Source organism: Neomonachus schauinslandi, chromosome 4 (assembly GCF_002201575.2).
Source record: "Neomonachus schauinslandi chromosome 4, ASM220157v2, whole genome shotgun sequence".
In the NCBI taxonomy this organism is placed as follows: Eukaryota; Metazoa; Chordata; class Mammalia; order Carnivora; family Phocidae; genus Neomonachus; species Neomonachus schauinslandi.
In genome coordinates, this window is record NC_058406.1 from 142,677,884 (window position 1) to 142,749,972 (window position 72,089).

Below are 72,089 nucleotides of genomic sequence, written 5' to 3' on the forward strand. Positions count from 1 at the left end.
TGTTAGAGAATTTTAATAATAGAAACTTCTAATCAATCAATGGAAACATCTTGTTCAAAATGTAGTTTATTCCCTATTGTCAGGAAATGTTCAAAGGAAGCTGAGCAACCCTTTGCTAGGTATTCATTCAATGGGAGATTGTACTAGCATCTTCAAACTTTTTCTTTTTTTTCTTTTTTTTTTTTCTACTTTTCAGCACTTTCACAGAAAGGTATATTAATTTAACTTCTTAGGAATTTTTAAAAATAATTTCACCTTTTTCTGAATGCTAAATAATAAAAGTGCAACTCTAGATTGAAAAATGTGAGAAAAGTGTTATTATCAATACTATATTAATAGGTTGACGTTAAAGTTCTTTATTAATAATTCTAGCATGAGAACTGTTTACTTTTTTCCAATTGAGATGAAGAATTTTGTTTAATTTAGCTTATCAGAAAAAGCATCATTTATCAACAATTTTAAAATAACATGTTCAATTTTAGGAGTGAGAACAATTAGAATGCTAAATGAGAAACATTATGGTGCTCATTAACTGCAAAATTGTGTACTTCTCTGACTCTCCATAACAATAGACTCCACATCATCACAGAGTTTATCAGGTATTTTTTGAGATTTTTGGGGAAGAAAATGTACCAAATGTATCCCAAATGTTAGTTTTCCCATGAAAACTGTTCACTGTTATGTAATTACAGAGACTTCCCCAGCATTTGTATTATTAAAACTTACTACGTGCTTTCAGACTGAAAAAGAGAAAAAATTAGAATGAGATGTTTGAAATTCTTGGATTTGTACTTTAAGTGGTTTATTTTTTAATTTTTCCATCTTTTTTCTAATTGAAGAAATAATAGAGATTTCAAGCTACTATTTCACAAAAGAGCACCTGCAGTATAAATAACCCTAATTCTCAGTAAATGGAAAAACAAATCTTAATGTGACTTTACAGAATTTTTTTTAAGATTTTATTTATTTATTTGTCAGAGAGAGAGAGAACAAGCAGGGAGAGCAGCAGGCAGAGGGAGAAGCAGGCTCCCTGCTGAGCAGGGAGCCCGATGTGGGGCTCGATCCCAGGACCCTGGGATCATGACCTGAGCTGAAGGCAGACACTCAACAGACTAAGCCACCCAGGCATCCCTTTTTTTTTTTTTAAGATTTTATTTATTTATTTGTCAGAGAGAGAGAGTGATTTTACCGAATTTTGAACAGATGAATTCAACATACAAATGTGATAATTGTTTTTTCACCTAATTTGTAATACTATTCTCATTTTTTTCTCATTTAGTTGATGTAATTCAGCATCAGTATTCTTTAAGTTTTCTGTCTTTAGCCAATTAATTATGGGAACTAAACAATACATATATGACTAGGAATACATTTTTAAACTCTGTCATGGTGAACACATTCATGAAAACTAAAGGTTTGAGGTTGTGATAAATAAACTGAATCAACCATTTAGAAGTCTTGCAATAAAAAGAATCTTAGCATTTAAATGAGTTTAGAAGCATTGAACTCCAGCAATCATCAGGCCAACATTGTACCATCTATCTCAAAAGAAAATGAAAGCAACTGTGTGGAGGAACAGTACTCTTACTGTCTGCAGGAAAAAATTTGGTACAACCTCAATGAAGAGCAATTTGACAATATAATTCGACAATATAAACCAAAATTACAAATGGGCATAACTCTTTGGTTCAACAATTCACTTCTAAGAATTACATATGTAGATATATTTGCACAAGTACAAATGACATATGTAAAGATTATTTATTGCAGCATTATTTGTAATATCAAATATGTGGAAACAATCTAAGTGTCCACTAATGGAGGACAAATTATGGTATAAAGAAAGGATAAGGAAACTTATGCATTCACATGGAAAGATATCCAAGATAGACCGTAAGTGAAAAACAAGCAAGGTGAACAGGGTATAGTGTAAAACTAATTATATAAAGTGAGAGACATAATACACATCCACATATATATTTTATATTTAAACCTATTAGCTTTTTATTGAAGTATAACAATATACAGAAAAGTACATGTTAAGTGTAACCTCAAAGATGTTCATAAAGTGAATACACCCATGTAACTGGCACCTAGAGTCTAGGTCCTAGATCAAGAAACAGAACATTACTATCACCCCAGAAGTCTCATCATGCCCCTTCTAGTCACTACCCTTCTCTCTACAAGAGAAGTCAGTGTCCTGATTTCTAAAAGCATAGCTTAGTGGTTTTTTTTGCACTTAACAGAAATGGACTCATACAAATATATACTCTTTTGCGTCTGATTTTTTTTCATCCAACATTATATTTCTGTGATTCATCAATATTGTTATACATTGTCCAGTCTCATTGCTGTTTAGTGTCCCATTGTGTAAATGTGCCACAATTTATTTACCCAATTCTACAGTTTATGGATATTTGGATAATTTCCAGTTTGAAGCCATTATAGATAGCACTGCTATGAATACTCTAGCATTTGCATATACATGTTCACATACCTAAAAGAGGAATTGATGTCATAGAATCTGCATAGCCACAATTTTAATAGAAACTGCTTTACTGTTTGCAAAATTGGTTGTACCAACTGATACTCCCACCAGCAGTGGGTATGAGAGTTCCAATTGCTACAAATCCTCACCCACACTTGGTATATTCTGTCTTTTTAATTTTTAGTTAGTATTTGTGTAGTGGTATCACACTGTGGTTTTAACTTGTAGTTCCCTGATAACTAACAGTGTTGAGCACCTTAAGTCCTTCATTTGCTATTTGCTATTTAGATAGCCCCTTTTGTGAGGTGTCTAGGTCTTCTGCCTAGTTTCCCATGGGATTATCTGTTTTATACTTTTAAATGTTGAACAATGTGCATATATTACTTATTTTTTAAGTATTGTAATTGAAATATAAATTTGATAGAGTTCTATGCTTCACGCTCTCTCCTTCTTGGAGATTTATAATATACTAATATTACAAAAGTTCTGAAAAGTCTTACCCTTTTCACCATCACCAAACAGTTTGTAGAAATGTTGTTTCTGTTTTTGTATGATTTTTATTTCTCATAGACTTAATTGCTTTTCACTTAGATTTTTTAAGTTTTCTCTCCAATTTTATCACATATTTCATTAGATCTATCAAACATCTATCAATATAATTTCCCCAAAACTCAAAATTAGATAATCTATAAAATCAATTACTTTAACTAGAGTCTTTCCCTTGGAATCTGCCATCTCCCTGCTCCAGTGAAAAAAGGTTGCTCTCTAATTCTGCCACTTCCTGGGGTTTACCTTCACATCCTCCTGGTTCTGTTTTCTGGATCCCATGTCTTTCTCTTTCTTGATTTATTCCCATGTTTTGTTGGAGCACATGTTCCTGTCACTTTCTTTCAAAAAGAAAAGAAAAAGAAAAGGTGGATGGAAAGAAAGGAAACATTTGCATCCTTGTATATGTGAAAACATTTTTATTCTGCCCTTATACTTGATAGTTTGGCTGACTATAGAATTGTAGGTTGGAAGCTACTGTCTTAGAATTTGAAGAAATTTCATTTCACTGTGTTTTAGCATAAAAGTGTTATTGTTGAGAAATCTAATGCCATTCTAATCCCCATCCCTTTATTTTTGTTTCTTCCTTCTGAAAACCTGTAGAATCTTCTATTTGTTCTTATGGTTCTACCTTTTTAAGGATGTGCTTACATATAGGTCTTTTTTAATTCACTGACAGTAGTTGGTGGCCCTTTCAATATGGAGACCCCTGTCCTTCAAACCTGCCAAAATTTCTTGAATTATTGTTTTGATCATTTCCTCCCTTCCTATTTTTTGTTCTTTTTCTGGAACTCTTAGTTTATTAAATGACTGGAAAATTAAATGAATGAATGAATGAATGAATGATGAATGAATGAATGGGGAAAGTTCTGAGCACTTTTTGTAGCAAAAAGTGTATTAAGCAATAAAGCAGAGTATCAGACCATATCTTTAAAACTAAATATTTTATTTTAAATCATCAAAATTTTAAAATACAATGTTTCATCACAACTTCCCAGTATTGTAAAATATAACATTGCTACTCTCATTTGAGGCAACACAAAAATACAGGAAACATTTGTTCTCTGCTGACAAAAATACCCCATTCAAGTCAGGCATTCCTTATTACTGTGGCCTTAGAATTCATTAAAATGCCTAGTATGTACTTAGTATTGTATACAATACTTGCACTCATACTCTACAAAATAATCAAGTAGAAAGGTGTTTGTTCTAAGGTAAAAAACGGAAAGATGTTTGGTTGTTTTTGGTTAAAAATGAAATGCATTCCTCCCAGATCTATGAAAAAGGAATTTTTGCAGTCTTAGTTGGAATCAGAGGGACTGACTCTTCTCAAAGTTATTTTTCAATCTCCATATAGTTATGGACGCCAGAGAGAAGAGAGAGAAAAGTAGCTCCCTAGTAGAGGAGCCTGGAACAGGAGCAAAACACCAGAACTTGTTAACAGAGTCAGACTCTGACAGGATTTATCACCCACCTCTCACTCCTGACGCACCTCGAAGTGAGGGATGATTGAAGTCCAGCTGGGAGGTGAATTTACACTCTACCTGACCCGCTGGGCTCATCAGTGCCAAACTCTCGAAGTCACCACCACGCCCACCCCTCACCCGCGCGTCTCGCGCAGGCGCGGAGTCTGTAATCCGGCGCCCCCGCCCGCAGCCCGCCACCTCTGGGGTCTGGAGACTCCCCCATGACTATGAGGCTCAGAGAAGATTCCTCCTTGGTGTGAGAGCACGTCGACCAAAATCGGACAGCAGCCTGCTGAAAGGAACTTTTTTTCTTCCCTCAGAGAAAACTTTTCCCCAAACCTGGAAAATTGGGGGGAAAGAAGACAAAACGAGCGTCCCTGGCTCCCTTCCCCACCCCTAACCCCCGCCCCAGCCCCGCGGGTGTCGCCCAGAGCGTGGGGGCCACACCACGTGCCGGAGATCCGGGGGCCGGGGGCCGGGGCCCCTCTCCCCGCCTCAGGGTCTGCCGTGACGTCACCTGAGAAGTTTGGGGAGGGAGGAGCTTGAACTGCCCGGCTCGGGTGGCTGGTGCGCCTGGGAAGGCCAGGTCGGGAGAGGAAGCTCCTCCTCGATGCGTAGCCCCGGCAGAGTTGATTCCGATACCCAGAAAAGTCCCCTCTGACTCCAGAAAAGCAACGACTGGCGTGAGCCGCGGGGGGCATGGGCTGCCGCGGGGGGCATGAGCTGCCTCGTGACCTAGTGTCCCGCCGCGGGTAGTGCCCGGGCGCTCCGGCTCCGGCACAGGCGTGGGGGGGCGGGTGCGGGCTTCCGAGCGCAGCCGAGAAGCCCCGGAAGCCGCCGAAGCGGCGGGCACACCCAGAGCCGGCCCGCGGCCTCAGAGCCCGCGCCGCCCGCGACCATGAGCCGGGAGGCTATCTGCAGCGCCCTGCCCACCATTCCCTGCCACAAGCTCGCCGACCTGCGCTACCTGAGCCGCGGCGCGTCGGGCACCGTGTCGTCCGCCCGCCACGCAGACTGGCGCGTTCAGGTGGCCGTGAAGCAGCTGCACATCCACACCCCTATGCTCGACAGGTAGGGCACCCCCGCGGAGCCCCGAACACCAGCCCCGAGCAAGCGGGCTCTAGAGCCCAAACGGCGGCGCCACTTGCGGTCGGCCCCACCCCTCGTCGCCTCTGGGCAGCCCTTCAAGGCTCGGGGCTTGCGTGGTGGGGAGAACTGGCTTCTCTGGAGATGCAGCCCTCGCATTCCTCTGCTCACCTCTTCTCTCCACCGCCCTCTCCTGCTCTGTCCCTCTTACTCCTGGGCTTCCTCTCTCCAGACACCAAAAGCAGGGTGTTTCGGTGTAGGCCTGCGGTTGTTTTGTTTTGTTTGTGGTTTATTACGTATGGTCATGAAAGTTTAGATACCAGATTGTACTTGCTTTAGTTTCTCCTCTCACTCTCGCAGGGAAGCCTGTCCCCAAAGGATGTGTATTATTTTGCTAACAATACACTGAATCAGAAAACAATTAAACGACCAGAAATTTTGAATGTCTTTCACATCCTGAACAATTTCCGTGCACTGTCTAGGTTTTAAGGGAAAGTTAGTATTAGTTTCTGTTTCAGAAAAACATTTCATTCCTATACCATTGACCTGTGATCGAATGTATTAGTCAGTAGGTCTAGTCATTTAGTCTTGTGTATTTGCCTTACAGTAGAGATTTAACTAGGCCCTGCATTCAGTCCTTAGTGAGTTAACATCCATGATTGCAACACTCCCCTCTCCTCCCCCTCTATCTAATGTCAGAATTCATGCTGGGTGCCTGATTGGTCAGAGGCTGTTAGTATCCAATGTCAGATGAATCCCTCAGTTTCAGCCTTACCAATGTTAACTGGACTTTCATCTGCCTGTAGCTTTACTTTGCTGTCTTGCTGTCAGGCTTGGATGGGCCAGATCTCATGGTAAATTTGAGACAACTTGTGGAGATTGTTCCCACTTTTTGTATATCATAATCCAGATCTAGTGATATTGATAAGATGTGGTGTGTGTTTCACCTGGGCCTTGAGTTCTGTGGAGCAAGTGCTGGGCAAATGTGTGTATGTGTATGTAGTCAAGTTTGAAGGGTGGTGGTTGGTTAGAAAGACTGAAAATATTTTAGAATCAGCTATGTAAATTTATGGATATCTAACCCTAATGGACCCTTTAGGTATTCTAAAGCAAGTTGATCTTCCTGTTTTGGATGCTGCTTCTCAAGATTTTAATTTATCCAAGTTTTGTGCTATTTGAGAGCAAAGGAATGAAGAGGGGGTTCCCTTTCTATTCTTATTAACAACTTTCATAACCTAAAACTCTTCAGTAAATTGGTAGGAAATTCTGTTGTCAAAGAAGTCATAAGGACCAGTTAAACCCTCTGGCATTACTGCATCAGGTTCTTTCTCCCACTTGTTACCTAAAATGTTAACTTTAGCAGTATTCTTGTAATCTGAGCATAGGACAGGGCTATGCAGTTGACTCACAGGGTGTCCATTTCCTCACTTATAAAGTGGGAATAATAAATCATGTACTTGGGCTCTGGTGTGGAAAAGGTTTGCATTGTTCTTTGAGACCATCTGGAAGAAAAATAAGTTTATGTGCAGTTACGTGTTCTTATTTTAGTGATTGGTGAGTCATTCTCCGTAACCTGACTTCTCCCCAGTGAGTGGGCCTTCCCCAACAATCTCCCGACTCTTTATGTGTGGATGAGTCTGATTGGTTCTTCAAACATCGTGTGGATGACATAACTGTTTTGTGACTGAAATTTTGAGTTGGGTAATTTTGGTGATATGCCTATGAAAACTGTAACTTTTTATTTTTAAAAATATAAAACCTATTTTAGACCTATTTATTTTTGGCTTTTTCTGTTTTGCCACTTACTCAATTTTCCTGAAATCTGACTTCAGGAACTTTCCTTGATCCTTTCCTTTCTCTGATCAAGCAGTGGAATGGAAAGAACACAGGCTTTGGAGTCCCACAACTGCAATTCAAATCTGACTCCAACCCTGCCACTTAATGTTGGCCTGACTATTAGAAAATTATTTATCTGAGCCTCAGTGCCCTCATATAAAGCGGTGTTAAGGTAACCAACTTTAGAGGGTTGGTCTTCGGATAATAGTACATATAAAGTGTATGACACATAATAGGATCACAGTGGAAGGAAGAATGCCTGATACTCTTAATGAGGGAAAGAATAAGTGTATTAAGTATCACTGAGACTTCACCAGCATGCTCTCTCTCTAGTTTTTTTTTTTTTCAGTATCCAGAAATCTTCAAGTCCATCCCCTGTCTCCCTGCAAGAGTGCTAAACAATAAGATGTAGTTCTTGTTGACCTCCATCTCTTACCTTTTCAATTTAGGGAGGATAAGTTTAATTAAAACAGGTCTCATAAACTGAATAATAGGTTGCCTCACAGAGTATTAAGTGGCTGAGAACAGGGAGAAGGAAAAAAGCTTTTTACTTTATGTCCTCTTGTAACTCTTGAATTTTAAAACATATAAATATATTATCTATTCAGAACATAAATAACTAAGATTTTTTGCTTTATTTTGGCTTTTGTTTGCTTTTAGAGCAAGCCTCATAGTCTGATGTGGAATGTCTGTTTTCTTACTTCAACAGCCATTCATCCAGAGCTTGAGTGGTTTAAGCACCAACTAACCATCATTGCTTACCCAATAAACTTCTGGAGATGTTTCTATTTCTTTTTTTTTTTAAGATTTTTTTTTATTCTTATGTTAATCCCCATACATTACATCATTAGTTTTAGATGTAGTGTTCCATGATTCATTGTTTGTGCATAACACCCAGTGCTCCATGCAGAATGTGCCCTCTTTAATACCCATCACCAGGCCAACCCATCCTCCCACCCCCCTCCCCTGAGATGTTTCTATTTTGTTATTGCTGCTACCAACACATCTGTCTATGGTAAAAACCAGTGACATCTCCAATTCCCTTGCCTTTTTTTTTTTTTTTTAATATATGTCTACCGTAGTCACCACCGCCTGGGCATTCTATTCAGCTAGTGTTTTTCTTTCCATTTTCACTGTGACCTTTATAGTTTCAGACTCTCATTGCTTCACATCTTTAATTAGTATTGTAATATTCTAACACCTGACTTTCAAACTCTGCCCATTTCTGCTGATCATACATCCTTCTGCCAAGATAGTCGTCCTAAAAGTTTGCTCTGCTCATGTCATTACCCTGCTCAAAAACCTACAGTCACAATTTGCTAACTACCAAATAGAGTGTAAATACCCTCACCTGGCTTTAGGGCTCTCAGATGAGGCTCTAGCCTACCCTATTCACCTTCATTCCTTTCACATGCTCTTTTAGGTATCCTGATTCATATTAAACAATCTGCCATTTTCCAAACACAACCTTCACTGTAACTTCCTTGAATACATTTGATACATATCTATTAGATATCTACCAGGTGCCAGGTCCTGTTTCAGGTCTGAGGGACACACAGATGAGAAAGAAAAGCAAAAGTCCTCCCATCTTGGAGGCCATATCCATCTTGGCCCTTTTACCAATGGTTGATATTCTGTCTGCCCTTAAAGTACAGTTGAAATCCCTCTTTAAAGACCATTCAACTCCCCTAGCCCAAAGTTTACTCTTTTTTCTGAGTTCCCCATAGTTCTCTATTTATTCATTTGCTTACTTACTTAACTTGCTTGCTTGCTTATTTATTTATTTGTTTATGATGGCACTTATCACATTCTGCCTTATGTTTTAAGTATGTATTTTCTTTCTTTTTTTTACTTGCTTTCCTTTTTTTAACTTTATTGAGGAATAATTGACACATGTAATTATATATATTTAAAGTGCACAACATGATGATTTGATAGACATATGCATTGTGGAGTGATTACCAAGATCAAGATAATTAACACATCCAAAGAAGACCTACAAATGACCAATAGGTATATATGAAAAGGTCTTCAACATCACTAATCATTAGGGAAATGCAAATCAAAATCACAATGAGTATTTATTTTTCTTAAAAAATTTCTTGGCAGCTTGAGGACACAGACTGTGTTTATCTTTATATTCTTCATAAGGTTGAGCATAGTTTTTATTCATAATAAATGTTCAGTGTTTATTTGTTTTGTGAATGAACAAACAAATGAACCTGGGATCCAGAGTTGCCCCAGGGATCTGTTACAAGCATTTACCTGTTCTAGGTGTTCTTTTCCTGAGTTCCACTGTATAATTTCTAAGCATTTTTAACCCTTATGCAACTATTATCATCTAGTCATTTAAATCTACAGCATTTAAATGTATTATGTAAGTATTTGGAAAAAATGCACATGGTATGCAACCATGAAATTTAATATAATATTCTAATCAAATATAATCTAATACAACATAAACTTTCATTAATTCAAACAGCAATAATTCTAATATCAATAGACTTTATAAACTTAATTCAAACAACAATAATTCTAATATCAATAGACTTTATAAACTTTCTCAAATATTGTGTCCTTTTCCTTTCCTAGGAAAGTACAATAATAATAACCTGTGTATATCGCACTTTTTTCTGTCAGTGGCTCAGAGAAGTTACTATGGACTCTAAACAGACCTGTGGAATGTATAGGGCAGGTATTATCCCTACTTTAAATATGAAGAAACTAAGGGACAGAGAAGTGCATAATTTACATGAGGTCAATTAATGGGGGGAAAAATCTAGTCTTAATGTTATAGGCATGATTATTGTGTATTTTTCATTACTTTGAAATAATTATGCATTTTCTTTCTTTAGTGAAAGAAATGATGTTTTAAGAGAAGCTGAAATTTTACACAAAGCTAGATTTAGTTACATTCTTCCAATTTTGGGAATTTGCAATGAGCCTGAATTTTTGGGAATAGTTACGGAATACATGCCAAATGGATCATTAAATGAACTCCTACACAGGGTAAGTATCATGCATTTTTAGTAGCTATCATTCTATTATTCAACCTATCTAGTGTTTTGGTTTTACATATGATCAGATTATTTGGAGAGCTATAGATGAGTCAAAATAAGAATGGAAAACAATTACAGTGGTAAAGTTAGACAATTTATGACTTCTTTTGTGTTGTTAAAAATATCAGAGAGTCAGGCTGCATTCTGCAGGACTGAGGTTATTTTGCTTAGGTTACTGTTCCTGAGGTGTAAACTGAATTCCAGTAACCACATGTATATATAAAGAAGTAGGAGAGGGAAAGAGAACAGGTAAACTCTGTACACTATATAACCTCCTGTTAGTTAAGCCAAATTTTATTTTATCTTAAAAACAATTTAGGATTCAAATTAAATGTTAATAATGCCAGTCCATAAAGTTCTAAATAGGCCAAATAAGTCTGTCTCTGAGTACCAAATATATTGGTTTTTCCAATAATAGACAAAGGCATGAGCCGTTTATCTTTTTATCAATGTACTAGTTACTCTGGCTTTGATTGTGAATCCCATCAGTAAGCAAACTGGAGGGGTGGGTCCTCATTCTTATCAGTAAGCAAATTTGTGGATTCTTAGTCTCAAACTGTATGTATTCATCTATTGTTGTTTGCTTGATCTTATATTATTAATACTATCTGCAACCTACAGTTTCTCTCTAGAAGTCTTTTTTAAATCATTCGGTCTGTTTTGTGAGTGTTGGTTTAGTTAAAATCTGGTAACATGATCTGTAAATTCCAATTAGTGGATGCTCCTAAATTCTGATACATCACAACGTTCTGTAAGCAAACGAGAGAATGGATGCCATTCATGGAGGGACTTCCTCTTTATTTCAGCGTATATCACTTTCTATTTATGACAGGACCATCTGAGACAAGGACAGAGTACAATAACTGGTGTCTGTGTATAATATTTGTATAACAGCAATCAAGATACAAATATTACTTAAGCACAATTTCCTTTTAAAAAAAATGAATATAAGTATAAATTCTAATATTTTCTTCCCACACCCCAGTACCCAGTAGGTACTCTGATACCCAAAATTGGAACCCATTAGAAATTATAGAGCCTCCTTCCGGGGACTGCCAACCCCTAGAAGGAATCATAACATATAGAGTAAGTGTTCTACCTCTGTCTCCATGATCAAAAGCCTCCATGTGATACTATACTGCACAGAGGCCTTATGACTCCTTTGAACTACACAATTTTTAGAAGAAAATTACCTTTTCACAGACTAAAAGATTCAGTTACTCACTGGGATGGAGGTCTGTGTATACCAGAGGAAGTAATGTTTTATGTTTCTTTTGGTTTCCTTTGTTGTATTATTAGAGCGGGATTTATCTTGAAGTACTCTCCCCCAACCTCAAAGAAGATTGTTGAAAAAAATCAAAATAGAATGTAAACAGCAGGTTAATCGGGGAGCTATACGCTTACCCATTTGCAGAAAAAATTGTCAAGAACAGATTTGAGCTTTCAGTAAAAGCATACTTTTTCATGTCATTTAGAATGTATCCAGTAGCTTGGTGCCTGGTGAATCATTGCCAGATCTTCCCAAATTATCTAATTTTTCTGAGTATGTTCATTCTCCTAGGAAGCTACACTAACTTTTATGTTCAAAAAGTTCAGATGAATATCACTTTAAGTACCAAGATATATAAAACATTATATTTTAAATATGTCTGTATTGCATACACTTAAAAATGAAAATGATCTTTGTCTCTTTCACAAAAGCAAAACTTCCAAAGGCTAAATTTTCAAGCTAGAATACAAAAATTGTATGATAAGAAGTATGAGAAATTCATGCTTAGTAAATAAACATAATATAATCATAATTTTAATTGATGTAATGATTATTATAATAAGGTATGAATTTATATCAATAGGAAAATTAAAATATAAATTTTGAGTTAATGGTATGTACTAAAAAGAAATTTTTTGTGCGTGTGTGTTTGTGTGTGTGCATGTAGTTATTTGATACAAACCATAGAATGAGAGATAGGTGTGAGTATAGGTAATGTGTTTGGGTATTACATAGAAAAAAAAAAAAATTGAAAACTGTTTAAATGAAGAAAGAAGAGCCAATACCATGTAGTTGTATTACCAACATAAACTAAAAGGAAATAACAGTACTATAAAGTCATCATTATTTTTTCTAAAAATTGAGGAAAATAAGATATACATGGATGTTAAATAATATCAAATTGATACCAGGATACTATGTAATAAAAATGAACATATGTCTTGACCTTTGTTTATACTGTATTTCCACATAGAATATTTAATTTTCTAAGTGGAAATGTAATGAATATGGTCACTTATTTTAGTTTTGTTTATTTTCATATATATGAAGAAAACAGAATATCCTGATGTTGCTTGGCCACTGAGATTTCGCATCCTGCATGAAATTGCACTGGGTGTAAACTACCTGCACAATATGAATCCTCCTCTACTTCATCATGACTTGAAGACTCAAAATATCTTATTGGATAATGAATTTCATGTTAAGGTAATTACTTAAAAAAAAAGTTTATCTGCATCCTTGAGATTAATAGTTTTAAAAACTTTTTAGTGTTTTTTTCTCTACTTAACCAATTTAATATCTCTCTGTTTTCCATAGCCTATAATTCTTTTCTTCAGTGTCCCTTCTTCCAGCTTCAGTGGCTTAGTTATTCCTAGACTTAAAAGATAGATAGAATTATGGTACAAAATACAAAGTCATTATGTCCTTAATTGAAATGATCAAGTAAGCCCTTTTTTTTCTTTTGATTTTGCAGTTATTATAGATTCACAGGAAGTTGCAAAGATAATACAAAGAGAGTCCATGAACCCTTCACTCAGTTTCTGCCAGTGATTACATTACATGTAATTACAGTACAATTTCAAGTCCAGGAATTTGACATTGGTACAATGCATGTATATAGTTTATGTGTTACTTTATCACATGTGTGATCATCACAGCAATCAAGATACAGCACTATTCTATCATCACAAATACATCACTCATGCTACCCCTTTGTATTCACACTCATCTCCTCCCTTCCACTATCCCTAACCACTGACAACCACTAATCTGTTCTCTATGATTTTGTCATTTTGAAAATGTTGTATAAATGGAATCATACAGTATGTGGTATTTTGAGATTAACATTGTTTACTTAGCATACTTTGAGATCCATCCAAGTTGTTGCTTATATCAATAGTGGTTCTTTTTTATTGGTAAATGGTATTTTATGGTATATGTATACCAAAGTTGTTTAACCATTCACCTACTGAAAGGTATTTATATTGTTTCCAGTCTTTGGCAGTTACAATAAAACTCCTGTGAACAACCCTGTGCAACTTTTTGAATGAACATAAGTTTTTGTTCCTCTAGATAACCAAGAGCTAATGTCCAGGAGTGCAATTGCTGGGTAAGGGTTTGTTTAGTTTTTTAGGAAACTACCAAACTATGTTTAAGGGTCTGTACCTTTGTACATCCTACCAGCAATGTATGATTGACCTAGCCTTTCCATATCCTGACCAGCATTTGGTATTGTCACAGTTTTTTATTTTAGCATTATAATAGGTATATAGTGATAGCTCATCATAGTCTTAATTCCATTTTCCTAATGGCTAATGATGTTGAACACTTTCTCATTTGCTATCTATATCTTTTTCAGTGAAATGTCTCTTCATGTCTTAAGCCCATTTTCTAATTGGATCCTTTGGATTTTTATTACTGGGTTTTGAGAGTTCTTTAGATTTTTAAATATGAGTCCTTCATCAGATATGTAGTTTGCAAATATTTTCTCCCACTTGGTGGTTTGTTCTTTTCATCCTTTTAACGGGTCTTTCACAAAGAAAAGTTTTAATTTTGATGAAGTCCAATTTATCAGGGTTTTTTTTTCCTTTATGATAATTCTTTGCTGTCATATCTAAGTAGCCTTCATCAAGCCATAGATATTAAAGATTTTCTTCTAGTTATCTTCTAAAAGTGTTAGAGTTTTATGTTTTACATTTAAATCTAGGACCTACTTTGAATTAACTTTCGTAAAGGTCATAAGATTTAGGTGCTTAAAGGCCCCAGGTGTAGTAGTGATTTCATAGTTTACCCTGTATCTAACTGATGACAGCAAATAAAAAGTAGTTGCTAAGTAACTAACACTAAATGTAACTCACTTTATTTTTATGTTATTTTGCTATACTTCTTATAATAATATATGTAATTAGAGATTACTGTAAATATCAAAAAATGTTCAAAGAAAAAATAACAGGGAGGTTGGAACAATAGAAAAATTAATACAAAAAATGTGAGAAAAGTTAAATAAAAAACAAAACCCCTGTTAAAGGCACTTCCTCTCCCTAGAATAAAATGGGAGGGGAAAGGAAAAGAAGCAAGCTGCCATCTCAGTACTACTAAAAAAAAGAAACTAATCTATTACATCAGCTATAAAACCACACAGGTAGAAGTGCCTTAATGGTCAGCAAGTCCATTTAAGTCTGAATCCTCACTATGATAGTCCCTTATCTCCCAAGTCAGTTAGTCTATGACAGGGGAGTCTTAAAATCCATACTTAAATTGATATTTCCTTATGTGATTAATCAAAACGCCTTCCATTTGTTTTCATCCATGGGTCCTAGTTCTATTCTTTGTGATAAACTAAATAAGTCCAATTCTACTTCCCATATGACAGCCCTCTCAATGTTTACAGATGGCTATAATCCCCCTGCCCCTCACATACACTCATGTTTTGTTCTTCTGTCTTCTGAACATCCTTAGTTCTTTCAGCCAACTTCCTTATTACATTGCTTTTAATCGCAGGTGCTATCCAGATGCTTCTGTGTTTAAATCTCTGTTAAATTTTTATCCTCACAATGAAACAAAATACTCCTTGTGATCTTATGAATATAGACTTGAATTGAAGTGTCACTTCCCTGGTCCCTAAGCACTTTGTTTAATACTTAATGAATCATTGGCTTTTGGGGGGTGATCATATCACAACATTTAAATTGGGCTTAACATCAACAAGCCCTGAGAGGTTCTTTTGTTCAGGTATTATTGCTTAAGTCACGTCTCCTTATTGTGTACTTTGCAGAATACTTTCTGGACATCATCAAAGTTTATTTTATTAGATTTGAGTGATCACTTCAGCCTCTTAAGATCTTTTTCAGTATCATTTCTGTAGCCCAAGGATTTTAACTTTGTCTCCCAGCTTTGTGTCATCCTCAGATTTAATTAGCTAGTTTTTGTATCTTTAAGTCATGATTAAATATTAACCAGTACAGAGCTCAGATCAGAGCCTCACAACATGGTGCTTAAACCTCCTTCCAGGTCAATATCAATCCTTATTTAGCACTTTTGGAGAATAATCATTAATTTTGGGTGGACTACTTTGTGCAGAACTGTTTTACAGCCCATATTTCTCCATTTTTTCCTTGAGAATATCATCAGGAGTCCTTGCTTGACTACTTTCCCAGGTGTCCTCCTGGCTTATTCCCTCACCTTCTTCAGAATGGCTTTCCCTGATGACCCACCCAGTTCCTCTGTGTCTTTGTACCTTGACTTATGCTTCTGCATATTATTTTTCACCATCTGTCATATTTTTATTAATATGTTTATTGACTGTCTCCCCCAGTTAGAAAATAAACTCCACGAAGACTGAAATTTAGTCTATTTTATTAACTGCCACCTGCTCAGCAGGTGCCATATTGAAGCATTAACTAAGTATTTGTTGAATAAACAAATGAATGAATTCCAGATCTTCTATATATACCAGATAGGCCTGATAACTTAATAGTCAAGCATGTTATTATAAAATAACAAAGTGGGGGCGCCTGGGTGGTTCAGTCGTTAAGCGTCTGCCTTCGGCTCAGGTCATGATCCCAGGGTCCTGGGATTGAGCCCCGCATCGGGCTCCCTGCTTGGCGGGAAGCCTGCTTCTCCCTCTCGCACTCCCCCTGCTTGTGTTCCCTCTCTTGCTATGTCTCTCTGTGTCAAATAAATAATAAATAAAATCTTTAAAAAAATAAATAAAATAACAGTGTTTTATAATATGCAAACTGTTTTAACATTTACTCTTTGACAGTACTACTACTGTCAAAAAAGGAAATGAAATTGGTCATAATTTTAGTCAGTAAATATTTATGGAGCAGCAGTGGCATTGTGCCAAGGACTTGGGATATAGCATGTGAGACCTGAAATTGACCACTGGTCTGATATAATTTGTTTTTCATGAATTCTTGCTGATATCCCTTTTATTAAATTTTATAAATTTTTTAAGTAGGGATTAAGGATAGTGTCTACCAATAAGTAGATTTGCAAAATCAACATTTTCTTTCCTTTTTGAAAGTCAGAATGTCATTTACTTTTCTCATATCCTGTAGTACCTCTCCATTCTGTCCCACAAAGAACGCTGATAGCACCATGGAGATATTTGCAAGTATTCTCAATAACCTGAAATATATATAAAATAACCTGAGATTTGCATTTTTTAAACCTTTCAATGTCCTTGGACTATACTTTCTTCATCTCAGTCTGGAAACTATACTTAGCAGAGTAAACAGAAGCAAAGTAATAGGTAATGATTCTTACTTTCTTGTTTTCACTGATCAACAGGGTATCCTTGGTCTTTCTTTGATATGAATAGAATTTAGAATAGTTTGGCTAGGTTTAGTTTTTATAATTTTTATTAATTTAGTACATACAGAGCTGTGACCTTTCTAATACTATTATAAATTAGCGACATTCTTTTACATGCATCTTATGTGTCTCTACTTTGTACTTTATAAATGTCTGTTAAAAGTCAAAGTTCATCACTGACTCATGAAAAAGTAACAGTTATTTAATCTACCTATCTTCTTGGAAAGGCCTTAAATGAAGTGCAAAGTATCTTTAAAAACACTTAATGAAATTAAATGGAAATTTACACCTTGCTACCATTTTCTGAGGTAAGTTTTCTCACTGGAATGCTGACCAGAAACATAGTATCTGAAAGAAAAATGTTTACTACTGATTAAGGTCAACTGAGACTTTTCTACTTTAAAAAGGATACATTAGTTTGGTTATCTGCCACGTGTCCATTAGTGCACCTTAGATACAAATGAACTAGTGATAGGCTTCTTTGAAATGAAAATATTTATATGTGCCATATTTGCTTTCTCTGCTATTCTCTCAGTCCGGTGTGGAAACCAGAATACTTTAGGGTTATTCTTCGTAACTTCTTACTGATGATAACTTTATAGTTTTATAGATATGGATAGTATATGTAAATGAAAATAGCTATTCTACTAGGGTGAGAGGATTGTGGATTTTTATGAGTAGTGTGTTTTAATTTCCTCTAATTTTTAAAATCATCTTTTTAGTTAAAAAGAAAGCCCTTAGCTTCGAAATGCATATTTAAGATCTTGTGTAGAATGGGAAAGTTCTTATTCACTGTCTTCATGGTTGAATAATAAATTTATCAAGACTTTCAAGAAATCATGGCATTCTTATTCCTTCCCTCACATTATTCACTTTTATCCTTCTGTTGAAGATCCAGATTTAATGAGTCATGCCTTTCATAATGGTATTATTTGTAACAGAGAAAGGGGAGAAGTATAGTTCCATGTGAAAACCAGACTAAATCAGCTCATAGAATTCTGATTAAGGTTTTTAGGTCAGGTTTGAAAATAAAGATGAAGATCTTAGGTGAAGGAGCACATAAGGAAGCAAGCTCAGGAATACATTTTCTACAACACTGTATTCAAACCAACATTTAGCCCAGGAATTTGCAAATTATGGTTCAGGTATAAGGTGAGACCACATCTCAGATTTTTTTTTTTTTTAACATTTTCACTTGTGGGGGCACCTGGGTGGCTCAGTCAGTTGAGTGTCTGCCTTCGGCTCAGAACATAATCCCGGGGTCCTGGGATTGAGCCTCACATCGGGCTCCTTGCTCAGCGGGGAGCCTGCTTCTCCCTCTCCCTCTGCCTTTCCCTCCTCCCCACTTGTGCTCTCACTCTTGTGCTCTCTCTTTCTATCTCTCTCTCAAATAGATAAATAAATAAATAAATAACATTTTTCACTTGTGGCATAAAAATAAACTCTACTTATCATAGTAATGCTTATCATTCTAGCAAATGTGCAACTGGAGTGCTGTTTTTTTTTTTTGGTTTTAGAGGGTAGGTGGGAAGAACAGATTGTGTTGAATAAGAGCAACCTGTATACAAAACAATAATATTAACACATATGGATCACTTACTATGTGATAATGTTCTGAATGCTTTGCTTAGAATAAGTTATTTAATTTTCTCACTACAACCCTGTGATATAGTGTTATTATCCCCAGTTTGCAGGCGGGTAATCATACAGAGGCACAGAAAAATTTAAAAACTTCCTCAAGTTCACACACAAGTGGTAGAATTGGAATATAAATGTAATATAACCTTAGGCTCTAGAACCCATGTTCTCAGCCACGTGGTATATTGCCTTTCAGAATCAATCCAGCTTAGCTCTTCATGTATTGGCACCATGTTTTCTCTTGGTCTTTTCTATTTTTTTTTCTTAGACTTACCCTTTTATTTTAATAATGTATAAAAAAAATCATATAGTCCGCCCCCTCCCTTCTTAAAGTAATATTTTTAATATCAAATTCATCTAAACACTAAACAAATTTTCTTCTATTAAAATTAGTAAAAGTATATGAGTTAAATAATTGAAACACAAATGGTGTGCTAGATAGAATTCATTTCCCTCTGTTGGCTCTAACTTATGCAGTGTGAAGATCTAAGCAATTTAAATTAAATGTTTTTAAAGATTCACTACACCCTTTTGTCCATTAAATACTGTTTCTGTTCTTATATTTTGTCTTCCATTTTTTAAAAAATAAGGAAACCTTTAAATAGAGAGTTATAAGATGTTGTATAACATCTATACAAAATTTACAAGTGAAGCAAAACTGTAAAGGATATATCAAAAGTATAGAATGGCACCAATAATTCTTTAGGCAGTACTTGTTGTGGACATAAATATGTTTTATATGCTAAATAGACTGTTGCCAACAGATATGATTCTTTTAGTGGTACGCATAAATCATATAATAATGACCTAAACTATATTGGAATTTTACTTGCTTCAGAATTTAAGGTTACTATTTTTAGGGCATTGTAAATAAGAACATATAAACCTGAGTTACAAACAATGCCCAGTGGCAGTCATATTAGATACCAGTAGTTTAGCAGTTCTGTGAGGTGTAGGAGAATTTTGAAAGCACATGCTGTAAAACTACTTGTCTTAAAAAGTAGTGTTTGGCATATATGCTCATTCAGAATTTAAGACAAAAAATACTGTTTAATTTTTCAAAACTCAGTTTCCATTTTAAAATTTGTGACATTATGAACTTCAAGTCAGTATGTATTGTTTCTAGAGTTACTGGATTCAACACTCTAGAAGTTAATGTATTAAGAAACTGATAGTATATGTAGAAATAAAATATTAATATAGAACACTTCCTCTGGTCTCATACCTAAATACAATGAATATAAACAAAGACGGTTCTTGTTGTTTTTTTTTTAATTTTTAAATTCAATTATTTACTCTTTTCCCTTACAGATTGCAGATTTTGGTTTATCAAAATGGCGTATGATGTCCCTCTCACAATCACGAACTAGTAAATCTTCACCAGAAGGAGGGACAATTATCTATATGCCACCTGAGAACTACGAACCTGGACAAAAATCAAGGGCCAGTGTCAAGCATGATATATATAGGTATGATATGTTATTTTTGCTCAGAGTTAACCTTGTCCAAAAACAAGATTAATGAGAATTTTGAAGCTACATTTTAATTTAAATTTTTTTAAGATTTTATTTATTTGAAAGAGAGAGCATGAGCGGGAGGAGAGGCAGAGGGAGAGGGATAAGCAGACTCCCCAATGAGCAGGGAGCTGGATGTGGGGCTCCATCCCAGGACCCTGGGATCATGACCTGAGCTGAAGGCAGACGCTTAACTGACTGAGCCACCCAGGTGCCCCGAAGCTACATTTTAAAGTGTGATTTTTAGTCTTCTCTCATAAGTGTGGTGAAAATAGAAACCACAGTCGTTAAAATTTTTAAAATTAAAGATGCCTTGCTTTAAGCCACTTTTACATCCTTGAAAAGAATTTAAAGTATATATTATTGTTCTGTCAATTTATAATATAGTACTAAAAGGTTATTATCTGGGCGCCTGGGTGGCTCAGTCATTAAGCATCTGCCTTCAGCTCAGGTCATGATCCCAGGGTCCTGGGATCGAGTCCCACATCGGGCTCCCTGCTCGGCGGGAAGCCTGCTTCTTGATCTCCCACTCCCCCTGCTTGTGTTCCTGCTCTTGCTGTCTCTCTCTGTGTCAAATAAATAAAATCTTAAAAATAAAAAAAAATAAAAAATAAATAAAAGGTTATTATCTTATGTGACGTTGATGGAGGAGGGAGGGAAACAGTGTGGTTAACACTTAACACTACCAAAGGAGATAGTACTTAGGCCAGAAAAAAAGTCAATAGAATAGAGCTACATGAGATCATCTTTTTTATTGCTCTTTATTTTGTGTGAATAATAGAATCATGTAACTAGAGGTCATTAAAAGTCATCCACAACAAGTTATCCTTGCCTTTAACTCCAAATTTTTATTACAGTAATTTGTTAATTTTTCAAATTAGATTAATTCCCTTTCAGAACAAAACTGTATATAAACACTCATCATTTTTATTATATATGGTGATTCTTTATATAGCATTTCACTACCTTATTACTTGCAAAAATGATATCTCCACAGTCAGCTTTTAAAATCAGTACTATTTTAGTTTATTGTGCATAGTTTATAATGTCCTGTATGTATATTTTTATCTTAAAAAGCTATGCAGTGATCACATGGGAAGTCTTAACCAGAAAACAGCCTTTTGAAGGTAAGTGTACTTTCACTTCCTTATTCTAGACGACAGCATGTTGGTAGGCCATATTCAGAACTATCTAAATAAAGCCCATCTTATTTTAAATCTGCCTACCATTCATTTTTTGGAAAACACACTATAAAAACATAACAATTTATCAATTCTGAATCCACTGTATATTGAAAACTGTACTGGATTAAGGGTCAGAAAAATGTAGATTCTGATTCTTGTTCTGACAGTAATTAGCTCTGTAATCAAGCCACTAAATCTCTTGAGTCTTCATTTCTTTTTAATTTGCAAGATGAAAATTTTGAATTTTATTTCTAAGATTCATTCCAGCTCTAAAACTCTTTATTTGCACATTTAATTAGTGCTCCTTCTATAACTTTGAAAAATAATTTTTAAGTTTTCTGATAACATTGTCCATTTCTTTATTTTGAGGATTGTATGGGTCAGCTGTCTGTGTAACAACCTCAGAATCTCAGTAGCTTACAAAATAAGTGTATGTTTCTCATTCACATTAGGTGTGAGTGGCCATTTTTGGCTGTGCTAGGTTCCACTCAGTTCTGCCGAGCTCTGCCCTATTCATGTTCCATTGGCCAAATCAGGTGACCAAGCTTAAAATTAATGTGGTGAGGTGAGGCTGTAAATACGACAGGAGGCAGACGAGTCTGTCACTGGCTGGGATATATATGTGTATATATAGGTTTTTAACAGAAAGGGGGGTAATGCATTATTCCTATGATTTTAAGTTTCCCTCATTTTCATTTGGTTGACTTTAGAATGTATTTAATTGATGTATTAAATCATAATATATTTCTAATGAATGAAATATATTTATTTTGACAGAAGTCACCAATCCTTTGCAGATCATGTATAGTGTATCACAAGGACATCGACCTAACACTAACGAAGAAAGTTTACCACTTGATATACCTCATCGAGCACTTATGATCTCTCTAATAGAAAGTGGATGGGCGCAAAATCCAGATGAAAGACCATCTTTCTTAAGTGAGTGTACAGTTTTAGTCTGGACCTTTTGAATTACAAAAACAGTGAATATACTGTGAATAAAATATTCCTTGAAAAATTACACAAGTTAGATGGCAAGCTTAAAGTTGTTTTTTGTTTTGTTTTTTGTTTTTAATTCAGTTGCTGTTTTTATTTTATGAGATGAGATTGGAGAGATAAGGAGGGGCTTTGGCTACCATTAAAAGGCTAAAAATTTATTCCAAGTACAATGGAACACCATTAAAGTGTGTTTTGTATGGAAATGACATCTAATTTAAGTTTTGGAGAGATCACTCTTGTTGCTGTGTGGAAAATTGACTGGAGAAGGGTAGGCATGGAAGCAAAGAGACCACCTAGGAGACTCTAGCAAGAGTTTATTAAGGTGCTAATCCATGATAGACAAATTAGATAGAATTAAGATTTATTTCAAAGGTAGAACGGATCATCATCTAAATGTAAACACAGGAGAAAGTTTTTATGATCTTGTCTTAATCAAAGAGCTCTTATATATGACATCAAAAACAAGATCCATGAAAAAAATGATAATTGAGCTTTGAAAAAACTGAAAATTTTTGTAGTTCAAAAGATGCTGTTAAGAAAAAGTGAAAAGATAAGCCACAGACAGGGGAATCATCTTTCTAACTAAAAAAGCAATGAAATATATTTTTTATTCAAAATTTGTGTTCAATGCTCATTAGTACTATATTTAAAAAAATCAAAAGTTGCTTGTAATGGATTCACATTTTATTTCTTATTTCCCAGAGCTATGTGGGAGGATATATATCTCCTTTGTCCCCAGTGCCACTTCCAACTATTCATTTCTTTTCCATTCTCTAAAAATTCCAACTTCTCTGCAGATCATACCATTAGGCATACTTACTTCTCTACGGACTTCGTGTTTTTTCCCTATTGTTCTTTAAAGACTTTTGCTGAATACTTAAAGGAGCCTTCTGCAGATCACAGAGCTCTCTCTCTGTATGTCTCCCCTCTCTGATACTGCCCTATGAACTCTCTCTGCCTTGGTCTACCCAGACTTTCAGCCCCATCTCTTCAATTAAGTTTCCACTCAATTGAGAAGTGAGGCTCCACCTCACTTCCCTCTTAAGCTGCAGCTAGAAACTCTCAACACAGTAAGCGTGGGCAATCATAAGGCTTACCTGATTTGTTTCCCATCTCAGTGATCACTGTCCTTTGTTGCCTGGTATCTAGTATCTTGAAAACCACTGTTTCATGTATTTTGTCTGGCTTTTTTGGTTGTTTTAGGCAGAGTGGCAAATCAAACCCTGTTGCTCCATCTTGGCCAGAAGTGGGAGTTATTTATTGGTTTCTCTTTAAATTAATGGCCAGGGCACCTAGGTGGCTCAGTTGGTTAAGTGTTAAGTATCTGCCTTCAGCTCAGGTCATGATCCCTGGGTCCTAGGATTGGTGCTTGGGACTCCCTGATCAGTGGGGAGTCTGCTTCTTCCTCTGCCCCTCCCCCTGCTCGTGCAGTTCTCTCTCTCCTCTCAAATAAATAAATAAAATCTTTAAAATTAATTAATTAATGGCCAAAATTGGACACTAAACACTACTTAGCAATTCTGTTATGCTTCTCAAATACATGTACTATTCCATTTTCATAGATCAACAGTTCTAAAGGTGTGGTACAAGGGACCCTGGGGTGGTTGGTCCCTGAGACTCTCAGAAGAATTCACAAAATCAAAACTCTTTTCACCAAAATAATAAATACTAAGATTTTTTTTTTTTTTAATTCTCATTCTCTCATGAGTATATAGTAGATTTTTCCAAAGGCTAAATGAGGTATGATGGTTTCATTGCTCCAACAAATAATGGAATGTGTTCTCACATATATATTCTGATGTCTTAAATTTTTCTCAGTTTTAATTTGTAATATAGTAAATATCAATAGATATGACACAAACGTACAAAAGCTATTTTGGATAGTCAATAATTTTGAAGAATCCTGAGACCTAAAAGTTTGAGAACTGCTTCCTTATATCAGTGATCATCTTGTACTATTGTAGGAGATACCTAAGGCCCATCCATTCTTTATGTTCCCAAAGTGAAGATGAAATCCATTTCAGTCCCTAAGAAGGAAAGTATAGAAAGAACATTTCCAGCTTCTATGTGCCCCTCAGCACTCTTCCTCAGACTTACCTCATTTGCTAATTTTGGAGAAAAACTGAGCATGCTTATCTGGTTCCTTCTCAGTTTTTTTTCCTTCTTTTAGAAGTCAGCCTGTCTAAAGGATGCATACATTTTCTGCTCCCCCATGTGGAAGTAGATGAGGCCTGTGGCTGAGTAAAGCTGTGAACTCTTTCCAAGCCCATTGGCTACAGATCTAAAGGTAAATTCTCCAATTATCTTTATCAGTAATAAAGGTTGATACTTTGATCATCATTTATCATTATTCTGTGGCTTTTCTTGATAGATTCTGAGCTTAGGAAAAGAAGACAGTGGTTAATACCTTAGCCTCCCTTCTTAAACCTCTGGCACTTCATGCTCCATCTTTCCTTTGAGCTGATCATCTGTTCTCACACTACATTAAGAAAAGAGAAACCATGAGAGAGCACTACTACCTCATAGATCCACTACCAGATCTACAATCTTAGTTGTACTTGTATCCATTTTTCCTGCCTTATCTCTTTTACAGGGGAAAAAAGTATCCATATACTTAGACAAATGTAAACGTATCACTTGTGCTCTGAATACCATCCCCAAGCCCTCTCCAGTTTCTTTTCCTTTATATTCTTGCTCTACTCTTGCAGTGCCAATTTCAGTCTGTCTACTGGGTCATTCAGCTATCACACAGATATATTCCATTATTATCCCCTATTTTTATATAGGAAAAAAAACTCGACTTCATGTGTTGACTTCAGGTACCACCTCATTTTTTGGCTCCCATTCAAATCTAAACACCTTGTAGGAATTGTCCATACTTGTCGTCTCTGCTTCTTTCCCTCTAACTCAGTTTTTAACAAACTTATATCAGTCTTCTGTTTTCATATCTCTACTAAAGCTACATTGTTGGGGTTACCAAGGATGGCAATGTTAGAAAATCCTGCTTACCTTACTTGGCTTCTTGGCAGATTAGACATGACTAATTAGCTATTCCTTCCTTGGAACTTTCTTTCTGGTGGCTTCAAGACACAAGAGGCTACACAATTTAGTATCCTCTCTTCCTCAATCTCTTTCTCTTCCTCTACTCAATTTCGAACTGTTGGAATGCCTCAGAGCTCTAACATGGGCCCTTTACTATCTGTATCCTATGTATATTCACCCCCTAGATAATCCAGTCCAGACCATGGCTTTATATACCATCAATATGTTAGCGATGCTCAGTTTTATATCTGGAGCTCTGGCCTCTCCTTTCAGCAATAAATTCATATATTATTGTAGTAGTTGTAGTAGTAATTATGATTATTTCCATTTGTTGGCTATTATGAATAATGCTGCTATGGCTGTTCATATGCAAGTCTTTGTGTGAACATGTTTTCATTTCTCTTAGATTGCTATCAGTGAGTTGAATTGCTGGGTTGTATGGTAAATTTATCTTTCATTTTTAAGAAACTCCTAAATGTTTTCTAAAATGGCTGCATCATGTTACATTCCCATTCTTAAATGTGGTTATTTGTCTTATTATTGTCAGAGTTCTTTATATATTCTAGATATAAGTCCTTTAGCAGATACATGATATGAAAAAATGTCCTCCCAGTCTGGGGCTTGTCTTTTCATTTTTCTTAATAGCAGCTTTTTGAAGTGCAAAAGCTTTCAATTTTTTTGAAGTGCATTTATCAAAATTCGTTATGGATCCTGTTTTTAACGTCATATCTAAAAATTCTTTGCCTAACCCAAGGTCATGAAGATTTTCTCCTATATTTACATTTAATTTTGATTTTCTTTTTTTTTTTTTTAAAGATTTTATTTATTTATTTGACAGAGAGATAGAGAGCGAGCACAGATAGTCAGAATGGCAGGCAGAGGGAGAGGGAGAAGCAGGCTCTCCGCCGTGCAGTGAGCCCGATGCGGGGCTCGATCCCAGGACCCTGGGATCATGACCTGAGCCGAAAGCAGACGCTTAACCGACTGAGCCACTCAGGCGCCCCCTATATTTACATTTAAGTGCATGATCCATTTCAGGTTAATTCTATGTATGATTTTAGGAAGAGTATAAATTTGTCTTTTTTTTATGTGGCTGTCCAGCTGTCCTAGCACCATTTGTTGAAAAGATGATCCTTTTCCTGTTGAATTGCCTCAGCAACTTTGTCAAAAAGCAACTGACCATAACTATAAGGGTTTATTTTTAGACTCTCAGGTGTATTCCATGATGTATATTTCTATCTTTATGCATATAATAAAGACTCTTAAGAGGGTTAAATGTCATCAGTTTGGGGAAAAATTGACTTAGGGCCTTCTCAGTGAAATATTAGCATTTATATTTTGCAGTTTAATGATTAGAGCAATAACTCAATTTTTTTTTTTTCTTATTTAGAATGCTTAATAGAACTTGAACCAGTTCTGAGGACATTTGAAGAGATAACTTTTCTTGAAGCTGTTATTCAGCTAAAGAAAACAAAGGTAAATTGCTAAATGAAATAGTAGAAATTGAATTTAAAACAATCATATATTATTCATGGAGATTTTCAGCTTAGTTTAATTTAGTTATTATCTATATATTTTTCACACATATAGGCTACAGTTTAACAGAGACTATGAATACTGTTTTCTCTGTCACCAAAGAGCTTTTCCATTTCATTCAAATGCCATTTCTAGATTTCAGAGGCATTTCCAGAACTCCCATATATGAAATGTAAGCTTAAAACATGTAATGACTGCCTGTTATGTACAATGAATGCCCTAAATCACTAGGGTTTTTTACCCTGTATTTCTTAACCTAAAGTTTTAGTATATATAGAGTAATAGAAGTCTGGGTTCTTACACTTCTTTTTATTCAGTGTTCTTGGGCTTTTTTTGAGATTTATTGCCAAGTTAAGCTATAGAATTGTATTAGTAATTGAAGCCAAAATGTATAGTTTTAATGCTTTATTTTATTTTGTTTTGTTTTCCCACTCAAAAACTCTTATATAAATCAAAGTAACAGTTGATATGAATTACTTAGAACAATTGTCTTATTTACTCATTCTGGCATTTGTAGATTAGAACAATTGAAGGGACCTATTACTGCAAGGTTTTCTTAATATTATCAAAATTTGTTTAAAAAGCAACTACAGGGGCACCTGGGTGGCTCAGTCAGTTAAGCATCTGCCTTCGGCTCAGGTCATGATCCCAGCGTCCTGGGATCGAGTCCTGCATCACTTCTCCTTTTCCCTCTGCCTGCAGCTCCCCCTGCTTGTGCTCTCTCTCTGTCAAATAAATACATAATATCTTTTAAAAAAATATAAATAAATAAATAAATAAATATAAAAAGCAACTACAGTCCTTTAAGGACAAAGTAAGCATAGTTGAATACTTGCTGAGTTTCATTAAATTGCATCTGAGATATAATAATAAAAATAATCAGTTATTAACCAAAGTCTTGAGTTGTAAACAAGCAGAGTCTACAGTTTATGTATCATTAAATGACACTGATTACCTCTTGCAGTTTGCTGTATCTTTTGACATAACCTTTAGTTTAAAAGGGAAATGCATGAAGAAACAGCCACCTTTAGCCAAACTAAAAATTGATGGTGGCAGTATTAGTGCCTGTGTTTTAAGGAACTAGAGAACTGTGTTTCCATTCTTTTGATAACTCTTCACTGACCTCCCTGCTTCTGAGTAGGTACAGTCTTTTCTAGAACATTCCAATCTCTCCACTTCTTAGTAGCTACAAACTTCTGTAATATATATATATATATTTTTTTTTTTTTTTTTGCTTTATCTTTTCAGTTCTCTTTTCTCTCCTTACAACTTCTCTTCTTCTGACAAGCAAAGGTGGATAGAAGAATTTGTTCTCTTGGTTATAAAGTGGAAGAGAACCATTCCAGTTCTTTTTTTTTTTTTTTTGTCCCCAAACAACTTAAACACTAGGATCTATATTTTTTTCACTTTTTTAAATTTTAATTCAATTAATTAACATAATGTATTATTGGTTTCAGAGGTGCAGGTCTGTGATTCATCAGTCTTATAAAATACCCAGTACTACATCACATGCCTTCCTTGATGTCCATCATCCAGTTACCCCATTGCCTCACCCCTCTCGCCTGCAGCAACCCTCAGTGTGTTTCCTATGATTAAGAGTCTCTTACGGTTTGTCTCCCTTTCTGGTTTCTTCTTGTTTTATTTTTTCCTCTCTTCCCTATGGTCCTCTGCCTTGTTTCTCAAATTCTACATATCAGTGAGATCATATGATAATTGTCTTTCTCTGATTGACTTATTTTGCTTAGCATAGTACCTTCTAGCTCCATCTACATCATTGCAAAACACTATGATCTATATTTAAAACTGTTAATTTTTTAGGAGAAATTTAGGCTTTTTATATAAAATAAAGTACATATTTTCAAATACCTGAATACCATTTAATAATAGCATTGCTAAATTACTAAAACATTACTTTCTTTGTTGTTCTTAAGTAGCTCTATTGTTTTTACTCAGAATTTTAGTATTTTTTTCTATTTAAAAATATTCTTTATCAATTCTGTGAAACTGGTAGGGGAAGAATATCATCTCTATTTATGGATAAGACACTGAGGTATAGGAAAGTTACACAACACTCTACACAGCTAGCTAATGGCAGGGCCAAGAGTAGAATACAAATTTAATAAGATTTTTCATCAGGAAACTTCTGGGGGCACCTGGGTGGCTCAGTCAGTTAAGCTCCTGACTCTTGATTTTGGCTCAGGTTGTGATCCCAGGGTCATGAGATCAAGCCCCACATCAGGCTTCGCACCCAATGCAGAGTTTGCTCCAGGTTCTCTCCCTCTCCCTCTGCCCCTCCTACTTAAGCATGCACACATGCTCGCTCTCTCTCAAATAAATAAATAAATAAAATCTTTAAAAAAAAAAAAAAAAAAGGAAAGAAATTTCTGAAAACCCGGGGCTCCTGGGTGGCTCAGTCAGTTAAGCGTCCGCCTTCGGCTCAGGTCATGATCCCAGAGTCCTGAGATCAAGCTGGCATCAGGCTCCCTGGGAGCCTGCTTCTCCCTCTCCCTCTGCCCTTACTGCCCCCCACCCTTGCCATGCTCTCTTTCAAATAAATAGATAAAATCTTTTTAAAAAAGAAAGGAAAAGAGGGAGGGAGAGGGAGGGAGGGAGGGATTTCTGAAAACAAAGACCACCAGTTAGGGTGACTTGTTTTGTTTGATGTTCCTACATTTTTTCCAGTTCTTTGAACCAGGTCCCATAAATCATGTTTTCACAGATAGCCTTTCCTATATCTTAAAAAGTAAAAACTGAACCAAAAGAAGTTTTTCCTTAATATTCCATTTCATTTCTTTCTAAGGGTTGATTTACTAGTTCATAAATAATATGAATTATCATAACATCAGTTATGAGAAATGATGTTATTAATTCAAGGATATTGCATTCTCAGAAATGTTTCAATAAATTTAAAAACACAGAAAAACTTATATAACAGAGACAGATCCAAAGAATAATTCTAAAGGTTCACATAAAAAGGTATTTAACCAATGCTCATTGGACTGCTTTGTGCAAAGTACTATGCTAGGTGGATTATATATACAGATGAATAGTGGTTTTTTCTTCTAAAATTCCTTACCTGTGTAATGGAGCAGGCAGTCATATAAGTATGAATATGGAGGGCTGGTGTAGTACCCACCAATTTCTAAAGTTCTGTAGAGCAGTTGACATTATGTTGGTTTGGAGAAGAGAAGCATACTACAGGTTTGTTTTTTAAATCACTCACTAGTGATGGCAGCTAATCCAACTGGTTTATAGAGATGGGAGTAAATCACTAAATGATTTTAATACAGAGGTTTAGCATATAAATAAATCATCTGCTTAATAGCTAACATGTACTGAATGCTTACTAAATAATCTTGGGACTTTTTATGTTTATAATCCTCCTTACAATAATCCTGCAAAATAGGTATTCTTATCTCCAGTTTACAGAACGGTAAACTGAGAGTAAGTCTCATGCCTAAAATCCAATAGTTAAGTATCCTGGGATTCTAAACCGGACCTGACTGGCTACATGATCCCCATCATTCCATTAGGACACTCTGTATCCTTTACTTTAGCCCTCAGTTTCTTATCTGTAAAACGAAAATAATACTTGTACTTACCAGCACAGTGCCTAAAATACAGTAAATACTTAAAAATTATGATAGATACATAGATACATATACTTACACAAATTGAAATTTATTAAGTACCTAGTTTATACCTTCTGTTCATTATCTCACTTAGTCTCTTAAACAATCCTGCATGTAGGTATTAGTCCATCTTTTTTTTTTTTTTAGATTTTATTTATTTATTAGAGAGAAAGCAAGAGAGAGAGAGAGCACGAGTTGGGTGGGGGGGCAGAGGGAGAGGGAGGAGTAGACTCCCAGCTGGGCAGGGAGCTCAACACGGGGCTCCGTCCCAAGACCCTGGAATCAGGACCTGAACTGAAGGCAGATGCTTAACCAACTGAGCTACCCAGGCATCCCCAGTATTAATACATCTTTAAAGATAAATTTGCTCAAGGTAACCACATGATATGAGGCAGGATTCAAAGTCTGTTTCTCTAGTTATTACCTTTAGGTTATATATTTATATCCTCAAATAATTTAACTTTACTTTCCAGTGATTTTGTATAAACATATAAAGTATGTTAAGCAGATTGTATTTTACTCACATAATTTCCTAATCACCTTCAACTAAAGGACATATATGCATTCATTCCAGTTAAAGAGTGCTTCAAGCACTATTCACTTATGTGACAAGAAGAAAATGGAGTCATCTCTGAACATACCTGTAACTCATGGACCACAGGAGGTAAAAAAATTATGTTGATAAACTCAAAATATGAGAAGAAAATGAAAAATCATTTAGTCTTAATTCCTTCCTTTATATGTGGGAAGCTAAAACCCCAGGAGATTTTAAGATTTATTAGGTAGCCGATGGCAATCTCCATTTCAGACTCCAACACTCCTAATTTTCACGCCACTGTTCATTTCATTGAATCATACATAGTCCTTGCTTCTTTGTTTGCCATTAACTTTAGTCCCTGTAATTGTTTCATATAATGAATGGTGTTCCAATGTGTCCATAGGCAAATCATTGATTACATTTTTACCATTATATTTATGCCTTCTTATCCAAATGTAAACTAGCTATAGTACTGCTTTGTCCTTACCTCTTACAATGATTAATGAAAGGCAAAATGCCATTTTTGTGGCTATCTAAAAGGAAAGATTTCTTTAGTAGCATTCATTCATATTTCAAATTAATAATTTCTCCTAAGAATATATAAGACTTGTTTTATATATGTGTTTCTTTAATTTTATAAGGTATAAATTGTAATAGTTTTTATTTTTTATAGTAAACTAAAATCAAGAACTATTCAGAAATTAAAGCTATTTAACTTTAAAATGATTTTCTATTAACCTAAATCATATATCTTTTATTTACTTTAGGAATCGTGTGGATCCCCTCAACCCCATGAAAGTAGTGATTCTAGTAGAGCCTCAAAGTCCCTGTCAGCATCTCCAGACAATGATTTTTTATCTAGTATGTAAATTTTTCAGTCAGTATTGCATGTTTTCCATTTTTTTTAAGATCATATTATTGGTAAGCAGTCATGGTTTGTATGGAACACAGCTTTCATCTGTAGCCATAACTCATTTTTTAAAAGTGTTAGAATCTTAAGTTGTGAAAATAGTAGTGGGATGTTCCATAAATACATTAAAATATTGAATGCACTGTGTTCAACTTTGTGAAAATATATTTAAAAAAATACTTTCTAAGAGAAGAGAAATGTTTCTAAGTAACCATGAGATAGAGTATGAGATAGAAAGTGATGTATTGTAAAGGAGATACAATGTAGAGCTATGGTAATACACTGGAAAAGTAACATTTTTTATAAAGCATTTCACAACAACCTTGTGAGGGAGATATTCCTCATTTTACAGATTTTTAAAATCAAGACTTCCTGGATCACATAGTTAGTAGCTGGCAAACCCAAGACTTGAAGCCAGGTCTTTTGATAAATATTTTCATGTCACTCCACTACACCATGTTGTCATCATGAAGAAATTGTTTCTGACTGAAGGTTGGACCTATAGTTATAAAGATGGGCATTCCAGGCAAAAGGAACAACATAGAGGCACAGAAGCAAGAAAACACAGAGAACAGTGAGTAGTTGGTTTTAGCTGGTAAAGAGGATGAATGAAAGGAGATAAAAGATCAATAGGGTGGAGTCATATCATCACAAATTCTAACACTTGGCGGAGCTATTTGGGCTTTTTCACTTGGGTAGGGAGCAACTATTGCAGATATTTGAGCAAGGGTGTGACATGATAAAAATTTTTTGCTTTAGGAAGATTCGTCCTGGCTGGAATATGTATTGGAAGGAAAAGGAGAATGCACATGGGGAAACCAATTAGTAGACTGTTAGTCTGTTACTGTAATATACATGAGAGGTTATGAGACCTGATCCAGAATACAAGAAGGGAGAAATGATGAGAGAAATGTTATGGAGGACACACTGAAGGAGTTTATAGAATTCTACTTGTAGGAAGGAAGAGAGAAAAAAAGAGCGAACAAGTTGTCAAGCCTGGTGACTGGGAGAACATTGATGCTATTAACAGAAATAGTTGAAATAGGTTTTAGAGTTAGACGAATAATTAAGTTTTTAATTTTTTTTTCAAATTTGAGGTGCTTGGCAGTGCATATGAGGTTATTGTCTAGTGGACTGTTGAAAATGTAAGACTAAGGCTCAGTGAAGACAGGAAATTTAATTATATAGATTTTGGAAGAGAGGTGACAGTTGAGACCCTGAGGTTGAATAGGATTACCAAGAAGAGTGTAGAAAGACACATATCATAAATAGATTTAGAAGACACATTTAAAGTACAGAAGAAGAAGAAGACACAGAAGAAATATGGGATTATGTGAAGAAGTAAAATTTCATGATTTATAGTTTATATAAAACAGACAAGCACAGACAGAAGTGTGGTAAAAACATTCATTATAAACGCATTTTTGTTCTAAAATATATTTACTTGTGGAATTAGGTTTATGAACCAGCTTTAATAACAGTGAAAATTTAAACACATTGAATACTATCCTGTGTGTGACCCAAATGTTGATATTTTAGCTAATAGGAATAGCTAAGGACTATCCTACCCCTAATGAAGATACTGTGTTTTGTAGGAAAAACTCAAGACTTTTCTACGCTGTGTCACTATCCAGTAAATCACAGTTGCAATAGTAACATTTCTGCAGCTCAAAAGGGGACATTTTGTGATTACAAGACCACCCTATGCTCTTTAACAGTAATAAATCCACTCCCAGCTGAGGGAAACTCAGGTAAATATTTAGCACTTTGTAAATGATGCTGTTTATCTCGCAACTATAGGTTCAGTATATTTGCCATGCAATAAGTTTTATTTGTCTTTATTTCTTCAACATGATAAATATATACCTTCTTAAGTAGGAAAGTACTTCCAATCCTAGAAGATAAGAGTGCTAACATGTAATAATAGGCCCACATGGTATTCTCTGAACATCTAACATCTATGTAGGGAGGGAGTGCTAAAAGGAGGTGTGACTTAATATGTTACTAAAGGTAAAGTTATTTTTGTTTATTTAAAAAATATGCAGATATCCTTTATATTAAAAAATATATATCTATAAGATAGATTGGGTTTTGCCCCCGTGGATTTATAGTATATAAAAAGGCTTTTTCTGGGAAGGGAACTGGAGTGTTTCCTGAAAATTAGCAGCATCCTCCAAAATACTTGTATTCCATATTAGCATAATCGTAGAAAATTAGGGGTTTTATTCCTTATTACTTCTTTGTTCATCCAATGTTACTCATAGCTGTTTACCTGTCCTCACTCATTTGTCATGCCTTGCTCTTCTGCAGTGCGATCACAGCCTGGCATAGCCCAACAGTGGATCCAGAGTAAAAGGGAAGACATTGTGAGCCAGATGACAGAAGCTTGCCTTAACCAGTCACTAGATGCTCTTCTGTCCAGGGACTTGATCATGAAGGAGGACTATGAACTCATTAGTACCAAACCTACAAGGACCTCAAAAGTCAGACAGTTACTGGACACCACTGACATCCAAGGAGAAGAATTTGCCAAAGTTATAGTACAGAAGTTGAAAGATAACAAGCAAATGGGTCTTCAGCCTTACCCGGAAATACTTGTGGTTTCTCGATCACAATCTTTAAATTTATTTCAAAATAAAAGCTTATAAGGGACTCTTTTTCAAGAAGAAAAGTCATTCTATAAAAGGGTATTTTATTTTTCTGTTGCCTTTATCTTATTGGCTTTATAAAATCCACATGAGTATTAGAAGCGTTAATGAAGTTTCTTCTTCAGGTAAATATTAGTCTTCTTCCATGACATTATAGTATTTTTTAAAATTAATATATTAGAAAGTCTGCATTTTGCTACAGAGTTCAATTGTTTGTCTCTTTGGTTAATTGAAATTATTTTTTAAATGTAATAATTATATTCTTGTATATAACAATGTCTTAAGGTATGATGCATTTCTCATGGAAGCCATTTTCATATTCATTTTCTTTGTGGGTTATTTATTACTTGTCTAAGATGCAGTTTGGCTTTTGGAAATGTAGCCTTTATACTTAAATTAGAGCTAGTACAGCATTTCTAACCTATAGTGCCAGGTTCAAATCCTCACCAAAAGATTGTTCATTAAACTTTGTTATCCAGATTACATTTTTAAATCCTACTCATTGAATTCTTCTTTAAAAAAAATGTTTCAAAGGTAAAATGACACAAAGTCTATGAAGAAAAAATTAATCTTTCAATATATGTTTCTACCCTCATTTCTAACCTCAACTAGCAACCAAGGTAACCAAAAATTAACAGCACACTGTTTATCCTTCTATACCCTTCTTCCTACTCGTATGTATACATTCATGTGGGAAAGGGTCTTTCATTAATATTATTATAATACATCATATTACAACCTAATTTTTGCACTCAATGGTACATCATGTACAGCCTTCCAGATCATGAATAAATCTAACTCATTCTTTTTAATTGCTGCATAATGTCAAGGCTGCTTTTTTATTTTTTTAACTTGTTCACCAAGTTTAGCCAAAACAATATAGTGTGAGTAATTTTTTTAATAGCTTATGTCACTAAGTGAAAATTTACAAGGCATAATCCCCCTTCTGAAAATGTTTATTAATAATGTCAGCAAAAAGTATGATGCAGGATAAATTCTAAACAAATTTTCAAGAAGCACCAGATGCACAGTATGAAAAAAGAAGGAGAAGGAGATTGGGGCAATTAAATATTTTATTAAAATTGTAAAATAAGTATTTTAATCTCCGTTTGGAGCTTGACATTAACCTGTGGCACCTTATTACTATGTCTCTGAGAAATACGGAAATTAGTAGGGAAAAATAGAAACCAATTAAGTATATGAGTGATCTATTATATCTCTTATTTTTAAGGTGTTAGGATAAAGATTTAACTTGAGAAATAAGTTGAGAAGATGGGATTGTTTTAGGTTGTACATAGACACAGCACTAAATAACATTTAAGTCAAATAGTAAGGAAGTTCTTTTCAGTTCTTCCTTGAGCCTTCTAATTAAGTAAAGGAGAATGTCACAATCGTGCTGTCATCTTTTAATCCCCCTTGTTAAGAAAAAGAAGAGGCTTCAGAACTTCAGAAACAATATTTAGCGGGTGCCTGTGTGGCTCAGTCATTAAGCATCTGCCTTCGGCTCAGATCACAATCCCAGGGTCCTGGGATCAAGTTCCACATCAGGCTCCTTGCTCAGTGGGAAGCCTGCTTCTCCCTCTCCCACTCCCCTTCCCCCCTGCTTGTTCTTTTTCTCTCTCTCAAATAAATAAATAAAATTCTTTAAAAAAAATATTTAGCAAGAATTTTGTAGTTTTTTAAATTGTATTTTATTTGAAAATGACCTACATAGGACAAGTGGTACTGATTTTGTATTTATAATGTTTCATTTTATAATATTCAAATAAAAAGACAAGCAGAAATACTAAATTGTGATATAGGTAGTACATGAGTATGACAGCAAACATAGAAGTAGTGGAAGGATGACATTAAGATTGTCACTCAAGGAAGGGACCTAATAATCTATAATTATCCGGGTTTTTTTTTAACTAGATAGTACTAGATGATCTGAAAATGTCATTCTTTGCAGTGTATTTTAAAAGAGTTTTACCCATAAGTGTAGTCCACAGAGCAGCTGCATTAAAATCACCTGGAGCTTGTGAGAAATGCAGCCTCATGGCCCCTATCTCAAACCTGAATCAATCCCAGGTAGGAAGGTTTAGAAATCTGTTTTAACAAACCATCCAGGCCATTATGTGTGCTAAAGTTTGAGACTCTGGGTTTTTTTGTTTGCTTTTTTTACTGTGATTTTTTTTTTTTTTTTTTTTGTTGTTTTCCCCTTGGCCTTTTTTTTTTTTTTTTTATGTTATGTTAGTCACCAAACAGTACTTCATTAGTTTTTGATGTAGTGTTCCATGATGAAGGGGGGGAAATTAGAGGGGAAGATGAACCATGAGAGACTATGGACTCTGGGGAAACAAACTGAGGGTTTCAGAGGGGAGGAGGTTGGGGGGATGGGATGACCAGTGATGGGTATTAAGGAGGGCACGTACTGCATGGAGCACAGGGTGTTACATGCAAACAGTGAGACTCTTTAAGAAATGCAATAGAATTATGCATAAAATAATTTCCCTTTAGTTTCACAAATCTGTTTTCCTTATGTCCATTTGCCACATTTGTCTTCAGGATATATAGTCTCAGAACTGAGGTTTGATTAGTAAATTTAATTTTTTTTTTTTTTGCATCCACTTGAATTCCCAAAACAATTATAGACATGTTTTACATTTTGGAAAGATCATTTAAACATGATAATCTGATCAGTAGATTGAATCTACCATTCAGCTTTTCAAAGAAGTACTTAAGAACGGGACAAACACTCAAATTATGACAGCAGAAGAGCAGAGCTGATGTGGGACAAGACAAGAAGCAAGAATAAATTTGCTGAAAGTTATACTAAAGAAATTGACATCACTATGAAAGACTGGGGTGTGGCAGTGGCAGTATCCAGCAGTGGGGGCTGGTTTTTATCTTCTTCCTCTGTCATTAATTCTCTGCTCACCCTCCCCCACCCCAAATACTCAATTTCCTAATTTACGAAGAAAAATTATCAATTGGGAGAACAGAAGAATCAGTAATCTTTCATGTTAAGCCATCCTCACAAACATGTCGTTGGCTTCAGAAATGTGTTTCTTCTCTACAATCTCCACTCCCATCTCTCAGAGCCCAGTTCCCAATCTTCCTGCTTTTCCACCCCTTCTCCCCTGGACCCTTTCTTTTTTTTTTTTTTCAATGTCAAACACCCAGATTTCTTTTAAAAACAAAATTCCTTTGCTTGACTTGTCTGTACCTTCTCATCCTTTTCCTGGAAAATTATGCTGCCTTTACTCTTGTTGCCAATTTCATTCTTAATCTTTTAAAATTTTAAAGGGACACTCAGGTGGCTCAGTCAGTTAAGCATCCAACTTGATTTCAGCTCAGGTCATGATCTGAGAGTCCTGGAATCAAGCCCTGCAACAGGCTCCAAGCCTGGCAAGGAGTCTGCTTGAAGATTCTCTCTTTCTCTCTCCCTCTGCCACCCCCCTGCTCTCTCTCTCTAAAATAAATTAGTAAATATTTAGAGAGAGAGAGAAAGCACAAGCAGGGGGAGGAGCAGAGGAAAAAAATCCTCAAGCAGACTCCCTGACCATCTCAGAGCCTGATGCAGGGCTCAATTCCAGGACTCTGAGATCATAACCGATCCAAAATCAAGAGCTGAATGCTTAACTGACTGAGCCACCCAGGTGTCCCTAATCTTTTTTTTTTTTTTTAAGATTTTATTTTTATTTTTGTGAGAGAGAGAGAGAATGTGCATGCATGAGCAGGGGAGAGGGGCAGAGGGAGAAGCAGACTCCCCACTGAGCAGGGAGCCTGATGTGGGACTTGATCCCAGGACCTTGGAATCATAACCTGAGCCAAAGGCAGACACTCAACAGACTGAGCCACCCAGGCGCCCCACTTTTAAAATTTGATGTCATAGAATTAATGAATCTCTAGGTTGAAAGGAATAATTACACATGGTTATGCCTCAAATTCCTCAAATAAAGACATTAGATATACAAATATCTCAGGATCAAAAACTTCTATTGATGTTGGAGGAGCCTATTACCTATTCAGGTCATGTTCTTCATGTCTAGACAGTTCTGTCAGTTCTTTCCTACATTGATTTAAAAATCTATTTCCCTAGTGTATGTATCTATCGGTCCTGGTTCCAAACATTGGGATAGTCTATATAGAGTACATCTATTCCCTCCCCCACATGACAGCCCTTTACATTTCCAGATAACTTCTATTCCTGAGGACTTTTGTTTTTACTTTGAAATAATCCCTTCTTCCTTCAGTTGCTATTTAAGAGGTATGTTCTGTATTTCTTTGAAAGTATGGTACCCATAACTGCATGTGATAACTTTTAATCCATTTAGGTCTTGTCAGCACAGTTGGGATATCTCTTCTCTTGAAAGTAATATATTAAAAGCCTATTTTTTTTTAAAGATTTTATTTATTTATTTGAGAGAGAGAATGAGATAGAGAGCATGAGAGGGAGGAGGGTCAGAGGGAGAAGCAGACTCGCTGCCGAGCAGGGAGCCTGATGTGGGACTCGATCCCGGGACTCCAGAATCATGACCTGAGCCGAAGGCAGTCGCTTAACCAACTGAGCCACCCAGGCGCCCAAGCCTATTTTTTTAACAATGACATGACATTGCTTAGTTGATACTTAACTAAAATGAGCTAAAAATCCTCTGTCTTTTGTTACTATGCAGTTTTGCCTTATCTCTCCTTTTTTATATTCAAAGTTGGGTTGGGTTTTTAGTCCATATATAACACTATGCCTTTATCCCTCTTAATTTTTCTAAATTCATTCTAGTTCCAGCAGTGCACTCAGTATGGTTTTGATTCCTAAATCTGGCATCTCCCAGCTTGTCATCCACAAACTTGACAAAGTTTCCTTTTGTAATTTCATCCAAGTTACTAATTAAAATTTTGAATGGTCCTGGGCTAAGGAAAAGTCTGCAAAATGCCACAGGCTTGCTCCCTTCAACATGACAAATCTCAACTAATCATCACTATTAAGGTACAACCATGTACCTATTCACTAATGAATATAACTGAAATATTCTTAAAGTGTTACACAATATCATAAAAGACTATGTAATCTACAAGTTTAACCAAATAATCTCTATTTCCAGGTCAGTTTTTAAAGCATTGGCTTATTTTTTCATCCAAAATGTGTGTTTCAATGTAAGTACACTTTTCTTAGGGGTTTGGGGGCTGAGTACATTAAAATATTAAAAAGGAACATGTCTCCTGTCCTTACATAGAAAAAATATGGTATTGCTCAGGCTCTGCTTAAGAAGTCTAGATGCAAGGCACTGTGTCCACCAAAATCTCATGATTTAAGGATACCAACTGTATAAAGAATCCCCAAATTAAACATCTGAAGAAAAAAAAAAAACTAAGAAAATTAAAGATTACACAGAAAACAACTTTAAGTATAAATAATACCCTTAGAGAGATTTGAGTGGATATATCTTTAAAATTACAAGTTGCTATGAAATAGAAACAAACATCTAGAAAAAGTTCAAACTATGTTCCTCAAAATAATAACCCAGAAGTTGTTTATTCAATTTTTTAAAGATTTTTATTTATTTGAGAGAAAGAGAGCATGCATGCATGAGTGGGGCAGGAGGTGGGGGGTGGGGGGAGAAAGGAGAGGGAGAAGCAGACTCCCCACTGAGCAGGGAGCTGGACACAGGGCTCCATTCCAGGACCCTGAGATCGTGACCTGAGCTGAAGGCAGACGCTTAACTGACAGAGCCACCGAGGGGCCCCCATAAACTGTTTATTCTTAAAACCCATCCCACTTCGCATTCCACTACTGACCTAGGGAGTTTGTTATGGTAGATAATTAGTCTACAACATCCATAATCTGTGGTTGATTCCTTTATGAGGATATTTCGAGACCCTGAGCAAATGGGTAAGTACCAATAAAATAGCTAAAAGTGTTTTCATTTCCAGTTTGAAGTCTCTTCCCCTCGTTAAGAATACAAAAAAGAAAAAATTAATCGGTTCTTTATTGATTTATGTAGTTAAGTGAGAGTATGGCTGAAATGACCAGATACTCTGCTTGTTCAGAAAGGACATAAAGAGTGGCGCCTTTGTGGCTCAGTCGGTTAAGCCTCTGCCTTTGGCTCACATCATGGTCCCAGGTTAAGAGTCCGCCTTGGGCTCAGGTCATGATCCCAGGGTCCTGGGATCCAGCCCTGCATCGGGCTCCCTGCTCCGCAGGAAGCCCTCTTCTCCCTCTCCCACTCCCCATGCTTGTGTTCCCTCTCTCGCTGTGTCTCTCTGTCAAATAAATAAATAAATAATCTTAAAAAAAAAAAAAAAAAGGACATAAAGAGACTGGATAGAATATGATTTACTTTCTGGCATTTTACCAATCAGAAATTAAGTTTCAACCTGTGGACCTTACATGATTTATTAAGATAAAATCATGCTCTGGATTTTTCCATTATTCCACAGGGAGAAACTACTTTGCATAGGCTGTCAAACCTTAATTTTTCTCTTTATTTTTTTCACTTCTCTTGGTGAGAAATTTTAAGTTCTAGTCTCTTAGCATATTTCGATTAAACAATATAGTCATGTCAGTTATAATCACCATGTTTAACATTAGATCCTCAGGCTTATTCATCTTATAGCTGAAAGTTTGTACCCTCTTACAAACCTTTTCCTATTTCTCCTACTCCCCAGCTCCTGGCAACAACTTTTCTACTCTGTTTCTGTGAGTGAGTATAACTTTTTTTTTCTTTTTAGCTTCCACACATAAGTAATATCATGCAGCATTTATCTTTATCTGGCTTATTTCATTTAGCATAACGCCCTCAAATTCCATCCATATTGTTGCAAATGGCAAGATTTCCTTCTTTCTCATGGCTGAGTGTATTCCAGTGTGTGTGTGTGTGTGTGTGTGTGTGTCTCATATCTTTTTCATCCATTCATCCATTGAGGTACATTTAAGTTTTTTCTGTATCTTGGCTATTGTAAATAAAATTTTTCTTTTAAAAGAAAAGAATAAAAAGCCGTTTTTCTGTACTATTTCTTTACTGTTTTGATACCTTTTTACTGCTGTGATCTGCTTCCCATTAACCTGAACTTGGTGAATTTTCAGTGATTCATATGGCATGTTTGGTCTGGACAAAAGCATTTTAGAGGCTAATAAATACAGACTGTTTTCAGAGACTCAGAGAAAAACTTTTGTATGTTTCCTTCTAGGCAAACTCAGATTTTGGCATAATTGTTCTTCAATTCGGTGACATGTATTCAAAATTGTTTCCTTAAATATTCTTTGAACCTCAGAAATAATTAAATATTTAGGGTGTTAGAATGGAAGAAATGCAATACTGATGGATAAATTGTAGTGAACAAAGTATTTCTTAAGGGAAAATTTCCTCTCAGTAGGCATAAAAAGCCCTACAATCTCTACCAAAAGCCCCAACCTACTTTTGAGATTATAAAAGTTTTTCACTGGAAAACACTGCAGAAATTCCCAGTGGGCTAGCAGAGGGAGAAAGGATTTAAAAGTAGTAGCTTGACACCCTGGGCACATTCTGGTAAGGAAAAAAAAAAGCCACAATTGCCTCAGACAGCATCATCCACAGTGTTAGATTTCTTGACTTCTTGCTGATGTACCCTCTCCCCGACAAGGAATTTAACAATGAAATTTACTATTCATTCATTCTAGAAATCACTAGTGAATACTGACCATGTGTCAGGTAGTAGAGATGCAATGAAAAAGGTAAAAAGCCTGTCCTCAAGGGATATATATTCTAGTGGGAGAGGAAGACAATACACAAACAAGAATTGGACAAATTTATTTAAGTGAATAGGATCCCATCAAATAACAATTAGTGTTGTGAAGAAAACAAAGAATAGTGGGTTTCAGAGGGATTGGAGGAGAAGGACCTACCTTAGATTAAAAAATAATTAGGATACTTTTTCAAAAAGCAAGGTCTGAGAGATTTCCCCCAGTGAAGAAGAGGTGCCTGACAGGTGAATATTAGGAGGATGAGTGAGGCCAATGTTAATGGAGGTGGTGACTGAGGACAACGGAGCTGTGAGCCGAAGCCACAGTAGTAAGAAGAGGCCGGAATCACATAGGACTTTGGGGAAGAGTTTGAATGTCATGATAGTGTAACGGAAGCCACTGGATAAATTCAAGCAGAGAAATGATATGATGTACTGTAGTTTACATATTTTTTTTTTTTTTTAAAGATTTTATTTATTTATTTGACAGAGAGATAGAGAGAGAACACAAGTAGGCAGAGGGAGAGGGAGAAGCAGGCTCCCTGCAGAGCGGGGAGCCCGATGCGGGACTCAATCCCAGGACCCTGGGATCATGACCTGAGCCGAAGGCAGCCGCTTAACCGACTGAGCCACCCAGGCGCCCCTACATATTTGAAGATTACTAAAGATGACTAGAGAGGGGCTAGATGATGCCTGGACTGCAGTGGGTAGAAATGACCAGATTTCAAAATTGATTGATGGGATTTGATACATTTTTTTTAAAGATTTTATTTATTTATTTATTTGAGAGAGAGAGAGAGAGAAACAGCATGAGAGGGGATAGGGTCAGAGGGAGAAGCAGGCTCCCCGCTGAGCTGGGAGCCCAATGCGGGACTCGATCCCGGGACTCCAGGATCATGACCTGAGCCGAAGGCAGTCGCTTAACCAACTGAGCCACCCAGGCGCCCCAATACATTTTTTAAATTATTGTAAAGAAATGCCCATTCAATGCTAGACTTCTTTCATCTTTCTAAAATAGAATGTATCACACCACATCTGTTTAATCTTCAAAGGTCCCCAAACACCCACAGGATAGAGGACAATCTCCTTACAGCAAGAAACCCTTTAAATTAGCAGCTACACAGCTTTGCAGGCTCTGCTCCTAACATTACCCTCTATGCCCTGAACTTCAGCTACACCAAACTACTCAGTTTTTCTTTTGTCATTGCCTTGCACATGCTGTGAACATTACCTGCAATGCCACTTAGCCTCCTCTCATGTACCCCAAGAACTCTGAGTCATCATTCCCAACCCTCAGGACACTCTCATAATCCCAGAGACAAGTTAGTTGCTGCTTCTCCATGAGCTCATTGCAGCCCAAGTGATTTTTTAATTGTGTTCTAACAGACTGATATCCCTGAGGGCAAGAACTATGCTTTGTTATTTGTATTCCTAGAATCTATCTCTCCTGAGTTCTTTAACTGCTTTGGAAATGAATAAATGAATGGGTGGATCATGCTGAAAATTGAGTCATACGGTGTATTCACTCAGTAACAGAATTTCAGGAACATTCTTCACATTATTGTTGGTTTGAGAGTCGCCAAAAGTTGTCTTTGCCATTTTCTTGTACCATCTCATGAAGAGCAACTTCTTTTCTTCTCATCAACCCACAGGTATGCTATTCTAGCACAAAATGACTGGTCGTTTTTCTCTACGCTGTGGTAAACATGTCACACTCAGTAATGGAGAACCAAGAGAAGACAAGCAAGACAAGGACCAAGAAGAAAACGTCCAAATGAAGCAGAACATCACTGTACTAAATAGCATCTGTCTCATGGTGGGGCATATGAGGCTCAGGCATACTTGTATCACCCAAGAAGGTTCTTAGAATAGTGCCTCCTCTAGGCTTTTCCTGATTGTTTGGGATATTACTGGACTTTTTTCACTGTTTGGGACTTTATATTATGCAGAGCTGGGAACTCACATCCAGAAGTCAAGGACAAGCTGTGCATACGTCTTGGAAGCATTTCATAGATTTACCGTCTTCGGCTGATTTTAGTCATCTTTACTCATTGAGCCAACAGGACAGGTCATAAAGGCACCCACATTTATGAAATTTGTTATCACACCTGTTTGGACAAACTATGATACCCCATATGAGGCCGGGAAATGGATCCTGATTGCCTGCATATGTGAGTATAGTACTTTGCCCTTCAGGCTCTTAGAATCTTATTCTAATCAAGGAGACCTCATAGCTATTTTTAAACCCCTGTCAACCTAATATTTCAAATTTAGCTGAGGGCCAGTCTATTTGTGGAAAGTAGTCACTTGTATTTCTGATAATACTAAATGTTTAAACTTAGGGCCTTCGTGTCCCTGAAAGTTACATTCATTTATTTCATATTGATTTTACTTACAAATTTTATGAAAAACAGCTGGTAACTTCAGGTTCATTATCCACGAATAATTTATGAACCTGGACTAAGAATCTAAGTCCTAAGTTTAGTTCTATGAATCTTCTACATGTTATAAACTGTGGGGACATAGAAATAAGGTCTTCCACAATTAGCATATATTCTGTTGAGAGTATAAGACACATATAAAGAACAGCCTAAGCAAAAATGATATTCCATCAGAAAAAATATAAACGAGTGCTATAATATTTCAAAAGTGAGGGAGCTCACATTTGCATTGGGGATCAGAAGAAGTTTCTTAGAGAAGATGACTATCAAGATAGACTTTGAAAGACTGCATTTTGACAAACAGAAATATAAGGGCATGTACAGTAGAGCATTCCATGTGTAGAAAACAGCATAAGCCAAGTTATGAGGACAGGAAAATAAGAGAGGTATTCTATGTGAATGTCCTCCCTGAAATGGTGCAACAGGTACATTCAGTTTTCCCCACATAAGCAGAAGAGGATCCTAGTGAGATGCAATGAGGCGTTGGGACCAAATTCTACTTTAGGATCATTTTCCAAACTCATCAGGTCACTTTATTTTTTGTATTTATTTATGTTTTTTTAGTAGACTCAACACCCAACATGGAGCCCAACGTGGGACTTGAACTCACAACCCTGAGATCAAGACCTGGGGTGATATCAAGAGTCAGATGCTTTAACCTACTGAGCCATTCAGGCACCCCAAGTCACTTTAGTCATGGGTTGTAGAAGGGTAGGAAAAACAAAAGTAGATAAATTCTTAAAACTACTATATAAAACTGTTTATCAAATGGAAAGTGTACGATTTTTGTTTTTTAAACAATGGACTTTTATCCTATTGAGAGTCCTTCCTGAACACTGATTCTTGTGAGCGGCTGTGCCTGTGATGTAAGCAGCATAATGCTGTGTTTCACTTACTATGTTCCTTCTTTCTTTAGGAACTATAATATTTATTCACTGCAGGAGTGTGAACTAGGAAAGCAGAGTTCAGGATATCTTCATGTATGTAAAGATCTTGACACTCATCTTAGGTATAACTAGGAATGGCTACTTTGTTTTTAAAGGTAAGACCAAAAGCTAAATAAACAAATGAATAAAAATACCCACGAAGTAGTTAAGCAAATATGAACTACTATGTTACATGAATATCAACCTACAATATAGTTCTCAGAGTCTAAGCTAGACTGTTTAGTAGGTTCCACGTTGTGTCACCGAGTTTCAAATGTAGCCACTATTAAATGTTCTGACCATAAAAAAGTAAATCTATCTAGCTTTTACATTTTCAATAGCTTTTCAGCATAATATCTCATTTAATCATCAAAACCAACCTATGTTACCTAATGGCCATTTTAGGAAATCCAAATGTTGTTTATTCATAAAAGACATCTTAACAGTTGTTTTGTTTTGTTTTTAGTTTTGACTGTAGGGTCTGAATTTGGGATAGGCAAAATCAAGAATATTTTTTAAGAAGACAAAATATAAGTCATAAATATTTAAAGATAAGAAATATTTACAGGCAACATTATCAAAATACACAGCAATAAACAACAATGGTTATTAGAAACAATTGTTTTTTAGAAACAATTTTTTTAAAAGCAAGGGATCTTTGAAAACATAATTTGAGAGAATGTCAAAAAGCACTAACAGTTGTTTGTGATTAAAAGGAATTTCTACTATTTCAGGCATAAAATAACTCAGTCATTTTACAGAAAAGAAAAAAAAGACCCAAGCTCTAATTATAATCCTTTATCCTTTTGTTCATTCCTGTAACAATTTGCAGTAAAAGATTTAACAATACACTTTTATATGTTTGTATTTAGCTATATACAGGTATATAAATACACAATAATTGATACATATAAAGCTTTAAAATATTAACTTATCAATATATCAAATGAAACAGTGTATATTTTTTCAGTGTATGTAAATATATATTTTTCAAAATGGTAATTATGTATATCATAGTAATGTTATCACTTTGGAAAACCATAAAAATTTTCTTAATAAGCAAACAAATATATATTTAAAAAACATCCTGTGGAAGAAATAAGGTGAGTTTTATTCCCACTTTACAGATCAGGAAGTGAGACTTGGGAAGATAAAGTGATTTCCCAAGGTTATCCAGGAAAGACACTCATGAAACCTTTCATTTGACAAATGCTGGCTCTGGCCCTGGCACAATGCTAAGCATTAGCTAAACAAAGACTGACAGGGCATTCCCCTGTCCTTGAGGAACCACATCCCATCTTGAATTCAAGTCTTCAAAATCTTAGATAGATAGATAGATAGATATTAAAAAAAAAAACAAAAAACGACCATAGTAACAGACCATGGAAAAGGCACTCGAATATCAAGTCAGGACACTTAGGTTGCAATTTGACTCTAGCAGTGTGGAGCCATTTGAGAAAATTACTGAAATATGCCAACTTTCAATTTTCTGAGCCACTAAATGAGTGGCTCTCAGGTGAAATTCCTAAGGACCTATCAGTACCAAAAATTTAATGATGTATAGAGCATTTAGAATTGGTACTTATAGGTCTAAAGTCAACATTAATACCATCGTGTGATAAATATACCTTTTCTTATGAGCTTGCTATTTTTGTAAGATATCTACTTTTTAAAAACCTTCTGGTTATAGTATTTGTTTTATGTTTTACTAATGTACTTTTAAGCCATGAAAATTAGCGCCATCCAAAGAAGCTCCAGTAATACCTCAAATTAAGTCAAAATCTTCACAAAATTATCTTTCAACAAGCATGTATTTTCCTCTCAGAGAGGAAAAACGTGGGGGGAAAAAAAAGCATTTTTGCCTTTAAGGAGATCAGATCAGGGATAAAAGGAGAAAACCAAAACCAAAACAACTATCCAAAATGTACATGTCTACTAAAAATAGGCCCTAGGAGCTGGAAAATCTGTGCCAAACACGATGTGAAAATTAGAAAAAAACAGACACAAGTTGAACTGACAAGATAGCCAAGAGAAGGCCAGTTGGCTGTTTCCTAAGATACCTGGCAGGTGTTCTGACATTCCCTTACCAAACTTCAGGTTCTGCCTTCAGTTTTATAAAAATCATCAAAACCAAGCTATGTTACCTAATGGCCATTAGGGGCCTTGGCATTAAGCTGAGAATGGATCCATCCATCTGAGTGGTACTGATAAATAAAATCAGAATGCAATGCCATTTTATTCACTAAGGATGAGAAACAGAACTGTGTTGGGCTTCTATGATTTTGTGAAAAATATGTTTTCTTCCACTAGTGAGATCTGTGCTGAAACATAAATGATAAACAAAAGAAGACAGAATAAGGGGTGTCTGGTTATTTCCCCAACAGAGATATCATAATCAAGGCTTTAGACTTGAGTACTTTTCACCCAAGACATGCCTCCGTGGACATGACAAGGACCACTTCTCTGACCTTCTGCCATCTCTTCCAATTGGTCATTCCTTAAATATGTTAGTTCCTCCCAGAGAACTTACTCCTTTTCAAATTATGAAATATCTCAAATGTACAGAATATAACAAGGATTCCATATCCCACACATTCTAAGTGCTATATTTGTTTCAGACTTCTTTTTAAAGAAATAAAACAATATAAATAGAACCAAAGCTCCATTCCTCTATCTTCCTCTCATCACCACCACCTTTTTCTTCCCAGAATAAATAACTGTCCAATGTAAACACAAATCGCCCCATGCATTTTTTAAAAAATCTTACAACAGATGAATGTATCCACAGTAGTGTCATTTCATAAATAGCACTACCTTATACATATCTATTTGCAGCTTCTGGTTGTCTCTTAACATACTTTTTAAAAGATATGACCACGTTGATATATGTAGCACTGCATTTGGCATAGTACACTATGGCAGAAAGTAGACTTCGTTATTTTATGTATGTATGTATTTTATTATATGTTTGTGTGTAAGACACCTGATACAGAGCTCACAGGGCTAAAATCTAGGTGTAGGCAGGGCTGCATTCCTTTTTAGAGACTCTAGAAGCAAATCCATTTCCTTGCTCTTATAAGTTATTGCCAGAATTCTGTTCCTTGCAGTTGTAGGTCTGAGGTCCCCATTTCATGCTACTGTCCTCTGAAAGTTGTTCCCAGCTTCTTCTTCTTTTTTTTTTTTTTTTAAGATTTTATTTATTCATCTAAGAGAGCACAAGCAGGGGGAGGAACAGGAGAAGGAAAGCAGACTCCATGCTCAGCATGAAGCCCGATCCCAGGACCCTGAGATCATAACCTGAGCCAAAATCAAGAGTCAGATGCTTAACCAACTGAGCCACCCAGGCACCCCAAGTTGTTCCCAGCTTCTAAGGGCTGCCTACACTTCTTGGCTCGTGGTTCACTTCTTCCATGTTCAAAGCCAGCAAGGATGAGGAGAAGCCGTCTGAAAATTTCAGTCTCTCCTGCCCCTCCTCCAAATGATACAAGGTAATCTCTTGATCTTCAAGTCATCTGGTTGGCACCCTTAATTCCATCTGTAACCTTAATTTCCTTTTGCTGTCTACGCAATATATTCACAGGCATGACACTGGGTTTAGACTGAGGGGGACGAAATCTGCCTGCCACACTGCTAATGCCTTAGAATTTCTTCCTTTGTCACCTAGCGAGGATAAGGGAAGGTACTTTCTCTGATGGGAAGCTTCATGACTGTTATGTAGCTATATGCTTGTAGAAAGTGAATATAATTGACTTTTTCAAAACAAAGACCATACCAGTTTGTTTACTTCAGGATGACAGTTTCTTAATGGATTAGAGAGAAAGAGCGAAAAGATGTCTTGGAGAAACTGCTCTAAACTCTGAGGAGAGTCATCACCTTTGCCCATAAGAAAATCTTCGATTTTGATGCAAATGCTTGTATTCTTGGTTTCTTTTTCAAATGTTCAAACAGTAAAATGTCCTTTAATTTTTCTTCTGAGGAATCTACCAGCGGCTGTTTCTGTATCCGTGCCCATTGTGACCGTCCTTTATTTGCTGACCTATGTGGCTTATGATGTCATCCTACTTATGCCTTCTCCCTTGACTAGTGAAGTTGGAAAGGATCCACAGCTCTTTGCCTCCATTGAGAAGTTTTTCATAAGAGGAAAATATGAGCAATTTACACCTCTCTGTGCCAGATCCATTGTTGGAAAAAAATGAGGAAAATAATAATATGGGAATATTGTGAGAATTAAATGAGCTAATACATGTAAGTCTTACCACAAAGCTTGGCAGAGCAATCAAGGTTCACTCTTCACTGTTCTTGTTGTTGCACTAACTTCAGGAAGAAACACTCATTACGGTCACAGTTATCATCTAAAGACCACATTATGCACACCAGGCAGCACCATGAGGGGTGGTTCTGTTTCTCTATGGCAACTTAGTGTAGACCCACAAAAACAGGCATAGGATTTCCCCGCCAAATCTGCTTACAGCCAAGGTAATCACCAGAGTTGAGACAGGAATTTTCCAGCCATGTTTATGTCACTGCATTGGTGACCTGAATGGTTTCCGAGGGCCTGAGTTAAATTATCCCATTTCCTGCACAAAGAACTAAGACTGCATCTATAACAAATTCATGTGAGGAGGTTGGCTGATAAGACTTGTGTGAGGAATTGATTGTGTCTCCTATAACCTAACATTCAGTCTTATTTCACTATTTTTCTTTTTTAAACTTTTATTTCCACCTTTGGAAAAACTCTAGATTAGATACCCCTAGATATGATTCCCAAACTGGTGCATTTTTATGGATATTCTCATTTCCTATAAAATCAAGAAAAAAAAGAAAGAAGAAAAACACTATGGGGCCCCACATGAGAGGAGAGTTTGGCCTAGTGTGCCTTTATAAATTCAGCATTAGATAATTAAGGGGAACTGAATCTAGAGAAATGTTTGTAAACATGTATGATGTGGATTCTATTTTTCTTTTAGGTTTTAATCGGCTAACTTACAGGTTATTGATACTTCTCTACATGAACCATAGGGATCATCAGTTTCTTAGTATTGAGTCCATTTCATTCCAAATCTCTGTATCCTGAGATTAGTGCTAAAAATAAACTAGATCCCCCATAATGAGTTTTCTTTTTACTAATAACTTTCTTTTCTTAGTCCCTCCCTGCCCCCAGACATTTGGTAATAAGGCCCTACACCAAGTTCAGAGACTCATTCCTATAGGGCTTGTGTCTCTGAACTTGGTTTAGGGCTTTGTCAGTGAACTGAACTCATCACTCGTTAGAGCATCCAGGTAAGAAAATCAAATTGTGCTATGGGTTATTTGTGTTTTCAAAGCTCAGCTAAGGGAAATCAATAACTTCTTATGTTTAGTGTCACTAATGAACAACAGCCAAGCCTTTTGATTATTTCTTGCTCTTGTTTTTACCATAAACCTATTTCAGGGATTTCAAATGTTAAAATAGAGATTCTGTTTCGTCATGTTTGTTTTTCACTAGTTAATGCATAAATGCGGCCCATTTTAAATGGACTCTAAAAAAGAGTCAATCTTTTCCAGGATGTGGGAAAGCAGGGTTTGCATGAAAACTGTTTAGTAACATCACATACTGCAAATAGTTGTCAGTCAGGATAATTGCAAAACAAAGTACAAATGTGGAAAAGTGCTGAGTGAATGAATCCACTGGGAGAAGAGCCAAATGATGAACACAGCAAAACAAGCGGTAAAAAATCAATGCTAATACACACCCGCTTACCCAGTGTACTTAAAATCAGATCCCTTGGTTGGCCACCTTAGCTGCCCTACCGCTGGCTAGAATAATGATGGGCCATCAGACAGCTGCTCAGTAAAGAAATTGCAAAGAGAGAAGAGGAGATTAGGGTGTAGGTGTGCTGGAAGAAGATTTTTGGGAAAACATTTCTAATTTGGGATGGTGAGTAGGAAGGATGGAGCAGTTCCCACCATCATTCAAGTCTCGCCTATTTTTATTGAAATGATAATAACAAATTAGTTTTGCTAATCTTATGTCATTTGCTATAACAAACCTGTGAAATTGTTGCTAACAATGGTATCATTATCCTTATCTTCAAGTTGAGTAAACCAGCTCATTCAAAGTGAACTAACAGATCCAAAGTCATATCAGTAATATAGAGCTCAGGACTCACATTTCTGACTCCAGTCCTAATGGCTATTCCACCTCACCATGCCTCCTCTTGCTAGTAATGACTGAGGTCTGCTTCTGTCCAGTGCAAGATAGGATTTGGTTCCCATTTTTCGTTTTCTCTTAGTTGTCTTGTTTAATGGTTGCACTAAATCTTAGTGGGCAGCACTTGGTCCTATCTGCTCTTTTTCCATCCTTTTTCTCACTCCTAATAAGCGACTAAAAAAAAAAGCAAGTACAAGGGGATTTCCAGTTATACTATCTGGTTCCTGTGTGGTCTTTGATTTTTCAGAAAAAAAAAAAAAAAGTACCTCATTCTGTGTGCCATCTGAATTTCTCTTTTTCTTGCCCTGCATATTTACATTGGAAATATCAATTGCTGTGTTTGCAGAGCATCTAACTGATTACAGCTAATACTTCTCATTCTTCACACCCATTTTTCAGGCTCTTTTATGTGGGCGCAACAGAAGGGCACCTTCCCTGCAGTTTAAGCATGATCCATGTGGAGTAATTCATCCTGGTCCCTGCTCTTCTCTTCAAAGTAAGTAAATCTGATGTCCATCTTATAGAAACTGTTATTGTCAAGAATTCCTTGCTTGTGCCCCTCATTTTCTATATTCATTTACTTGAGAACGTTGAGCTCTCCACCCAGCTTTAAGATAAGGAATGTTAACGGCCTGTGTCTTGCTGAGGCCCAAGGGAGAACAGCACCTTAAAGCTTCCTGCTCTATGAGGCACCTAAGACCCTGGGCCAGAAACTGAGCAGAGATAAACAAGATGTAGAGTCTGAAGATAGGAAGGCTCCCAGAAACAGTAAGTAATGCTTTAGCTGCGTTGTCATGAATTGGAAATTTCCCTGTAGTCAGGGAAACAGGAAAAAAGGAATAGTCAAAAAAGAGAGATTATATAGGAGAAGATACGGAACATAAAATGGATAATTTGTACTTAGTTGTTCAGTGTTTACTATGTGCTACACACTAGATGTCATCACAAGATGGCATATTGACTTGGGGCAAGACATTCGGCAGCCAGATGGTCTTTGAAAACGATGAAGCACATTATTTCGTTCTCCTATTTAATAACCTTCAAAAGCAGGTTCCCCTTGTAAACAAAGTAAAATCCAAATTCCTTAGCATGACCCACAATGCCCAATATGATTAGCCCTGAGAATTTCAACAAGCTCATCTCCTGCCACATCCACTATACTCCAGGCCCTCTGGCTTTTTTCTGTCTGCTTTACAGGGCAAATCTTTTTGCTTCTCCAGGGCATTTGCATTTATTGTTTCCTGGCCTGCTTATCCCTCAACTTTCAGGTCTTATCTCAAATGCTTTGAGAAGTCTTTCATTAGCACCCCGAGATAGAAGCCATCATTCCCCAACCCACTACCCAAGACTGTCTCTGCCCCATCTCCCTGTTTTACATATAATCCCATAGCTTTGATTAAACCTAAAATGTCCATTTGCTTTGTATTATCTGCTTTCTCCAACAATCATAGAATTGTTATACAAGAAAAAATCTTACAGAAGCTCTGTGGAAACAGGAATCTTGTCTCTTAGACAGTACTCTATCCTCAGCATCTAGAAGACTTGGCAATCATCTGTTGAATAAATGAATGAATCACTGTCATGAGGGTGAGTAAGCTGAGGAGTGTTCATGATCAGGAGAAATGAGATTATTTTAAAGGGTTTTTCTGGGTAGGGTTTTCCAGAGTAGAAAACTTAAAGGCTGGAGGCATCTGGGGAGCTCAGTCGGTGAAGCATCTGACTCAGTTTCGGCTCAGGTCATGATCTCAGGGTTGTGAGATTGAGCCCTGCATGGGGCTCTGCACTGGGCGTGGAGCCTGCTTAAGATTCTGTTTCTTCCTCTCCCCCTGCCCCTACCCCATGTTTCCTTCTTTAAAAAAAAACTTAAAGTCTGAGTTGGTAAGACATAAATAATAAACCCTGAGTAACTACCTTACCTGTAGGTTAAGCATCCAATTCAGTGAATATATTCATTGTGAAATCCTGGAAATGTATACCAATGAATTCAAATTTTATCTATATAACACTATACATTCTTTGTGTTGGTAGGGCATGGTAGCTATGATGTATCTTCTGGTGGAAGACATTTTCCAACTCATCATCATTCCTTCAGCTACTGGCTCTATGTCAGGCTCTCAATTATAGGATTAATGTATGTGAGGAAAACACAGCCTGAAAGACCAAGGCCAATCAGAATGAGTAAAATATACACTATCTAGGAATGCCTTACTAAATTTCTTGAGAATTTTTTAACTAGTATGTATTAATGCATTATTTATATGATTTGTTGTTAAATTTTTTAAATAAACCCATGAAAAGCAGAGACAATCTTTGAAAAAAATCATTCTTTTTTTTCTTAATATTTTAAGTAGATTCCATGCCCAATATGGGACTCAAACACACGACCCTGAGATAAAGAGCCACAGATTCTACCAACTAAGCCATGCAGGCACCCCTTGAAAAAAAAATCATTCTTTACTCAACACCTATATATCTAGGAATTTATTCTAAGGATAAAATTTAACAGAAATGAAAATATATGTGTGACAATGTCAACTATATCTTTATTTGCAAGAGCAAAAACAAACAAGAGAAAATATCCAGCAACTTGGTGGAGAACTGTATGGATAACAAAAATGATACCCATATAAAACCGAGAAATATTTATATGACAAAGTATTTAAATGAAAATAACATAATACAAGATAGCATTTGTAGTATGATATGTTGGACTTTGGATTATGACATCCTTATTCATATATCCAAATCACATTTAGTTACTTATGAACCGTATGACCTTGGGTATGTCCATTAACCATACTAAGCTTCTGTTTTCTCACTTATAAACTAGAAATACCAATAGCATCAATTCTATGTCACAGGAGCAATTTTTTGTTAACTAAAATTCATTTATAAAAATTTTATTGAAATGCCTCCTTAAAAATATCCACGTGAAAGTCATTAACTTTCAAAAATTGTTACCTTCTTTCCAACACACATTACATTTTAAAGATATTTTATTTATTTATTTGACAGAGAGAGACACAGTGAGAGAGGGAACACAAGCAGGGGAAGTGGGAGAGGGAGAAGCAGGCTTCCCGCGGAGCAGGGAGCCCAATGCGGGGCTGATCCCAGGACCCTGAGATCATGACCTGAGCCCAAGGCAGATGCTTAACGACTGAGCCACCCAGGTGCCTCCACGCATTATATTTTAGATTTAACTTTCGTATCTCCTCATTGAAACAATTAACAGAACCTGCTTATGTGTTATGAAGTGCTTTGCAAGGCTAACTATACAATCTTGCTGGTGAGTAGTACATAAAAATTAAGAACTAAGACTAAGCACAATAAGAAATAAAGTACTAATCACTTAGCAAAGTTGTGGTTTTCATTTGTTTTCTTAAATTGTATTCTTATTTACCATCATAAGCCATTTTTTCTTCAGAAGAGAGGTAATGAAGTTTCAATCAGGGACAATTAAGAGATGTTGAACTATTGGGGTGCCTGGGTAGTCTGTAGGTTAAGCATCCAATTCAGTTTTGGCTTAGGTTATAATCTCAGGGTCGTGAGATCAGCACCTAGCATGGAGTCTGTTTGTGACTCTCTCCCTCTACCCCTCCCCTCGTACTTTCTCTCTCCCTCAGATACATAAATAAATAAGTCTTTTTAAAGAGATGTTGAACTATTAATAGAGATGAAAGAAGGAAATAATCAACCAGATAGAAGAGGAAAAGAAAGCAAAAGGAGTGAAAGAACTTTGGTAAAGAGAACAGACACAAGGGGTTATTGAAATGGAGCAATAAGGGGCGCCTGGGTGGCTCAGTCAGTTAAGCGTCTGCCTTCGGCTCAGGTCGTGATCCCAGGGTCCTGGGATCGAGCCCCGCATTGGGCTCCCTGCTCAGCGGGAAGCCTGCTTCTTCTCCCTCTCCCACTCCCCCTGCCTGTGTTGTCTCTCTCTGTCAAATAAATAAATCAAATCTTAAAAAAAAAAAAGAAATGGAGCAATAAATCTGGGTATTATTTTCACAGATGGCTGTGATTCCAGATGATGGGATAGGATATCTATGAGCAGTATCTTAACTCAGTAGTTTCATTTCAATTCAGCAATTCTAAAATTTAGAAAAGTAGAGATAATATGGCGTGCTGTTTCTGGCTCATGAATTTACACCAAAGGTTGTAATACGAAATGCGTTAGCGAGCTTACTACACTGCCCCCCCGCGCTTTAGTGATATAGGCCGTGTTGATACCACATTTGGCTACAAAAACTAGCTAGCTTATTGATTCCTGTAACATTGGCAGTACTCGATGAACATTATAAATACCAAGAGACATTTTTATTTCCTCTTTTGTAAGTTTATTAGAATTTATGCCCTTTTACCTAAAGATGTTTTTGTTTATAATTGGTGTTACCAACTTGAAATATTGCAGTAATACATCCCAAAGTATTTCAATCCAGAAAATTGGGGTTGGGAGTTAATATGTTTCTTAAATGTAAGGCACAGATAAAATAATTTTAGTTTTCCATTCTCTTGACACTTTTCATGACCAAATGAAGGTTGGGCTAAAGATTTCAGTACTAGGGGGTTACCATAGGCAGTCAAGAGTCATGTATTCCTGTGACTCAAATTTCTTGGGCTTAGGTCTCTCAAATGTCACAAACAACTCTGATTTTGTCCCTATGTTAACAAAATTAATTCTATAATTCTTGACCCACTGTTTTTATTTCTAACATGAGGGGAAGCCATGAGGTGGAGTAGAACAGGGGAGACAATACAACAACAGTTGTAGGCACCTTACACAAGCAAAAGAGAGCTGGTGAAATAAAGAGCAAGTGTTAGAAAGGATATTTTTGTTTATATTATATACTCATATATTTTATAACTTACATATTTTTGTTTCCTTTTATCCATAGTTAAGACTCTTCTTCCCTGGGCCCCTGGGTGGCTCAGTGGGTTAAGCATCTGCTTTCAGCTCAGGTCATGATCCCAGGGCCCTGGGATCGAGTCCCACATCAGGCTCCCTGCTCAGTGGGGAGCCTGCTTCTCCCTCTACCCTTCCCCCCACTTGTGGGCTCTCTCTCTCTTAAAAATAAATAAAATTAAAAAAAAAAAAAAGACTCTTCTTTCCTGTAGTTTATTGCTTGTGTACACTCTTCCTGGTGATATTCCCTCTCTAGGTGATAAAATCAACTCCTTAATTGGAATTAGAATTTATCTTGAATTTCTGCATATTTCTTGAGAGTACATTTATCAGTAAAAAATGATCTTCAAATTTACAAAGGCTATGGTAAGAAATACAAACTCAGTGTTCTTTCCATTGCATTCTGTGACTTGCAATGGCACCAATACAAATGGAATAAAAGCTTGTATGTGTAAAATGCTAGGACTTCCCTCTTTCACTTCCCTCTAAAACACACTCACACATACACATCCGACAGCGTTTAGCAGTGTCTAGCACAAATCAGGCACTTAACAAATGTTACTTTCTCTTTCCTTTATATAGAACTGTGTTCATCACCAAGCACCACCTTAGGGAATAATGGCTAAAGCAAAAAGCAGGGAGATAACTCAGCCGTTAGAAATGTGAGCTTTGGTATCAGACCTGGTTTTGAATTCTGACTTCACCATTTAACAGTTCTCTGTCCTTAGGGAAATTACTCAAACTCTGATTCTTAGTTTCCTCATACACAAAGTAAGGATACCACTAGGCCATAGGATGATTGTTAAAAGTAATGAGCTACTACATGCAAAGCATTTAACAGCATACCTAGCACATAGTATGTACTCAATTATAAAAACAAAACATTTTAAATTTAAAAAAAAGTGCATACTTACAAATCACTAGAGAAATGGAAAACAAATCACAATGAGCCATTAGGAGGGCCACTATCAAAAAAAATAGAAAATAGTAAGTACTGGCAAAGATGTAGGACCTAGTAGGGAGGGTCCCCAAAAAAACGAAATATTAGAATTGCCACATGATCCAGCAATCCTACTTCTGGCTATATATCTAAAAGAACTTAAAGCAGGATCCCAAAATGATATTTATACACCCATGTTCATTGCAGCATTATTCACAATAGCCGAGGTGGAAGGAGTCAAATGCCCACTGATAGATGAATAGATAAAGAAAATGTAGTAAATATATACAGTGGACTATTATACGGCCTTTAGAAAGAAGGAAATTCTATTACATGCTGCAACATGGATGAACCTTGAGGATATTATGTTAAGTGAAATAAGCCAGTCACAAAAGAACTAGTATTGTATGATCTCACATATATGAGATGTCTAGAGTAGTCAAAATCATGAAAACAGAAAGTAGAAGGGTAGTTGCCAGGGACTGGGGTGGGAGGGTGAAATGGGGGGTTGTTCAACGGATATAGGGCTTCAGCTTTGCAAGATAAAGCCTCTAGAGATCTGTTACACAACAGTGTGAACATAGTAAAAGTGCTGTACACCTAAAAATAGTTCAGAAGGTAAAATTTACATCATGTGCTTTTTACAATTAATTTAAAAAAATAGTTCATATTTAAAAAAAAAAAGAGTGTGTCTGTAAGGATGTGCTCTCCAGAGCTTCTCCAATACTGGAAGAGAGAATGGGAAGGAGAAAGGAGAAACAGGTGAAGAAAAGAAAGAATGTCCTTCAGTGCTATAAATATGTTTGTGAAGTTCCTTTAGATTAGAGGGAGAGGAAAGGCCATATAACATAGAAAACACTGATCAGAAGCAGCCTTTTTCCCTCAACTTTGGGGATATTCAAAAGAAGACACTGGAAATAACCCATCATGAGCATAGAATGGGTTATCCTGTGTCTTTCTGCTTGCCTTTTTTACTCAAGGTCAGAGTTGGCCGAGAACTGAAAGTGATGTGGTCTGGGGAGAGGTTGTTAAATGATAGGAGAACAGTTGCTCAAAAGTGTTAACATATATACAGATATTAGATCTGTCAGATCTGACCCCTTTATGTCAATAATAACATGGACATACAGACCTGGCAGGGAGATAATGGTCCACTCTTTGCACATATCCAGGTAGTTCTTAGCATTTCCAATTAGACTTCCTAGTTTTGTTTACAAATGGTTATTATTATTCTGAATTGTATTCACTAATTTAATGTAGCAAAAATGTTTTTAAATACAATTAGAAATAGGTTTAAGCAGCTTTTAAATACCAGAGTATTTCTGCCATTTGTTAAGAAACCACTTCTATTTTCAAATTGTGAGGGACTATCTCAGGACATTTTTAACCTACCAGGCTTTTGGCTGCTTTTCCTTTCTTTCCAATTCCAACTTTTGTTTCGAATAACCTAAAACTAAAATATTTCTCACATGGCAAAAATAACATTCTGAGTTAAATAAGTTACATAAAAAAATATCATTTTGGATGTTGCAAGCTTTTGCCTTTTCAAAAGGATTACAAGTTTTAATGCATGAAAGGAAGTAGAACCAACAAAAGAGATTGAGAAGGACTAAAAAGGTAAGAGGAAAATCAAGAGAGCATTAGATTAATCAAGCAGAGGAAAGAGTTTCAAAGAGAGGAAGGAGGGGTCATAGAAAAAGGCCAGGGAAAGAGGGTGCTTTCTGCAGGTTCCCAGCGCCTTCCTCTGTCCCTGAAAATAGTCAGTTCTTCCTTAGCTGCTAGCTTCCTCCTTCCTTTCAAAGAATTGTTATGAGAACGGCAAGGAAGTTGAGGTACAATAGCATACATGGAAGAGCTTTGTAATCTGTAAAACACTGTGTACCTAATTAGGTGAAAAGTCTGCCTGTCTAGGTGATTCAGACATGTCTTCTCATGGAAAAGAGTTACTACAACACAGATCAGAGGTGACTGATGGGCTCCACTTCCGTGACTGGGAGCTGTTATAGGGGAGATATTTCACCAGCAAGTTCTTCAGAATTCACTATTCATGCTGCCTGTGTTTCATCACCAATGATTCACTCCTTATTCTCTCATGTTTAGTTTCTCCCTTGACCTCAATGCTCCTGAGCTCCTAACATTGTGCATGGAGTTCTTTCAAACACTCAGACTTTAAAAGGACAGGTACAAAAAACAGTAGCAGAGGTATGAAATCAAAAGCAAATTGAGAGTTGTGGTCAGACCTCTGTGAATAATGCCAGTAATGCTGGAGCTTTAAATGAGGTTAGACTTGAAAAGAGGGGGAAAAAAAAAAAAGAAAAAGAAAGGTGAGAGATAATAAAGACAAAAGTGATTCCTTATCCTTACTGATGGTGATGTAATGTTCAACAGATTAAAAAAAAAAGTAGAATACATAACTTCCGTCTGACTTTCTTCTTTCCTATCAAGAAAAAGATATTCAATGAAAAGTTCCAAATCGGGGTACCTGGGTGGCTCAGATGGTTGGGCATCTGCCTTCGGCTCCGGTCATGATCTCAGGTTCCTGGGATCGAGTCCCACATCGGGCTCCTTGCTTAGCAGGGAGCCTCTCCCTCTGCCTGCCACTCCCCCTGCTTGTACTCTCCCTCTCTCTCTCTCTGGCAAATAAATAAATAAAATCTTAAAAAAAGAAAAAGAATAGTTCCAAATACTTGAAAAGATAAACCAAACACATTTAACAGGTAAGTGAAGTCCATCTGATAGGTGAGGAATGATAAGACGATTTAGCTATTTTCAATGTTCAAGTGAAATAGTTTGCAAAGCACTGAAAGGAGTTGTCAGTGTCAGCAAAGGACTGCTGTCAGTAATCTTTGAAAAACTGCAAAGAATGGTTGAGATGCAAGAGAACTGGATATAGATATGCCCTAATTTAAGAACAAAGAAAAAAATTATCTCTTCTTAGAAACCACATGTGGGGAGAGGTTGCTGTGATTCCCAGTAGAACTTTCTAAGGATCCGTTACCACAGAAGGGGGTCGATGGCTTCCTGCCAAAGCTGGCAGACTAAACACATGCACTTACCTCTCTTCCCAAATCCCAAAGAAATGTCAGAAGAGTAAAATTAAATAAAAATAAATCTAAGTAAGTTTTAGTTCAGAAGGTGGTTACTAATAGTCAACCAGAACAGTAAGAAATTTCTGGAATATATAGATGCTGAAATGAAACAGAGCTAGTAACCCACAAATCCAGACCATGAAAGAGAACTTTAAAAATACAACTTTTCCCTTGAAAACCTAAATGTGACACCTGAAACCATAAAAATCCTAGAAGAGAACACAGGCAGTAATTTCTCTGGCATTGACCATAGCAACATTTTTCTAGATATGTCTACTGAGACAAGGGAAATAAAAGCAAAAATAAATTATTGGGGCTACATCAAGATTAAAAGCTGCACAGCAAAGGAAACAATCAACAAAATTAAAGACAACCTCCTGAATGAGAGAAGATACTTGCAAATGACATATCTAAGAAAGGGTTAGTATCCAAAATCTATAAAGAGCTCAACACCCAAATGTATACACAATTCAACATCAAAAATAATAATAATAATCCAATTAAAAAATGGGCAGAAGACAAGAACAGATATTTCTCCAAAGAGACACATGAAAAGATGCTCAACATTAATGAGCAACAGGGAAATGCAAATCAAAACTACAATGAGATATCACCTCATACCTGTCAGAATGGCTAAAATCAAAACCACAAGAATCAACAAGTGTTGACGAGGATGTGGAGAAAAAGGAACCCTCAGGTGGGAATGCAAATTGGTGTAGCCACTCTGGAAAACAGTATGGAGCTTCCTCAGAAAGTTAGAAATAGAACTACCCTATGATCCAGTAATCATACTGCTAGGTATTAACCCCAAAAATACAAAAACACTAATTCAAAGGGAGACATGCACTCCTATGTTTATTGCAGCATTGTTTACAATAGCCAAAGTATGGAAGCAGCCCAAGTGTCCATCAATAGATGAATGGATAAAGAAGAAATGGTATATACGTACAATGGAATATTATTTAGCAATTAAAAAAAGAGTGAAATCTTGCCATTAGCAACAACATGGATGGAGCTAGAGTATAATGTTAAGCAAAATAAGTCAGTCAGAGAAAGATAAATACGATATGATTTCACTCATATGTGGAATTTAAGAAACAAAACAAATGAGCAAAGGGGGAAAAAAAAGGAAGTGAGACAAACCAAGAAACAGACTCTTAACTTTAGAGAACAAATTGATGGTTACCAGAAGGGAGATGGGTGGGGGATGGGTGAAATAGGTGATGGGGATTGAAGAGTACACTTATCATGATGAGCACTGAGTAATGTATAGAATTGTTGAATCACTATTTTGTATACCTGAAACTAATATAATACCATATGTTAACTATACTGGAATTAAAAACTTAATAAAAAAATACAAGTTTTCCTAGCAGAATTCTACAAAAGCCTTACAATGAAAACAAGCAGAAGCTAGCTGGAATAAGTGAGCCCTGGGCTGGGGGTAGCTAACTAGTTAAGGAAAAGCTGGTCCTTATTCCACCTAATGCTGATTCTGATATATGCCCCAGGCTGTATATAGTCACTTTTCATGTGAAATTCTCTCAAAATGAACATGAAGTCCAGAGAATTAGGACCTCGTTACAGGCAAAGGAGAGCTGCATATCCTTTTTTTCTTTTAAGACTTATTTATTTATTTGAGAGAGAGAAAGAGAAAGAGGTGGGGGAGGGGCAGAGGGAGAGAGAATCTCAAGCAGACTCCCCACTGAGCACAGAGCTGGACATGAGGCTCGGTCCCACACCCTGAGATCATGACCTGAGCCTATATCAAGAGCTGGCCGCTTAACTGACTGAGCCTCAGGTGCCCCAAGCCACATATCCTTAAAACAGACCATACTCACATCTTAAAGAAAAGCCCACAACCACTAAGTCAGAGCTGATTTACTCTAAACTTGAGCCAGGAAAACAAGAATTCTTACTCTCTCCAGCCACCAATAATGTTCAAATTGAGATCTCACTTACAATATGACCAAACAACCAAGAATCATCAAACAACCAAGAATATGAGAAGAAATGCACTGAACCCAACAAGCAGAAATAAACCCTGGGAAAACACAATATAGGACACAGAATAAAATGCTAAAATAAACATGTTTGATATCTTCAGAGAGATTCTAGAGGGTTCTGAGTCTATAAAAAATTAAGTACAGAGAGCTACTAAACATTTAGGAAGATGTTTAAGATTATTCAAATATTTAAAATAAGAAAATGAGGAGAAAAAGGGAAGCAGTGATCACTCCAAGTCAGCATGAACTCATGAAGCACAAGTTGTCTCAATTGCTTCATTTCCTTCTTTACGAGGTCATCAGACTGGTAGATCGGGGAATACCAGTGGCATGGTGTGTCTGTCCGGAATCTAGCAGGCCATTAAATTGTTTCGTGACACAATACCCTGAAAACAAGTTATATCCTACCAGTGACTGACAATTCAACAAGCTAATAGAAGTTTGTATCACCTATTTTAAAAATCCCCAATTTATTTATATTTCCCTCCAGATTGTAAACTTCTTAAGATAAGAAACCATTTTTGCTTTATTTCATTCAGCCTCTCCCCATTGTCTATGGGATATTTAGTGAATGACAGATTCTCAATAAATATTTATGATATGATAATTAAATTTAATATTAATTATCACAGAGCCTCTGTTTAAAAGTATGTATGAGATGAAAGGGGAATAGCTAGCTTCTCCGTTCATTTGGAAACAATATAGGGGTTTTAGCTGATTGCTGACTTAATGTTGTCAACATTGTGGCATGGCTGACAAGAGAACCATAAGTAAAAGGCTATAGTAATGGACAAATAGGAACAGAAGAGTTGTGGTTGATTGTATTTTGCAAAGATGGCCACAACAATATCTCTTACCTCACATGTTCTATTTACAATGTGACTGTGACTTTTGACACTCCACCCATTGAGAGGTAGGGTTTATGTTCCCTCCTCTGGAATCTGAGTGGGTTTGTTACTATGGCAGAAGTGCCACCATAGGACTTTCTAGGCTAGGTCTTAAAAGGCAATACAGCTTCTGCCTGGTTCTCTTGGGACACTTGATCTTGAGAGCCAAGATGTTACATGGACAGCTCCAGTTGAGGTCTCAGTAGAGAGCCAGCATGAACTGCCAGACATGAGGGAACAAGCTTTCAGATGATTCTAGCTGTGGGCATCAAGTCACCCCAGCCTTCCTATCTTCCCAGCTGAGGTCTCACACATTGTGAAGAAGAGATAAGCCATCCGTTTAGGAAAAAGTCAGTTTTCCTCCTTCTGCATAGGGTAAAACCCAGTTCTTTCCTAAGATGTGTTTCTTCCCTATGTCTCTCCTTTAACACAGAGAACACTTCACTTCTGGTCACCAAATATGTGGAGGTTTTTCCTCACACCAAGCAATTCTCTGTGACACCAGCTGGGTGTCTTATAATTTAATTCAATTCTGACACTATCTACTTGGAGATAACATCAGCTTCCACAGGTTAAAGGCTCAGTCCCACAAACTGCCCCCACTCCCTCCACACACACACACACACACACACACACACACACACACACACACTTCCGATACCAGTTACAAGCCCGAGTTATCACCTGTACTTCCAAGCAACAATCTATAGATCAAAGGTTCCAACAATCCCCCCCTTATTGGGGTCAATTGATTTGCTAGGGCAGCTCACAGAACTCAGAGAAACACTTATATTTACCAGTTTATTAAGGATATGATAAAGGATGCAGATGAACAGCCAGATGAAGAGATGCTTAGGGAGAGGTCTAAGAGAGTCCTGAGCACAGGAGCTTCTGTCTCTGTGGAGTTGGGGATGCATCACCCTCCCAGTGTGGATGTGTTCACCAAAATGGAAGTTCCCTGAACCCCTCCTATAGAGATTTTATGGAGGTTTCCTCATGTAGGCATGATCAATTATAAATCCCAAGTCCAGTCCCTTTCCCTTCTCTGGAGGATGGGGGACAGGACTGAAAATTCCAAGGTTTTAATAATGGCTTGATCTTTCTGGTGACCGGCCCCCATTCAGGAGCCCATCCAGAGCTACCTCATTAGAACAAAAGATGCTCCCCACCTTCTTATCACTCAGGAACTTACAGGATTTTAGAAGCCTTGTCTGGGACAGGGTGAAAGACAACTATGGGAAATGCTCCTAGTGTTGTTATCACTGAAGGAATTACAAAGGTTTTAGGAGCTCTAAGCCAAGAACTAGGGGCAGAGGCATATATATATATTTTTCTATTATCCCACATCATCTTTCGGTACTCTTTTCAAATCTCTGACCCACAGAATCTGTGGGCATAACCAAGTAGTTTTCTGTACCATTAAGTTTGGGATGGTTTGTTATGCCGCCATCAATAACTGGAAAGATAAGAAAATGGATGTGCAAGTTGTGATCTCTTTACTCGATGGCCACAGTAAGAAGGCTTTTGTATTGAAATACAAATAGAATGTATGTTATTATTCATTTATTCATTTAAGAAACATTTTTGAGCTTACTATGTCCTAAGGGCTGTTCTGAGGATACAACACTAAACAAAACAAAGTCTCTACGCAAAGTCCTCTGCCTGGCCTGTGTATTTTGGTGTCCCCATGTTCAGTGTTTAATTATCTTGGCTTTAACCTCGGATGGTGTCCGGAATGCTATCTTCGGCTTTGATCTCTATCTTGAGCTCCAGATTTATATATTTGAATACTTACCTGTTCTTTTCAATTGGATATCCCACAGGCACCCCAAACTGCCTGTTAATGGTGCTAATACCTACACATCCAGTCCAGAGCCAACAACCTAGAAATCAGTGGAGATTTCTCTCTCAGTTCTCACCTCCCACCACTGGACAGCCCTTGTCTGCACAAAGAGAACGCTGAGCCCACCTCCTGTCACCTGAGTCCATCCCTTGTGTCTGTCCCACCACCATTGCCTGGTTCCTGTCATCATCATTTCTTCCTTGGGTTCCTTGATCTTCCTGCCACCATATTACCTCAAATTTACACTATAAATGCTGTTGTGTTCTTTCATAATATACCAATATGATTATGTTACCCTCTTGTTGAAATTCCTTCACTTATTCTCTTTAGAAAAAGGCCCAAGATTCTGGTCATTGCCGTATAATGGTGGGAAGTCACAAAACAACATGCATGGTATGATCCCACTTATATATTTACACACAAATAACCATATGTTTATATACATGTAGAAAGATACTGGACATTCAATAAAAATGCCAATAGTTGTCATCTCAGAATGGAGAGAGCGCAGCTGATTTTTACTTTTTTCTTTATACTTCTATATATTGTTATAATACCTATAATCTCAGAATTTTTTTCAAAAAATAAACACATTTCACTTTTACAGAAATAACAGAACATTAAAAATATTAAATAAAGAGGGGCGCCTGGGTGGCTCAGTTGGTTAAGCGACTGCCTTCGGCTCAGGTCATGATCCTGGAGTCCCTGGATCGAGTCCCGCATCGGGCTCCCTGCTCGGCAGGGAGCCTGCTTCTCCCTCTGGCCCTCCCCCCTCTCATGTGCTCTCTCTCTCTCTCATTCTCTCTGTCTCAAATAAATAAATAAAAAAAATAAAAACAAAACAAACAAACAAAAATATTAAATAAAGAGACTCTTCATTATCTGGCCTTGGCTTATTCAGCTTTCTCGTTTCTCTTCTCTCTTCTCCTAGTCCTTACCTGAGCCCCTGCTTCATACTATATTGGTTACTTCCATTCACTCAGAAAACCATGCTCTTTCAAGTGTTCACACATCCAGCTTCTTCTGCCCAGAAGGCACTTTACTCACTCTGTCTTTGCCTGTCTGATCTCTACTCTACTCATTTATCAGGTTCAGGCCAGGTATTGACTCTTCCGGGAGGCTTTTTCTAACCAATCCCTTCTCTGAGTTCCCATGTTGACTTCTACTAACACTTACCACACTACCTCATAACTATCTTTGGCCCCCATCTTTGTGGTGAATCCAACCCCAGGTATCCACAGATCCTGTACAACACTGACACACTGAAATTATTCCATACAATGCTTCCCAAGGAAATCCATGAAGCACTGTTTGGGAAGATAAGAGCTTATGTGCAAAGGTTTTAGTATTTCACTCCCTGGGCTCAAATTTCCGGTTTTGTCATTTGCCAGCTGTGGGTATCTAGACAAGTTACTTAAGCTTTCTGTACCTGAGTTGCCATATCTATAAGGTGAAAATAATACTAACCGTATCATCGGATTGTTGTGAAGATTAAGTAATGTCAAGTGTAAGCAAGTTTCATGTAGAGTAGGCATTTAATAAATGGTTATTATTATTGTTGTTGTTATTATTATTTGCTGTCCCTCACTGACCTGTAACCCCCTTGAGAGCAGGGCTGTGTCCTTTAAAACTGTATCCCCAGAATCTTGGATGTAATAGGTGTTTAATGGTTTGACGAATAGCTGTAGGAACTCATATATTCTTGACTGTTCTGAAGAATATTTTCCCTTTATTTAATAATTACTTCACGATTATTTTCTCCCTGGAATCAGTCCTCCACTAAGAGCAGGAGAGAGCCTGCAATAATGGAAAACCCTCATCTCTTTCCCAGAGGTTTCCCAATGCCCAGAAAACCACACCCAGATTTGAGGGCACATGGCTGATTGTGCCCCTTTCTTTCCTTTAGAATGTCCTTTGCTGCCACCCCCTCTGATGTGTGTTATATTGTCCTGAATCTGAACATGTCTCTCTTCATTCCTATGTCTTTCCTTCTCTGCCCATACTCCTCATCTTTGATAGAGGTGTTGAATAATAGCAAAAAGAGTCACACAGGAATGTGCAGAGACATCCAATCCAGCCCTGGGTTTCTGGAATAAGACCTGCCTCAGACCATTCAAAGGAAATAGTGATTCCCATGAAGCCCTAATGAAAGGATTCTATTCAGTGGCCCATTGGGACCTTCAGAAAGGAGTTAAATATGCTTCTCCTGTTCTCATTCCTGGTCACTTAAGGCCTATTTGAAATATAATTTTTGTGAAATTGTAGGAAAGATGAAATGAGATTACAAATGACTATTTTGACTATTTTGACAAATGATGATGACAAATGATAGTTTTGAAAAATTAAAATGTGTACATTCTTACGTTAAATTTTGAGAATAAATTATCCTGTGTCTTTGGGTAATCAAAACTGGTGGTTTTTACCAATCTTAATTTTAATGCCAAATTTTCCTAAATTAAACATAAGAAAATCTGAGAATAAGTTTCTTTGTGTCATATTCTTAGAAGTATCTGGGCCTATTAATTTTGGCAAAATCAGAGACTTGGGAAATATTTTGACAGTAACCAGGAAACCTCTGAGCCTGGTGTCCTCTCCCATAACAGGAGTAACCATGAGGATGAAAGAGCTGGGATCTTCCCATTCTCCATTCAGGAGAATGGTCTGCCTAAGATGCCCCAATATCACACAAGTGCATTATAATATTTTTAAGTTAGTTACTGAGAGATGCATATAGTGTACTTTATACTCCACAATAATTTTCCTGAGTTAAATGTCTGCCAAAGAAGTGGTGTTTTAGCTAATCCTTAAGGAGAGTGACAGAGAGGATTGGGGTGCATGCCAATCTAGGAAGGAAGAATGGGAGGATAGACGGAGAGAGAGGGAGAGAGGGAGGAGGAAGGGGTAGAGGAGAGATAAACTATGTCTGAGGACAGTGAATAAACCAATTTGAAACAGTAAAGAATTTATATTCAAAATAGTGGGGATTACGTTTGTAAAAGTGAGTCTCAGAAAGACTGTCAAGAAATTTTAGCCATGTGCAAAAGAGTTTGACTCCACTGAGTCAATAGGATGAGGGAGGAACAAACATGGCTTTTGTTCTGTTATTGAGGAGACTCTAACAAACCTCATTCTTCAAACAAAAAAGCTTTATTTAAGAAAGCCTGGTGATGAGAGACCTAGGTATAATAACCAGCACAGGAACTGGCCTCTGCCTTCCTCATCGGACAGTACATCATACTGCTTGGGTTTTGCTATATGTCAGGAGCTTATTTAGTCCTACAAAGTAGGTACTGTTATTATTTATCCTCATTTTGCAGACACAGTTAACCAACTTGCCCAAGATCACCCAGCTTGCAGGGGTCAGAACCAGAACACGAACCTGGGCAGTGTGAATCCAGGTCGTTAGCTCCTATCATTGCACTGCTTCCTCCTCCAGGCCCTGTGAGTAGGGCAGTAACAGGAGAAGATGGGGCTTTTTGGAAATGTCATTCTGGTGCTCAGGTAGGGGAATGGTAGGAGGGAAACAGCAAGTGTCCAATAGTTGTTTCTGTTCTAGTCATGATTTTAGCTTGCAATTTTCTTATATTTAATTATGAATACAAATTTTGAGAACAGTTGATGAGTTGTTTTGGTCTAGAAAATCAAAACTCACAACCAGTACCACGTTGGTCTCTTTGGACTTTTTAAAACACATTAAAACGACATGAACAGGCAGATAGTCTCACTTTTGCTATCCTGCCAGCTGCACCCTTGCAGTGTATTCAATGAACGTCTCTACCTTGTTCTACCTTGGGTGAATTCTTTCACCACTGTGCTGCTGGCCTCCACCCAATCAGGTTGCCCCACATTTGGTGGCCCTCACGGGGAATTTCTGCTGACCTGGGGCTTTCCCCGGATTCTCTAGGAATTTCTTGGGACTTTCCCTCAGGGGACAGACTCCAGTACTCCTTGGGGAACCGATAACCTCTGGCTGAGGTTACTCCTTGGTGAGGATCTGAAGCCCCAGAGGGAACCAGCTGGACCACCCTTTCCTAAAAGGGTGAGGGATTTCCCCTCTTGCCCTTCAGAGGGATCCTTCTCTCCCTCTCCTTTTTCTTTTTGGCCCTTCAGGGGTCTAACCCTAGTACTCCTCAAACAACTAAGGTCTCTGGCCAGGACGACTCCCCCATGTGGTCTGAAGGTCTGAGGGCTAACAGGGGGACTGCCTGCACCTGGGAGGGTGAAAGATGCCTTTTCTCTCCTCCCCCCCCACCCCCCGCCCCCTCTGTCTGCAGCTCGTCCAAAGCAAATCTGCACACCTTAGGGACTCGCTTGGGACCCTTTCCTGATGCTGGCTGGCTCTCAACCATCTTGCTTCTTTCCCACCTCTCCTCTTCCTTCGTTTCTGCGAATCCAGCAGCCATCTTCATCTGCGAGCAAAACACCTTCCTATGCTTCTGCGCGAATCAGACAACTCCATACAGGAATGCTGATTCAACAAGGATTCCGCCCATACCATGGGGCGGTCCCCTCCTCCTAAATCCCATGGACCTAGCCACCAGGGAATTTCGCTCAAATCGCATTATCAGCACGTTAATATAATACCACACCGGTATGGTCTAAAACCGGACAGAACCCCTGACGGACCGACAGGTTTTGGCAGGGCTAGCACGCCCTACTCCTCCCCGAAGCCCCCACTTTCCAGCATGAAGCAGCTACTGAAGCTGAGACCTGTGCCCAAATGCCAAAGATTTGTCACTGTCGATCTGTGGGGCAGGGCGGGGCGGGGGTGGGGGACGTAAAGGCCACTCTTAGGCAAAGGGCTTGAGCAACAGAAACCTGAGTAAGGTAAAAGGGCCCACAGTGACCATCAGGCTGAATGCAAATAGGTTCATTAGGCGACCCACCTCAAAATAGCCATTAGGCTCTAGCTGACCAATGGGCTACTTATAACCCGGCACAGCTACCGAAAAAGGAATTTCCATAGGTACCCATGCCTCCCTATTTCCTTATCCCGCCCCCAACTACAGCGCATACCCCACCACCTCCTGACAGTCTCTCCTTTATTTTTCCTGTAGTGGTAACAGTTATTCCCTCCAGATCCGTGGAGCTACCCTCATCTTACTCTCAGCATGCAAATGAAGGAGACCCCTATCTGACAAATAGAGAAGGTTGGACATCAAGGTGAGTATATTGGAATAGAGCTGGTGTGTGTGTGTGTGTGTATGTGGTGTTGCAGGGAGAGGGGGCGTCTTATACAAACAAAGTGAGTTGGAGTATTGTCTTTTTTACACTATGCTATAATCACATGAAACATTTTCCCTTATTATAATTTCCATTTTTAGTGATCTTTTCAAATTACAGTTTTATAACTTTCTTAGTAAAATTTCTGGCTCGAGAAATATCTGTTGTATAAAATAAAGTGGAGTGGAAAGTAACTGAATTAAATGGAATTAAAGATAATTGGATCACATTGCAAAATATATACACTATCGAGGTTCTTAAATGCCTCTCTCTTGTGTCACTAGAGGGAGCTCAGCACTTAATTTGTGTTCTGAAAGAGCGGCACACTGGTAATCGCATCACAAGGGCAGTTTGCGTCCTGGTGGGCTGCATGGAAGGGGCGTCTAAACAAACCAAGGCCAGGGGCGCCTGGGCAGCTCAGTCGTTAAGTGTCTGCCTTGGGCTCAGGTCATGATCCCAGGATGCTGGGATCGAGCCCCACATCAGGCTCCCTGCTTGGCGGGAAGCCTGCTTCTCCCTCTCCTACTACCCCTGCTTGTGTTCCGGCTCTCTCTGTGTCTCTCTCTGTCAAATAAATAAATAAAATCTTAAAAAAAAGATTTTTAAGTAAACCAAGGCCATTATTTTTCTTAGAAAATGAAAGTGATTGAAAGCATTAGCTCTCATGCTTCTCATGGTATTTGGGGCAAGTAGAAATGCCTGTGTCTCTGCAGCGCCACTGTCAAAATAACGCACACACTTCTTTGAATGCCCTTCTGAAATGACTCATGCTCTTTGCAATGGTCCAAAATGGAATGGATGAGTAAAGATTGGAGCACAATGCATGAAAGGTGCCTCAGCCCCCTGCCTCCGGAGGAAGGTCTATGCAGGGCAGTCAGTACAATACCCACAGGAACAAGATCTGGCCCTCGGATGATGCTCCACCTTTAAATCTGCAGTATTATTATAATATGTGAACTGCCCATAAATACACCTCTTGTGATAAATGCATTTTTTTAAAAAAACGAGGGAGACCTCAATTTTGTCACCACTATTTACGGCCAAAAGCCAGTGAACTTTGTACTCAAGCTGTCAAAAAAAAAGATTAAATGAGAATCTTAGAAGACAGTAAGCATTCACCAAGTCCTGCAGCTGAGGGATTTGAACAAAAATAAAGGACAACTCTGGGCCTCGTAGAAATAATTGGATGAGCCTTGTAAATAAGAATGAGAAGGATATTAGCATCACACGTA

General features: G+C 37.1%; 1 protein-coding gene across 2 annotated transcripts; it reads left to right on the forward strand.

Moving 5' to 3' along the window:
- Positions 1 to 5,398: 5,398 nt before the first annotated feature.
- RIPK2 (receptor interacting serine/threonine kinase 2) lies at positions 5,399 to 36,222 on the forward strand. 2 transcript variants are annotated; one of them, XM_021688223.1, is made up of 11 exons: positions 5,399 to 5,571; positions 10,278 to 10,431; positions 12,802 to 12,957; positions 20,020 to 20,177; positions 21,300 to 21,349; positions 22,184 to 22,345; positions 26,838 to 26,923; positions 31,190 to 31,279; positions 31,921 to 32,014; positions 33,659 to 33,814; positions 34,374 to 36,222. In XM_021688223.1, exons 1-11 carry the CDS (start codon positions 5,399 to 5,401, stop codon positions 34,709 to 34,711), a joined length of 1,617 nt encoding a protein of 538 aa, XP_021543898.1. In that variant the 3' UTR covers positions 34,712 to 36,222. The 2 variants fall into 2 exon arrangements, with proteins under 2 accessions (XP_021543898.1, XP_044770184.1); XM_044914249.1 differs by lacking the exon at positions 10,278 to 10,431 and having other exon boundaries at positions 5,556 to 5,571.
- The last annotated feature ends 35,867 nt before the right edge of the window (positions 36,223 to 72,089 follow it).

What these genes read in the sequence shown, in the direction of transcription:
- RIPK2 (XM_021688223.1), top strand. Translation starts at nt 5,399, where the DNA reads ATGAGCCGGGAGGCTATCTGCAGCGCCCTGCCCACCATTCCCTGCCAC. An exon ending in ATAATGAATTTCATGTTAAG is followed by an intron (nt 12,958 to 20,019) that starts GTAATTACTTAA and finishes TTTCCCTTACAG; the next exon opens with ATTGCAGATTTTGGTTTATC. An exon ending in GTCAAGCATGATATATATAG is followed by an intron (nt 20,178 to 21,299) that starts GTATGATATGTT and finishes TATCTTAAAAAG; the next exon opens with CTATGCAGTGATCACATGGG.